This window comes from Vigna unguiculata, chromosome 5 (genome assembly GCF_004118075.2).
Source record: "Vigna unguiculata cultivar IT97K-499-35 chromosome 5, ASM411807v1, whole genome shotgun sequence".
Lineage (NCBI taxonomy): Eukaryota > Viridiplantae > Streptophyta > Magnoliopsida > Fabales > Fabaceae > Vigna > Vigna unguiculata.
In genome coordinates, this window is record NC_040283.1 from 32,469,310 (window position 1) to 32,541,398 (window position 72,089).

At 39.2% G+C, this 72,089-nt stretch overlaps 4 protein-coding genes across 4 annotated transcripts; all 4 read right to left on the bottom strand.

Annotated features, from left to right (window-relative positions):
- Positions 1-206: 206 nt before the first annotated feature.
- On the bottom strand, positions 207-3,233 carry LOC114184622. Its single transcript, XM_028071940.1, has 4 exons — positions 2,931-3,233; positions 2,516-2,727; positions 2,213-2,344; positions 207-594 (listed from the first exon to the last, which is right to left on the bottom strand). Exons 1-4 carry the CDS (start codon positions 3,231-3,233, stop codon positions 207-209), a joined length of 1,035 nt encoding a protein of 344 aa, XP_027927741.1.
- A 28,939-nt stretch (positions 3,234-32,172) lies between these two features.
- LOC114184623 (pulmonary surfactant-associated protein D-like) lies at positions 32,173-32,649 on the bottom strand. Its single transcript, XM_028071941.1, has 2 exons — positions 32,355-32,649; positions 32,173-32,273 (listed from the first exon to the last, which is right to left on the bottom strand). The coding sequence occupies exons 1-2, from the start codon at positions 32,647-32,649 to the stop codon at positions 32,173-32,175; spliced, it is 396 nt and encodes a 131-aa protein (XP_027927742.1).
- An 8,672-nt stretch (positions 32,650-41,321) lies between these two features.
- On the bottom strand, positions 41,322-41,732 carry LOC114184625 (uncharacterized mitochondrial protein AtMg00860-like). The gene has a single exon (XM_028071942.1). It carries the CDS (start codon positions 41,730-41,732, stop codon positions 41,322-41,324), a length of 411 nt encoding a protein of 136 aa, XP_027927743.1.
- A 1,240-nt stretch (positions 41,733-42,972) lies between these two features.
- LOC114184626 lies at positions 42,973-43,641 on the bottom strand. The gene has a single exon (XM_028071943.1). The coding sequence runs from the start codon at positions 43,639-43,641 to the stop codon at positions 42,973-42,975; it is 669 nt and encodes a 222-aa protein (XP_027927744.1).
- Positions 43,642-72,089: the final 28,448 nt, after the last annotated feature.

The window sequence follows — 72,089 nt, forward strand, 5'->3', positions numbered from 1 at the left end:
ATCTTGGAAAAACCCTCAACAAACCTCCTATAATATCATGCCAGACCTAGAAAACTTCTCACTTTAGTCACGGTCTGTGGCCTCTCCCACTTCACCACTGTCTCGATCTTTGCTGGGTCTACTACTATCCCTTGGGCTGATATTACATGGCCTAAGTACTATACCTCTTCCAACCAAAATTCACACTTCAATAGTTTCCCATACAACTAATGCTCCCTGAGAACTGCTAATACCACTCTAAGATGATCTGCATGCTCTTCTCGACTCTTAGAATATATCAGTATGTCGTCGATGAATACTACGACAAACTGATCCAAATATGGTCGGAAGATCCTGTTCATGTAGTCCATGAAGATTGCAGGAGCATTTGTCACCCCAAATGGCATCACAACATATTCATAGTGTCCATATTGTGACCTGAAAGTTGTGGTTTGCACATCCTCAGGTTTGACCAAGATCTGATGATATCCAAACCTCAGGTCGATCTTAGAGAACACAACTGCTCTCCTCAACTGATCCAACAGATCGTCAATTCTCGGCAGTGGACACTTATTCTTGATGCTTAGCTTGTTCAATTGACGGTAGTCAACACAGCTAGGGATGTCAAAAAAATCCGTACCCGCGGGTATCCGCGGATAAAACCCGCAACAGATAGAAAATGGATATTAAAAATGGATACCCGCTACCCGTGGGTATGGGTATTTTTGATACCCGCATGTTAACGGGGCGGGTACGAATATCATAGTATCCGTACCCGTGGATACCCGTACCCGCTAAACTTTAATTCAGAAAAATTATTACCCCACAAATGAGTCAAAACATTATGAGTCTTCATTATATTAGTAAAAACTTTAATTCAGAAAAAGTATATATATATATATATTAGTAAAAACATTATGAGTCTTCATTCAATAATGGTGGTCAGATTCTTACCCCACAAATGAGTAAATTACTTCCATATACTGTGGAGGCATTGATGTGTCTCTAAGACTGGTTATGGACCAATATGGAAGGTAATGAAATTAACATTTTTACTTAGATATTTTAATTAAGTGATTGTTATAAATTTTTACTGAACTCCTTATGTTTTAAGGCTCTTCTATATTAAAATTGGACAACATGAAACTTTATACAATGTTGTAAGAGGTGGATATTGATGAAGTTAGTAATTTCTTTAATATTTTATTCAAAAATAAACTACAATATAAATTGGTAGTGATTTTTTATTTGTTTATTTTTTAAGAATCAATCGGAGAAAGGAAACTTGTTGATCCAAACAATAATTATGGTTAAATAATTATTTTTTTTAAATATTTTTGTAAATACCTGTGGGTACCCGTGGATACTCGCGGATATGAAAAAAATAGACGGGTACCCGCATAACGGATACCCGATGGATATGGGTACGGGTACGGGGTGAATATTTATTCAGCGGGTAGGGTACGGGGGAACTGCTACCCGTACCCTACCCGCCCCGTTGACATCCCTATACACAGCCTTGAACTGCCATCCTTCTTCTTCACCAAGAGTACAGGTGCTCCCCAGCGTGATACACTAGGTCAGATGAACTTTTTCTCAAACATATCCTCAATCTGCTTCTTCAGCTCGGCTAACTCTACGAGGACCAACCGATAAGGTACCATCGAGACTAGCTAGCTCGAGGGATGAGATCAATAGTGAAATCCACTCCCTACCTGGCAGCAATTCCAGAATCTCGTCAAGAAAGATTTTGCATACTCCTCCACCAATGGTATGCTTCTAATCTAGTCAGATGTACTCTTCTTTGCCTGAGCTACTATTATAAAGCAAGTAGCTCCAACTTCTACCTCCTTCATCGCCTAATTAGACAATATTATCTCCAGTCCTTCTGTATCTAGGAACACTACTTTGCGCCGTCTATAATCGATGACGATGTGGTTGCTTGATAGCCAGTCCATCCCTAGAATCACATCTAACCCCTCCATTGGCAAGCATATGAGGTTCACCTTGAACCTGTGGCCTGCTACTTCCATAGGGCATCCCACAGAAAATAAGTTGGTGGATACCTACGCAGATGCTGGCGTCACGACTATCAACTCGCATCCCAACTCTCGAATCACAAGCCCGAGCCTCCTCATATATTCATTGGATACGAATGAATGAGTAGCTCCTGAGTCATACAACCCAACAACCTCATGATTAAATAATAAATAAATAGTCTGCACCAGGTTACCTGACTGAGTCGCCTCGGTGGTTGTCAATGCGAACACACGCCTTGGTACTCTGGCCGCTCTTCCACTGGCTTCTTTGCTGGCGAACCTCAAGTTGGTTTCCTATTGGGATACTGTCGAGCAAAGTGTCCTGTCTGATCAAACACGTAGCACTTACCAGTGCTAGCACCACCACATGAGCTACCAGAGGGTTTTGGACAATCCCTCCTTAGATGCTCCCCACCACAATTAAAGCACTGTAGTTTCCTGGCCGAAGTCTGTTGCCTGTTATATGGCTTTTTCTCTTGTCGTGAGTCTGTAGTGACCTTCTATGGTCGTGCCACTCTGCTGGTCCCATCTCCAGCTGCTCAAATGCCTTGGCTTGCTCCATCAAGACTGGAAACTCCCTGATCCAGAGTGGTACCAAGAATCGACACAAGTCATGTTTCGGCCCACCTTCATACTTTCGGCATCTCCATTCCTCCGTGATAGTGGGCGAGTAGAATCTCCCCAAGTACTCAAACCTATCTGTGTATACCTGCACATTCAAGTTCCCCTATTGGAACGTGAGGAATTCAGGTTCCCCTGTTGGAACATGAGGAATTCAACTTCCCTCTCATGTTTGGCGTTGCCAGGGAAGTATTTCTCTAGGAACCTTGTCCTGAAGGAAGTCCAAGTCAGAACTTCCTCTCTGGTCTGCATCAACTACAGCATGCCTACCCACCAATATTTTGCATCTACCATCAGCAGGAAGGTAACGAAGGACGGCTTCTGTGCATTAGTGCACTCTATCACTCTGTAGATCTTCTCACACTCTCTGAGCCAAGCATCTGCCTCATTAGGAATGGATTTGCCCTTGAATTTAGAGGGCTTATGTCTCATGAAGTCCTCCATAGTTATCGGGCGAGTGGGTGCTATCACGGCTCTGGGTTGCACTGCAATAGGCTGCATCACATCCACCATCCGATGAATCACATGTGCGATCTCATCAACTCCAACATTATTTCTTCTCCTCTTGTTAGCTATCGCCTGAGCACGCCACATTTTCAGTTGTTCAAATCATACAACTTAAGTCATGACTATACAAGCCAAAACTAACACAAAACACATCAAATAGTCACGCAAACATAACACGATAAGCTCACTCCCCAAAGACCCCAAAAATCATTTTGAAAACCTTTGCTCTAATACCAAATGTAACATCCCATCTGGATATTACGGATTTAAATAATAAAATAAATAAAATAATAAACAAGCATCATTTATTGAAAACTCATTTCCTAAAAATGCGAGAAATTTAAAACTTTAACCCATTATATAATAAACTCTAAAATCATAATTATAGCTCCATTACAAAAGTCAATGGCTAGTAATAAGAGATTACAAATTATTCAAAATTAGAAAACATTAAAACTCTGAGAAAAACTCTTTATCCCAGTCTAGCCCTGCTCCGACTCTATGCCCCACCAGATCCACCTACAACATCATTTGCTCACGTATACCGCGTACACGATCATCACCAAACACAAGCAAATAGGGTGAGCTAACAATGAAATAAGCATATATACAAGCAATACATATATCACAAACACACCAAAGGAAAACCATCCTTTGATTTCAAAGCACATGGCCACCACCAGGTTAACCATGTTCTACGTCTTTTGATGAGTACCTCAAGGTATCTTGCTGTTACACCTACCAGCCACAACTAGTAGAGCATGTGCGGGAAACCTTGCTACGGATCGCACACCATAACGCCAGGTGGAGTTCCCAAAACGAATAACATTCGTAACGCCCCAAGACTACCAAACTCGTCAGCTTAATACTGAGGAGGGCAATCTAATTAGACCCATCCGTACACGCCACAACGTGCACACTCACACCGGCAACAATCGCCAACCGGAGCCACAACATGCACACTCACACTGGCAACAATAAGCTTCACTCATGGTTGTTTCCTAAATTTCATAATACATGCAATTTTCATAACATTTACCACTCAACTTCGTGTAATTTTTGATAACCCCAAATCATCAACCCTAACTTCATGCTCACACGATTCTCATCCCAATTAACCCCCAATCACGTGGAATTCAATGATGGTTAAGGCCTAACCCTTCACAAATAATTGGGACTTCCTTTCCCTCCCATCAACATCATTCCAGAACACGCAAAGTGTCTAATTCGAGTGAACAGGTTCGCGTCGCCTGGCGGGTGTTCATCACCGCTAGGCACTTCATCAAGAAATACCCAGAAACTTGGTTATGGCCTTGTGTCGCCTGGCGGCACATAGGTCAGCGCCAGGCGGTTCCTGGTAGGAACCTAGAAAACACTAAAGTCAACATAAGTCGCCTGGCGGTTATGACTAGCCCGCTAGGTGGTTTTTGGAAATTTTTAGAAACATGAAAATCGTAGAAAAGACATAACACATGCATTCATTTTAACATACATTTCATGAAATTAATCCTTAAGAATAAAACTATGGAATAGAAACCCCCTAGCCTGGATATCCTTGCTCCAAAAGACAAAATGCTAGAGTTCTTGGTGATCTCCAATGGCCTCCCTTTAGCTCCCTCTCAATTCAGTTCTTCCACTTCACTCAATACTCACTGTTTTCTATAAAATCGCAGCTCTCACAATGCTCAACAATGACAGCCCTTAAAACTCTGTTTCTATTCCTTAATTGGACTAATGTGTGTCTTAATTGGCAATGATGAAAGAAAAACGAAAATGGCATTAAGCTAACTTAATTGCCATTAAAGTTTCATTAGTGGTTGTTTTTCCAGCACCTCTTGGCTGTCCATTCAGCTAGGGTTTCCTCTACCCTTTCACATTCATGCCAAAACTAATTTTAGTAGCAAAAAGAGAGTTTAGTTTGGGTTCACCAAGATTCAAACCCATACCATGATAATTGCCAAGTCAATACACAACCATTTAACCAATTCATGTTTCATGATAATTCATATAATTCTATGATTATATTATCACTCAATGTGAGCTAGTACTTTTCCACGTCATACATGTTGGCATACATAGGACTTAAATAACACACAGTTGACATACATGAGACTTAAACAAGTCCTCTCACACAATCAAATACTCTGAACCATTGGAGCTAGTACTTTTCCACGTCATACATGTCAGAATTAAATGCCATAAAGGCTCCCACTACTTGCATTTATTAATTAATTATTTAATTAATTAAATTTCAAGGGACTTATTTATATAAGGTATGTCTTGTAGTGATAATGATAGTACGTGTACGTCGAGGTCGGGTCGTAGGAGTGAAGAATTAGGGAATGAGGGTAGTGACCATGTGGCCGGTGAGGGGGGGTTTCCGATGGAGGTAATTCCTGAGACTAGGGTGGATCTGCCTGAGGAAGTGGCTGAGAGCAGTTTGCCAGCGAAAGTCAGATACGAGTGAGTGGCTACTAATGTGAGAACCCAATATTCACTCTTCAGGTGGTCTAGAATATTAAAGGCCTGGTTGAAATGCGTACCTATTCTTGAGAAGGGTACACCGCTAAATATATTATCATTGGTGCGGGTGAGCGTCGTCGAGTGTGTTTGCCATGATCGAGGGGAGGCCGAGGAGGGGTTCTTCTATATGTACATGTGTCATTTTTCTCAACTTCATATGCAGATTCTGTTTGACAATTTTACGATGGGGGTGCTCTGGCTACTAAACGTTGCACCAACCCAATTGCATCCTAACAGTTGGGGCTATCATCAAGCTTTTCATGTGTTATGCCAATCTCTATATCTTCGTCATTCTCCTCAGTGTTTCTTGTATTCTTATGATACTCGTCCAAAGAGTCCAATCACTTGGTTGTCGCTCATAAACCATCCGGGTATAAGCATGTTAGACGCTTTTTCACAATCATTCAAACATTTTAAGGATGGATTTTTTAAAGTTGTTGTGAAGGAGGCAAGTTGTTCACATTTTTATAACGAGGATAGGATTACAAAGTTTCCTTTTAGTTGGACTGACAATCCTTGGTGGTATAAGGATATGAAGAAGGAGGAGCTATCAGCTAGAGATAGAGGAGTTGTGGAGATCCTAGGAAGATTTAGCAATAAGCTGTCCACTAAGGGCTTAATTAGAGCTTATTTATCTGTGCACCCTCTTGTTGATTTAGAAGGTATCATTGTTTTATTTTTACCGCTATGTTTTATGTGACGGAGATAATAATTTACGTTTATGTTTTAGGTCATATGGTTCAGCTAGGGAAGAACCTAAACTTGTTCAGGACTTTGTGTAAGGAACAAGCCGAGAAGGCAAAAAATGCAGGGAATACTGAAGTTCCCAATTTGTAGGAGCCATTAGTTGATGTTCATGTTCATGGTGGATCCAAGAGGAAGGCCTCCGCTCTTGTTAAACATGGTGCTAGAAAGGAGCTGAAGAAGGTTAGGAGTGTGCTGTTGGGGCCGAAATCTTCTTCTTGGATGAAAAAGCCTGAGGTATGCTGAATAGAGTTTCCTGAAACAAATATGCGCTGTGATATTGAGATTCATCTCCTAGAATCAATGGTTTTGTCCATAGATAACATGGAGCCCAATGCTATGATTAAAACCATGCTTGAGTTTAATTAGGCACTAATTCTTGGCCACAGAGTGGGAAGTTTGTTATAGAAGGAGTTGAAGGGAGGATGGAAGGCCAAAGTGGAGGAGCTTGAAAAACAATTAAAAATCCAGTCGGCCAAGCATGAAAAAGAGAAGGCAACTTGGGAGAATGAACATGAAGAATGGGTGTTTGCGAGGAAACGCCTAGGTACTTAGAAGGTTCGGTGCTTGGATTCCGAGAAAAAGATGAGTATGAAAATCCAAGAGCTAGAGGAAGACCAAGAAGAACTAAAGGAGAAAAATGTTGGTCTTGAGAGGGAACTTGAGGACTTGAAGAATCATATCATCTAGGAGCATATAAATGGTTTCCACAAGGGTTTGAGGTAGGCGACCTTCTTTTGCAAGGAAGTGGACACGACAAATTCAAAGTATGATGTTAACAAAGATGTTGTCAATGGCCGCTTGGTTGATGAGGTAGATTCGAGTGCAGATCAAGTTGAAGAGGTGGTTATTATTGATGGTAAAGCTCCCGTGGTTATTGTTTAAGGTAGGCGACCCTGATGTTGGAACTTTTATTTGATTATATTGTGACTTGTTAGCCAAAGTTTGTAATGATCCGCACATTGATTATGCTTACGAACATAATTTCATCATTCACGTTGTTTTATAAATGTATTAGTTGTTTGATGTATTGCATATATGTTGTGTGATGTTGTTTGTTCTCTTTTGCTTTGAATATATGTCACTTAAGATTTGAATGATGATTTTTATGTTTGCGAATTATGATTGTGTGTGATTTGCATTCGTCCTAGTCCGCTTATTTTGGTGAGTGGTTGGGAAAGTCATGGATTTTATTTTGTTTGACCGGGGCTGCTTACTTTAGTAAGTGATAGGGAACTTAATAAGTTTTTATTGTTTAGAGATTCTTCGACCCAGGCCGCTTACTTTGGTAAGTGGTGGAGAACTTAATTTTATATTATTGTAGAGAACGAATGTTAGACCCAGGCTACATACTTTGGTAAGTGGTGGAGAACTTTAAGAATTCAAGAATAAATTTGTAAAGAACCCTCATTTTATTCATCATCTTGGGGTGCCTCATAAAAACTCTCCGGTCAAAATCCTTCTTAGAGAGAAAATGCCGGGTGAGGAAAAAGAGTACACCCAGGGTTACAAGTTGTTGCTCTGCTTACATTATTAATCTTAACTAAAGTATAACTTAAGGTGAGATGCATTCCACGTTTTCAGTATCTCATCCCTTGATAGTTGCTCCAACCTATAGGCATCTCCGCCTGCATCCTCGCATATTCTGTATGGACCTTCCCAGTTGGCTGAGAATTTGTCGTCTTTCTTCCTTACGGTGCTAGCCATTCTCCATGCTAAATCCCCCTTCATGAACGTTCGTGGATGAAGCTTCGAATTATACTTTCTTGCCGCTCTTTGTTTAACTGCCAAGTTCCTGATCTGTGCTTTTTCTCAGAGTTTTGTTAGTAATTCAAGGCTGACACATAGGTTCTGCTGATTGGTAACAAGGTCCTCATTTTTCTTGATGCATACTCCGGTTATAACCAAATTCCCATGGCCACATCCGACATGAACAAAACCGCCTTCATCACAGATGACACCAACTACTTTTACAAGGTCATGCCGTTTGGTCTCAAAAACGCAGGAGCAACCTACCAACGACTGATGGACAAAGTCTTCAGCCATTTAATGGGCAAATGTGTCGAAGTATACGTTGACAACATGGTTGTCAAATCCCCAAGCCATCACCAGCACGCTCAGGACTTATCAGCAGTCTTCTACGCGTTAAGGCAATACAACCTCCGCCTCAACCCCGACAAATGCGTTTTCGGTGTCGACCGCGACAAATTCCTTGGATTCATGCTGACCCAGCGCGGCATAGAGGCTAACCCTGAAAAGTGCAACGCGATCATTGAAATGCGAAGCCCTACCAGTTTCAAAGAAGTACAACACCTCATAGGCTGCCTCACGACCATTTCCCGCTTCCTTCCCAAACTAGCCAAACAAACCCAACCCATCATACAACTGTTCAAAAAATCCGCCAAGTTCACGTGGAATGATGATTGTGAACAAATATTCCAAAAGCTAAAAACCACCCTCACCTCACCAACCATCCTCCATAAATCGGATACTCATCAACCCTTATTGGTTTATATCACCGCCACAGATTACACCGTAAGCGCCGCGCTGGTTGAAGATGTCGGCGGCACCCAACATCCTGTTTACTTCGTCAGCAGAACCTTGCAAGACCCGGAAACCAGATATCAGATGGTTGAAAAGTTAGCCCTATCCCTGGTACATGCAGCCCGCCGCCTACGCCCATAATTCCAAAATCATAACATTATCGTCAAAACCGATTACCCGATCCAGAAGATATTGCAGAAACCAGACCTTGCGGGGCGGATGTCATCCTGGGCCATTGAGTTATCCGAATTCAACATCCGCTACGAACCTCACGGCCCCATCAAAGCTCAATGCCTTCTAGACTTTGTCAATGATCTCCAACGAACTGTTGAAGAGGACCAATGGACACTTTATGTTGATTGTTCGTCAAACCCAAAGGGGATAGGTGCTGGCATCGCGATATCCTCATCGAAAAATCCCTCCATTTTGCCTTCAAGACATCTAACATCCAAGCCGAGTACGAAGCCATCCTCGACGGCTTATCCCTAGTCCGCGAGGTTGGTGTCAAGTCGCTAACATGCAAAACCGATTCCAAGCTTACCGTAGGCCATTTAAATGACGAGTTCCATATCAAAGACCCTATCCTTCTACAATACTATCACCGAGTCCAGAAAGTCGTCTAGTCCACCTTCCAACAAGTCTGTATCCAACACATCCCCAGATCCGAAAATGTCAGAGCTGACATATTGTCCAAACTAGCCAACACCAAGTGAAAAAGCCGCCACCGATCACTATTGCAACAAACGGTATCCGCCCCCTCCATCACAAATACTTGCCATACCCTAACACAACACCAAGTCGACAATTGGACAACTCCCTACATTCAATACCTCCAAACCGGTAACCCCCCACCTTAGGCTGCCAGGTACACGATGATAGGCCATGACGTGTACAAACGCAGATACGGCCAACCACTTCTCAAATGCGTCACTGCAGAACAAGCTCAGTACATCATTAAAGAGTTACACGGAGGCATATGCCGCTATCATTCTGGCGCACGCACCGTGACTACCAGAATCCTTCACGCCAGTTACTTCTAGCCATGAAGGTAGACTGCCAAAACTTTATCAAAAAATGCAAACCATGCCAGAAACATGACAACCTTATCCACTAGAAACAGGAGCAGCTTGATTCTATACTATCCCCGTGGCCCTTCGTAAAGTGGGGAATGGACATCCTCGGCCCTTTCTCCCCCGGCAATGGCCAAGTAAAGTTCGTGATAGTAGTCGTCGACTACTTCACCAAATGGATAGAGGCCAAACCGTTAGTCACCATTACAACCCAACAGGTCCAACAATTCGTTTGGAAGGATATTATATGCCGGTATGGTGTCCCACATACAATCATCACCGACAATGGCCAACAATTTATAGACAAAGAACTTGCTAAATTCTATATCGGCTTAGGCATTAAACATGTAACCAGCTCCATTGAACACTCACAGACCAATGGACAGGCCGAGGCAGCAAACAAGGTTATACTAGTAGAACTGCGTAAACGGTTGGACAACGCCAAGGGCCGATGGCCAGAAGAATTAGTGGAAGTGCTATGGGCCTACAGGTGTACCCCTCAATCAGCAACAAACGAATCTCCATTCAGCCTAGTGTACGACGCAAACGCCATGATACCCGTTGAAATTGGTGAACCATCTCTGCACCGAGAACTATACGACCCCGTCCAAAATCATCAAAACATGAGCACCCACCTCAACCTCTTGCCCGAGTTAAGAGAAAAAGCCCAAATATGTAACTTAGTTGTGAAACGGCAAGCGACCATAAAGTATAATGCGAACCTATGCCCAAGATCGTTCGAAAAGGGAGATTTAGTTTGGAGAATGGCCAACAATGCAAGAAAGAAGGAGGGCAAGTTCTTCGCCAATTGGGACGGCCCATACCGAATACACGAAGATGCTAGAGGAGGAGCGTATAGGCTTGAGCAGTTATCAGGGGAAGAAATACCCAATACATGGAATGCGTCCCATCTCAAGTTTTACTTTAGTTAAAGACATGTATTGTGTCAAATACTTGTAACCCTGAGTGTACTCTTTTCCTCCACCTGGTCTTTTTTCCCTAAGGAGGGTTTTGGCCAGGGAGGTTTTAACGAGGCACCCCAAATTTCATGAATAAACAAAGGGTTCTTAACCTTATGACTACTCCTCACCTTGCTTCTAACACGCTTCTAAGTTCCCCACCCTTATCACAAGTAAGCGGCCTAGGTCGAACACCCTTAACTTGATGTTAATTCGTTTTAAGTTCCCCACCCTTATCACAAGTAAGGGCCCTGGGTCGAACACCCTTAACTTGATGTTAATTCGTTTTAAGTTCCCCACCCTTATCACAAGTACGCGGCCTGGGTCGAACACCCTTAACTTGATGTTAATTCATTTTAAGTTCCCCACCCTTACCACAAGTAAACGGCCTGAGTTGAATACCCCCAATTAAACACTCTAAAGCAAACACTACATACATCAAACTCCCACTCACAATTCTACCATACCACAAATGCACCGCTATAACACAAGTTATCGACAATCAAACAAACAACATAGCATACACAAAGCATTCGTCACATTAGCACAAAAGTAATTAGTGTACGGTTTATTACAAACTTAGAATCAACATCAAATTGGAAGTATTAAAATAACGGTTCTAAGTCGCCTCCTAGTCAGTATCCTTCGCAGTCGCCCCGTCAACGTTCACATCCGCATCTTCCGCCCCCTTCCCCGCATCCCCCTCGGGACTAGATTCCGCCTCATCCACAAATACACCATCAACCACATCCTTATTTACATCAAACCTCGCGTCATTACCATCAACATTCTCATAGAAGAAGGTCGCTTGCCGCAAACCCTTCTGAAAGCCATTTATACGCTCCTGGATAATACAACTCTTTAAATCCTCCATTTCCACCTCCAACCTGTCATGTTTCTCCTTCATCTCGTCATAGTCAGCCTCAAGGTCTGTAATCCGACCCTTCAACTTTTCCTCTGAATCTAGGCAGTGCACTCTCCAAGTAGCCAACCTCTTCCTTTCTTCTTCCCACTCTTCCTTCTCCTTCTTACAGGCTTCTTTTTCCTCTGCATGCTTGTCCACCTTTTCCTGTAATTCTTCAACCTTCGTTCGACTCCCCTCCTTCAGCTCTCTTTGATATAAAGATCCAACATGCCGGCTCAATATCAGCGTTTTGCTGCTAAATTAGACCATAGCCTTCACCAAAGTTATCAATCGAATTGATCAGTGATTCCGGCATATTGATCTCGATATCCTTTCGCACAATTGTCTCTGGAAGCTCAATCAATCCAGCCTCCGGTCCTTTCCCTCCATTTGACGATCCCAACCCCATCAAGGCGGCCCACACCTTCTTCACGTCCTTTCCTTTGTAAGGTCTAGCCGGCAACTTCGCCTTCCTCTTCGTTCCACCATGCACATGCACGTCTACTAACGATTCTTGCAGGTTGGGAACCTCAATGCTCCCAGTAGCTCTAGCCTTCGCTGCCTTCTCCTTTCGCAAGGCTTGGAAAATTGTCAAGTTTTTCTTTCCCATCTATGCCATATGTTCTGCAACCCACAACACACAACCATCAGATTACTCAAATATAAAATAACACTCAAAACTACAGAAAGATATCTTCAATATCTATAATCGGGTGAACTGAATTATAAACTCTAACTAAGCCCTTAGTGGGCATCTTATCGCTAAAGCGCATCGAGGTATCCACCACCTCCTTCTCAGCCACCGACAAATCCTCCCTCGAAATCACCTTATACCTCCAAGGGTTACCAGTCCAGAAAAACGGGAACTTAGTATTGCCATCAGTAATATAAAAATGTGAACGACCAACTTACTTTATCACCACCTTGAAGAACCCATCTTTAAAGTGTTTAAAGGATTGGGTAAAAGCATATAGTTTGTTAAAACCAGGTCGGCTTATGCACGACAACCACGTCGTCAGACTTCTCGACCTCGTAACAAAAAAGTAAAGGAACGCCCGCAGAGACGTTTGCAAATACAACGCCATACATAGCAACCGGAATGCCTGCAAGTATGCCCAGCTGTTCGGATGCAGTTGGTAGGAGCAACATTCAACAGTTGTAACACTCCCATGGTGAATTCATCAAATGGCAGCCGGATGTGTAGTTGTGAGAAGTGACACATGTACATATAAAAGAACTCCTCAATAGCTCCTTCTCGGCCATGGCAGACACATTCCACAGCAGTTACCCTCTCTGGCACCACTATGTCCCTTCGAGCACCTTTCTCAAAGATTGGCGTACAATTCAACCAAGACTTCAGTAACCTCGACCACCAAAATAACGACTGCTGTGTTCGCATGTCTGCCGCTACCCAATCGTACCCAGTCTTCATTGGCCAACTGCTTTCTGCCAACTCCTCAAGTGGATCTTCCCTAACTTTAACAACCTTTTCCATGGGGATCCTCCCTACGTTTCTCAATTCCTCCTTATCACTACTATCAACTCGACTACTTCCGCTACCCCCAGATCTCTCACTACTCGAACTCGACAAGAAAACCCTATCACTACTACTAGACATACCTGATTCTTTTTAGGATGACGGAGGAGATAAGGAAGATATCAAACAACTCTAAACGCACACGAAGTAACTGATCTCAGATTTTTTGCAAATGAAGTAATATGGACGCACTACCAGCAACATCTTCATTTATCGACATGAATTCCAAACGTCACAACTCCTTCCCGCCAAAAGTCACAACCCATTCCAATCATCACAAGGCACACCAAAAGTCATGAAGCATAAAAAATGACGGCACAAAACCTCTTTAGATTACTCTTCTAACACCCTTTCACCTGCCATAAACCCCTTCACCTGCCACAAACCCCTTACACTTTTAGCCTTAATACTATTCATCAAACTTAAAGGCTGGGGGACTGGTGTAGCACACCTAGCCGGCCTCGCTAACACGTCAGCACGTATCATCCTTCACCGCCATATATATATCGGCAAAGGCTGGGGGACAGGTGTACCACACCTAGCCGGTCCAACCACATAATAATAATAATAAACAATCACCATATATACGCGAAGCAAATAAAGTAACCGGCCTAAGTTGACAAAAGAATAATAGCGGCCTAAGCCGCTAAAAGGGTAGCCGGTCTAGACCGACCATTCTGGAAAACTCAAAAAAATTAAAGCACTTTTAAGATTCAACAAGCCCACAATAATCAAACTAAGGGCCTGGGCTAAGGCCCAGGCCCACCTACAGCCCAAACAAGGGCCCAACCCATAACGTGGCCAAACATAATTAATAATCTATAATTATGCATGGACCCCACGAATTAAAGGTACGCATTCATTACTTGCTTAATCATAAGATTTGACTTTCTTAGAGATTTTGCTGACTTGAGCTTCAGAGTCCCTTCTGCAGGTAACCCCTCTCGGGTCCAAACCGATCACACCGAGATACCCATGAGCAACATGTATCAACCGAGAAGAAGCCTACTGAGGAGATGGCGGACCAGAGTAAGGTAATACTTGTGTCTAACATATATTGTTTGTTCTCTACAGGAACAGAACCAAAGGAAATAAAGGAGCAATGGGGAAATACATCAAGATCAAGCATGAAAGCAATTCCAAACCTCTTTTCTTTCTTTTCTTTTTTTTTTCTTTTCAATCAATTTTCTTTTTCTTTTTTCATTTCTTTTCATTTTTTTAGTAAAGAAACAATGGTTCTCAAGTTCGATATAAAATGTACAATTCAGCAATCCATGAACAAAACAGGTGTGTGCACAACCATACTTATTGTGCATAACCACACTTAAAAGATGGCACATATTCTCAAAACAATTCCAAAGCTCCAAAATTTACTAATGCAGGATGAATCATGGTTTTTCAGGCTAAGGGCTTGTATTGAGTTGTAGAACAATGAAAGGGTATGCAGCCTGAAAAAGGGATATCAACGGAAACAACCCAAGGTAGGCTCATCTGGCTATAGTCTCATCGGAACAAAATTTCCTAAATCATATCCAAACATGCATATTAATCAGAAAAGCATAAGAAAGAGTCAAGCCAAGGCCACTGTGCAAGCATTCAAGAGGCATATATCACACAGGGTAAAACAATTCAAAAGCAACTTGACATGGAAAGAGAAAGCTAGGATATCAGTCCACAGAATAACTAACAATTCATCCTCCAAAGGTGAAGTGAGTGTCCCAAACAGAAAATAGAAACTTAACACAAATTACCAAAAAAATGAAAAAAACAACTGACTCCCTCTACACTTGAAGTACACATTGTCTCAATCTAACTCAAGCATAATATCAAAAGATCAAAGCTCAACAAATGGACCTGGACAAGTGCAATAAAAGTAAGGAAGGAGAAAGAAAACTCCTTGAATCATGGTGAAACATAAGTGGGGTCAAGTAGGGAAGTATCCTCTACAATAGTATCCACCAAGGCATGGTTGCTGAGGAATGGCTTCAGACGATGCCCATTTACTTAGAAGCTCTTATCGATGGATTGGCTCTTGAAAATTCCTATAATCACTTGGCCACATTCCTGGAAATTTGTAACACGATGAAAATAAACAAGGTACCTAACAATGTTACTCGCTTGAATTTGTTTCCTTTTTCTTTTGCAGGAAATGCAAAGGTATGGTTGCACTCTTTCTTTGAAAATATCTTGACTAAATGGGATGATTTAGTCAAAAAATTTCTTCAAATTTTTTTCACTCAGTCCAAGGTAAATCAAGGAAGGCATGAGTGATGAGTCATTATTTTATTCCATTCCACTAGCCTTTGTGTACCCATTTGACAGTTGTTGAGTGCTTAATTGTTCATCTTTAGAGTGTTTTTCATTTGTTAGGCTTTATTGGGCCATTGTTCCGAATTTGGACTAATTTCACATTATTTGGCCTAATTTTTGTTTTTAATTATTTTTAGATATTTGGGTGAAGCAAATTTTGGAGCTTGGACATTAATATTCAGTTGAAGAGAGTTGCCACATCGTTTCCATATCATTTCCACGTCCTTTCCATGTCATCTGAGTGCATGGGCCAACATTTGAGGCCTAGTAGTGACATTTTGGTAATTCTGCAGCTCATAATGGCATTTTTGTAAATATGAGTGGCATGGGTGATGGGACCACGAAATTAAGTCTGGATGCATGTAAGGAGCCGCACACTTCATCTTCTACACCTATCCATCCACCATTTTCGGGCTCCAAGCTTCCATGGAAGTGCTTCTTGCAATTTTTCACGGTTTTGGCTAGTTTTTATCGTTTTTATGCACATTTGACAGCACCCATTGAGGGTTTTGCGTTTTGATTTCGTTTTCTATCTGGGGAAGCTCATTTTGTGGATTTTATTGATTTGGAACAACATCCATTGATGGAGTTTTCGGATTTATATATCACAACACCGTTTTACATTTCTTTGGAGCTTTGAAATCTCTCTTTTGCTCTTGATTTGCGTCTTTAAGAATTCATAAGTTAGGGTTTTTGATTTTGATGTTCTGTTTCAAATTTAAGTGCTTGATTATTCCATTTTGATGTCTAGCTAAGCTTTTTGCATTGATTCCTTGACAAAATTGAAATGAAACCATGAGATTGTTGATCGATTTTGGGTTGTATTCGTAATTACATTGAATTCATGTTGCGTTTTTTATGATAAACACGTTTTTTATGCATGCTTAATCTCAAATTTGTGTGTGCACATTGAGGGACTCATATTCATGCTTAATGTTTATGGGTTCTTTCACAACTTGCTTCAATTTGTGGGTGTTAATTGCCTAAAATCTGTTATGCTTAATGACAATGAATCCATGATAATTTTCGCTTAGTTGATTACTTAGGATTCATGAGAGCAAATTCGAATAGAACAATTAATTTGGTAATCTGTGATTGGTGGATTTCAATGGAATCAAGGAATCATTGCATGTTCATATAACTGTTACATTTATCTGCGAATTGAAGTTTGTTGTGAATCGGAATCTGCCAAACCCCCCTGTGTTATTGTGTTGTGTTCATCTGGAAATTGAGGGTTTGAACAAGAACATTGGTCGTTGGGAGACGACTTGGTTCAACTGTCACATACTACATTTTAAGTGTTTTAATTTGGTAGGGTACAAGCTCTATCAATGAGATAACATCATTCCAACGAGATTATGAAGAATCCTTGAGCCAAACATGGGAACGGTTTAAGGGGTCGTTGAGGAAGACGCCAATGCATGGATTTGAAGATCCAACACAAATTAATATCTTTTGAGGGGACTTATAGCTCAAACCAAGTAATGTTAAATGCCTCATTTGGAGGCATAATCAAGTCCAAGACACATGCAAAAGCCAAAGTACTGATAAAAAACATTGCTTCAAATGATTACGAGGTGCAGAATGAGCGCACCTAACTACAAAAGGATGGAGTATTGGAAGTGCAGACTCATGATGCGTTATTAGCTTATAATAAGCTAATGAAACAACAGATCAAGGTGCTTATGAAGAAGCTGTCATCATTGCCACAAGAGATTCAGAATGCTTCCCAAATACAACACCAACCACCGATGCAAAGTTGTGTTGTGCGAAGGAAATCATGGTAATGGGTTATGTGCTGTGCAAAGTCAACTGTAGGAGGACGTCAATTACATGGGAAATTAAGGCTACCAGGGAAATTACGACAAATACAATCAAGGGTGGAAGTCTCATCCAACCGTGGGACAAACTGGACCCTCTCACAGGTAGCAACAACAACAACCCTCTTTATACGGAAGGCAAAAAATGTTGGAAGAGACACTCCAACAATTCATGCAAGTGTCTTGTTCAAATCACAAAATCACGAAAGCCTCTATTCGTTATCCAAAAGATTAAAATGTTTATCCACTAGTCTTGAGAACCCCATTTGGAGAAAATGAGTATAGGAATCCACTTACAAAAAAAAAATGTCATTGATTACTTTTTTTTTCAAATTTCTTTAGTTTTTTTTTTGGAAATTATTTTTAATGATTTTGTTGAGTATGATGGATGACATGATGTGATGATGCATGACATGTTATGATTTTCTTTTTGAAACAATATGATATACTTACATGAATGCATGGATGCATGAGTGAAATTTACTTTTTTTTTTTCATTTGTCATTTTTCCTTTATTTTAATTTGGGAGAAAGGAAAACTAGGCTCAGAGGCTAGAGAAAGAAACTGAGGCAAGACAAAATTAGGTTTAGGGGCCAGTGTGGAAACTAGGCTTGGGGCCCGTGTGAAAACTAGGCTTATGGGATATTGTTCATTTATATGAATGAAGAGGACCATAAATTTGAGAAACATCATAAAAAACAAATTGTGTATTTTATTTTAATTTTTTCCTTTTAAAACGAAAGGATTCAATAGCCATTCATATGAGTGAAGAGGGTTTTGATTGGAAAGGTGGAAACAATTTTATTCAAAAAGATGAATGACTCATGTATGCATGACTTTGTAGGATGTATGAATTTTTCTTTTGCATTCATGGAATCAATTTACTTTGATTTTTTTTTTACTTTTCCAAATCACTTCTTTGATCTAATCAGCTACTAACGAATCATTTTTTAATCATTTCTTTTGAAATACTATTTGAATGACATGCATGAAATTGCCAAGGGCTTGAAAAGGTTTGGATGAGGTGATGAAGATTAACTAGAGAGTTGTCCTAATTTGAATTGGTCTTAGAGCACAAAATGTGTATGAGCTTTCCTCAAATATTGATGGTATGAAGAAAATGATGGGAACTTCAAAAATTTGCCCCTAGTACGAGAGCTTAGGATGGTCTTAGGGTGCAAAAGCATGTTTGGCTTTTCTCAATTGAGGAGATTGAAAAATGACGGGGTCTTCACAAATTTCCCCTAATGTGATCACAATTTTCAATGTAAACAAATGCCCCAATTCAGAATGAATGATGGGAATATATGAATCACTAACAAAGTGATTGCCCCAGTTTGAGTTTGGGATTGATAAAGATGGACTATTTTAAGGTTGGTCAAGGTTTAGACTTAGAGTGGGGATATTGTAGTAGCAAAGATGGAGTTTCAAGAAGAATGAATTGAAAGGGGACAACCCAAATTTAACTTAATTGTTTGATTTCCCATGATAATTTTGAAGCTTTGGAAACATGTTAACCAAACATAAACTGCCCTAGTGTTTAAAATCTGAACACACTTTTTCAATATTTTTTTTTATAATTTTTTAAAACAAACCTGTTAGCAAATCAAAAGTTTCTCCTAAGTTAAAACCTTCGAAACATAACAACCAATCTTTGATCTGTGAAAACTTTATTAGGCTTGTATCATGGCCAAAGCTAGGGGTATGGATGCAAATGATATTAAAGGCCCAAAAAGTGATGTGGTGGTTGTTTCAAACAATGATCTTTGAATAATGTTTCATTCAGAATTTGTTTGACTTTTTTTTGTTCACCTTTTGCTTCTCTTTTTCTTTTCTTTTCTTGATATAACCATTTCTTCTTTTATTTATATATTTTTGTATTGGTGAACTACCATTCAGATGAAACAAATGCAAACATTATGTCAACCCTTAGTGTGAGGGTGAGCCTTGTTTAGGGTAATTTGAAAGAAATTGTTTCGAAGGCTCAAATTGGGTAGTAAAGGATCATTACTTTTATTTTTATTTTTTGGATAAAGAAACATGGCCACACATAATTTCAAATCATGCTTGTTTTTCTCAATAAAAACTTTAATTCAGAGGAAAAGAATTTAGTTCATCTGATATGATGTCCCTTGTTTTGTTCTTTTTTTTCACTTCTTTTTTTGTCTTATTTTTGCCCAGACTGTCCATAAGAGTTTTCAGCCTAGCTGATTATTCTTCATTTTTTTGTGTTCAGAGAGTTTCTTGTAATCATTTTAAGGTATGTGTCCCCTTTATAATCCTCCATGAAAATGAAAACAAGGTTTAAAGTGGAAGAGAGATGGAAAGGGAGATGGATTTGAGCAATTTCATGTATGCAAGACTAGATGGATGCTTCAAAAGAACTGATTACAAACAAAATTTTATTTCTTTATTTAATCCATTGATTTGACCAAAGAATGTTTCATCATTTTCTCATTTTTCATAAGAAAGATTCTAAGAATTTGGTGATAAAGAAAGTGGGAAACAATTTGAACTTATTGTAGTGCATTTTTTTTGTTTATTTATTTTTTAAAATTATGCATATGCATGTTGAAACTATGAACATGGTACCATGGATGACTACAGAATGGGAATGCAAATGCATGGTTGTGCCTCGCTACACACTTATTCATATGATATGCCAATGAAATGTATGCTTATGCCTTGGGAGGCATTTTTTTCCTATTTTTTTTATAATGGTGTGATTGTGATGAATTTATTATTATATACAAGGAAATGTGAGGGTAAATGACGCAAATAGTTTCCCTTCAGGCCTTAATTTAACATAGGTTCCACACTTAAACTTCTAAGGCAAAGTATATGTGCTCACAAGGATAGTTCCCTAATACCAAAAGATCAAGATCACTAGAGCTATAGTTCAAACCTAATACACATATAATCAATATCTCATCCAATTACCTCACGATTCGCCACTTAAGAAATATTTACAATATGAACAATTTCTAAGAACACTTTTTCTTTGATCAAAACCCCTCAAAAATCATGAAAACACAATGATCGTGCCAAACTGGCCCGCGTTGCCTGTCGGTAGTTCATCGCCCGCCAGACGGTTCATAGTAGATGCACAAAAACTTGAAAAATGCATGAGTCACGTGGCGGCAAATCGTCACCCGCCAGGCAGTTTCTGGAAAAAATTCCAAAAACACGAAATTTTAGTAAAGACAAGAATAATCATACATAATCGTGATATTGGAAGTTTTTGACAAAGTGACGTTTGAAATTTTGTAATTTAAATTAAATTGAAATTTTTTTTATTAGTATATTTTCAATGATAATTCTTTTTCCGCTAAACGCAAAAATTTTCTAACGTTTCGTGACATCCAAAAATTTGGGGTGTTACATTTAGGCTCGAAGCGTGGACTAGATTGGGAGTTTTGATGATTGGTGTTTTGAATAAAAAATTGTAAACATTGTGGATATTTATTATAAATTGTCTTTATAAATTATGGAATATTGGACTTTTCATAGTTTAATAAAGATTTAAATTTCCTGTGTTTTTAGGAAATAAGGTATTATGAAATGCAGTGTAATTATTTATTTTCCTTATTTTATTAAAATTTGTAATATCCTGACGGGATGTTACAACAACAAAATCACAAGCTCATTGATACCCATATCTAATTGCGACAAGATTGAAATATACATCAAGTATGATAACAATATACCTTCTTTTTCATTTATAAACTAATTCTATGTTTCTCCTAATCAAACGTTGATGTCTTTTATAGTGAGTATGAAGAAAGTGTTAATATACACACTAGAAAGAAAAAGATAATGAAAACCCAAGCCCAAACCCAAATTCTAGAGTTTCCTGAGTGGTTTAGAACTCGGGTCTTGTAAGATGATATAGCAATTCAACTTAATGAGTTCTTTAGAGGTCCAAATAATGTTGCAAAATGATTTTTAGGTTACCTCATCAATAGATATAGATTCTGTAACACCCCAATTTTGGGATGTCATGGATAGTTAGAAAATGAACGCATTTGACAGAAAAGAATTATCATTGAAAATGTACTAATAAAAAAACTTATAATTTAATTTAAATTACGTAGTTCAAAATGTTAGCTTGTCAAAAAAACTTCCAATAATAATTGCGAACAAAGGGAAATAAAACAGTCTCCAGAATTTTCTTTAAAACAACTAAATAAATATAAGAACTTTCGAGTTCACCCCAGTCTCTCGCCAATCTACTCCATGTCAAAAACATCTGCATTATCATCTACTCCTGTATAACACAAAAAAACAAATATGGGTAAGCTAACCATAAACAATGATATATAAAATAATTTCGTAAATAAAACACAACACATAATACTCAACATCTCATTCAAGTAACGCTTAAGCATTAATATCACAATCAAACTTTATTTTGAACACGCAACCCCCAACATCCAAACAACCATATCAAACCAACAAACTATCTCATTCGTCTAACATTCTTACACATAATAATCATAATCAAGCTTTGGTTTTCCGCGGCCTTTTACCCCACAACAACATCTAATTTCCTAGAAATAGATTGTTCGATGTGTCCCACTATCGCAGCCAAACTGTCTCCCTTATTCCTCAAGTAATTATGAGTAAAAATGTCGATGCATCGCACACTGGGCACTATACTCGCAAGTAGCTAAAATAAAGTGAAACATCTTTTCCCTCCCCATGGGCATTCCTCTACTTTCGTTCACTCACTCAAACCTCATGGAGAAAAACTTCAAGAAAGCTGAAACGCACAAGAAACAATGCCACCTAATGCAACCTGCACCTAAAAAGTTTAGGAAAAAGAAAACAACTATTGATACCCCTCTCCCCCTTACACGTTAGCACACTAAAACTCATGCTTGGAAAGATGATCCAATGAACCATGTAGCACCAAAACGGACCCATGCACAAAGCCAAAAGAAAGAATGGAAAGACCATGCACACATGAAACCAAAAAACGTGTATAACCTAACACTATTAGGCTATAAGAAAATAAAATAAAGAACTAAAAAGATCTAGTCCAAGAAGAAAACGTGTGGCTGCACCTTAACCAAAACAAAAACCATGATATGCATTAAACATAAACAAGAATTTGCACTCAGAGCAAAAATGCAAACCAAACTATACATAAAAATTGAAACCAAACACCAAGTCAAACCTTCCAATCTAACAAAAGTGAAAAGAATGAAACCCATTGGAAAAGAAATAAAACAATGACAGTAACCACTTTCATCACCATTCCGTGTACCCATGCACACTCCTCAGATTTTCATACATCAATCAAACAAACAACAAGAAAGCGATGAACACAAACCAATATGTAGCTTCCCCTACACTACACATGCATGCTTTTCAACTTTCATTCATCAAGCAACCAAAACAAAGACAACAAGAAAAAGGTCAAGCTTTAAACAAAACAGAAAACAAAGTTAACTTCCCCTAACCTTTGTAAGATGCTCTCTCGTTGCCTTAGCTTTACCAACCACGGACTCTCTCTCGGCTCCACCTCCTCCTCACGGTTTCTCTCAAGTCTTCCTTTGCCCTTTTCTCCTTCCTCTTTTCTAATCTTTAAAGAACCCAAAACTAAGGGTTTTTATTCCTCAACCCAAACCTAAACCTAGGTTATCTACTCAAGAAAATATGAGAAGCCACAAGACAAATATTTTGGCCATTTTTATTCTTCTAAAATATACGTAAAATGTGTTTAGAGTTTATGTGGTAGCAAGGAGAAATAAAAACTAAAGAGGATAAAAGCAAAGTGTTGCGTGCTGCACTCAAGTATTTGAAACCGCAATTGAAGAGAGAGAAAACTAAATAAACTTTTGTGGGCCCCACAACAGAATAAAGAAAGGAAAAAAATAAAATAATTAAAACCCCCTAGACGCATTGAACTAGACGCATTCTTAAGACATAAAGCGTTCCAATGATTTATATACATATATGCTACATTAAATATAATATTAAAATTTAAAATAAATAAAATAATAACTTACATCACTTAAATAATTATCACATATTTCTGAATTAAATAAAATAATTAAAATAAATAAACAACACTTAACTTAAATCAATCAATTAATTACTTCATCATATATCAAGATTAATTAAAATACTTAATTTAAATAAATCCACAATCTCAAACAAGTCATCAATTTTTCTGTGTTTCCCTTTATTCTATTTTTTCTCGGGTTTTACATATTCCATACCGCAAAGTGAGATGCTAGACGAGAAACTCAACATTCTAGTGTAACTTTGATTTCAATGACTCCAAGCTTTTCAAGTTCTAAGGATGAAAATCCAATAATAGAACCCATATCATATTATGGTGTAATTACATATATAATATAGTTAGATTATTATGGAACTTCAAGTTAGTCTTGTTTAAATGTGACTGGTTTGAGGGTGAGGATGACAAATATGGACTAAGTTGTGTGTACTTTAATAGAAAATGCTACCAAAATGATCCTTTTGTGCTATCATCTTAAGTTCATCAACATTTTTATATACAAGACCCCTTTCTAGCAAATAGGAAGTATGTTATGAAGACAGTTCAAATAGATTTATTTAACATGGGAGACCAATCTAATAAATCAAATTGTATTAAACAAAATGGTCCAAATAATGATGGTGAACTCAATTGGGTTAGGGAAGACATGCTTGGCAAAGTAATTGAGAAGCGTTCCTCTGTTATGGATAAAATTGATTTTGATGACACTTTGTTGATTTTGGGGACTAATTATGGTTAGTTTCATGTTTAAAAACCTATTTTATTTTTGTGTAATTTGTACAACAAACTAGGTTTTTCTTATATATTTACATGTTGAGTCCTAGTGTGTTTGCTTTCACAGCTCATCTTATAATTTTTTTTATATGTATGTTAAAGATTTTGTAGCTTTTTATAGGGATAAGCAGTTTTGCATCCTTTCAATCCTAGTCTCAAAGTAATAACATCCAATATCAAGTGACCTCATTTGCCGTAACAACTACCTAAGTAAAGGTTAGTTTATTCTCTTTCATCTTTATCCACATTTGTTGCATAGTAATTCATAGGGATTTTAGTTCTTAATATTAAAAATTGGATTCTCTGTCATTGGTCACCATGTGCACACAATTCCTTGATATTTTCCATTTTTGTTTTGTTCACATATCAAGATAAACATCCAGTGGTCTATACCTAAGAAAGACTTTATTCTACAACAATTTCCCAATCAAGGTTAGTTTTTTTTTTTCTGTTATTGGACATCCTATGCATTAATGATTTGCATAGTATGTGGATTACCACTCTTCTAAAATCCAATGGTCTATACGAAACTATATATGTTACATGTTGTTGTATTCCTTACTAAACTTGCTTGAGCTCACTGCTTGAATTTTTTAGAAGAATTTTGCCATTAAAAATAATAAGAGTGGGGTTCTGAATCATGTCCAATTGTATTGTGCCATTAAGTTGAATGAACCAGGTGTTCTGAATCATCTTTTGTCTTTCATACTACAAAATTCCATGGGGGAAAAGGTAGTATGCATACCCTTAGCGCATATGAAATGGAGGAAGCATTGAGTAAGGGTTGGATTGTGATTTAGAAAGAAAAGAACAACAAATAAGGATCTAAAACTTTGATTGCATTGATCTTTTGTTCTTAAGGCATCTGTTTATTTTTAAGAGATGAGAAAATAAATTTTCTCTGAACAATATGTCCATGTGTTTGGTGAATAGATCCATTTAGTTTAGAGGGGCAAGGAATATTTGTTAAGATTAAGGATGCTTTCTATAGGTAGCTGAGAAAAACATTGACAAAGTACTTAGCAACACCCTCCTCCAATTCATAGTCAATACCTTGAAAGAATTCCCGAACAAAAGATAACAACCTATTGTCCCTTGTGTTCTAGGCTTGTGAAAAGTCCACAATAAAAGTGTATGCCTTATTTTTTGTAGCACTAAGGCTACACATAATATGCCTTTCAATTTTCTCATCCTGACACCTAAAAATATGAGCTAAAATGGATGTGTAGAGTGCCCAATGAACTTTAGCAATAAAGTTAATATATGTTTCCAGAAGAGGCTTGCCTGATTCATACAACCCAGCTACCTGATGATAAATTTATTGCAGCTTATATCCCAGATGCACCCATGAAACACAACTACCTCAAAGCAAGATCAATCGAACCCTCCTTAATATACACCATCAAAACATCACTAGTTGTCATATGTACATAATACCCCATGGCCTTCATTTCAAGTAGAATTTTGGCAACCATATCAACAAACTTCTTATTAACCAATAGAGTTAAAAGCACGATATAAGTGCTTAGCCCATGCCTTAAACCTACATTAGTCATTGAATTGTACAATTTCATGGCAGTATCAATTTGTCCAACAACAAAATGCATTTCTAAAAGCCTTAGAGCAGTTTCTACTTTCCTAGACTTCACATAAGACTCGATCAGAGAAACAAATATGGTAGGGGGTGGATTGTAGCTATAACCTCTCATCTCCATGTAAACCTTCATTGCACATTGTAGAGTTTATGGTTGCATAATCTATCTCAAAAACCTTAAGATAATGTTCATACTTTGTTTTTTAGATAAAATAATATCAAAACAAATATACTCTGCGTAATTTAACATAGTTTCTACATAAAGTATATAATGGAAGTTTCGTTGGCATTTAGGGTAAATATACTAGGGCTAATAAGCCCTTTGTCATCATGTATATGAATTAAGATGAAGTAGGTGAAAATATTAACTATCTACTTTTGTTGGCATTCAGGGTAAATATACTAGTGTGTGGACAACAAGGCTAAGAATCTGACAGAATGAACTACCCATTCAGTAGAAAAAAAGTATGAGTTATAACCTATCATAACATTCAAGTTGCACTATTTATAACACATAACAAATAGATCGATTATCACATAGAAATATGCATGTTAGTGTATTTATAGCCAAAGAAAACCTAGCTAGCACGTAAGCATGCATGATAGATGGAATCTTTTTCATTCCAACACGTAAGCATGCATGATAGATGGAATCTATTTTATTCCAACGAATCTTACGAATTTATGATCATGTTTGCAAGACCCATTATTTCTAAATCCTTTTCTTCTATGTTTTTCTTTTTTCAGACAATAGAGGCCAGAGATAAGTTTAAAATGACTATTCCAAATTTGGAGGTGCTTGAAATGAAATGAAGCAAAGAACTACGAAAGAATGTAAAGATAAAGCGTGAAAAGATAATAAGCATTTGAGAGGTCACTACTGGACCTACGATTGTACCAAAAGGACAATTTAATTTGACTGATTTTGAAGTATGTAGTCAACCCAATTTGAAATCCCAAGAGTTTGAATTAACAAAAAAGGATAAACCTATTGTAGTGATGTATAATCCTAAGCTTCCTACCCAAAAGAACTTGACATTGGAAACATCCATGACTAAAGAAAAAGAGCATATACAAATGCAAGATTCAAATAGGTGGTTAATGAAGGGAGTAGTAGTTGTAAATGAAAAGTCTTGCACCAATCAACAACTATAGCCAATAGGAAGAACACAATCTCAAAATTCCAAGGCAAAGCTTTTGGCAATTGCAAACACAATGGTTGGAGTTAGCAAGTCAAGTTCCAAACAACAACCAAGACTAAAGGAAACCAAGGTAAATTCTAGAGCAACGTTGGTGCCAATGAAAAATGTTAGAGCTCAAATTAATAAGTCAAATGAAGAATGACAACCATCAACAATGATGACATTGGAAGATGAAAACTCTAGGACAAAGAAGAAGTCCAATGATGAACCAATGATGGGAGAACAAGGTACTAACTAAAATAAGACATGAAGGACCTCATTATGTCAGTTAATGTTGATTGATGAATTTCTCAAAGAAAATAGACAAGATGGTGAAGGAATAGATTTAGAAAGTGAAAGTGAAAGTATCGAAGAAGATATTGAAGAAGAGCATGAAAACCAAGACGAAGTAGGTGTCCATTTAAATTCCCTACAAGAAGGTAAATATTTCAGTTTCATTAAACCATAAAATGAGTATTTGTCAATTTCTTTATGCGATATTTGTTAAGTTATCTTATACAATTTTAACTTAGAAATAGTTATGTCTAAGAAAAAAAACAAGAGGATCAACTCAGTGCTTACAAATACATGCAAGAGGCATTGAAGACCGTCAAGAGATTATATTGGATGATGATGGAGAAACTATTGGTGCAACCGACAAAGTTGTGTCAGACTTACGTTAGTTTCTTGGCACAATAACAAGGAATTATAACTTTTGTCCTTTGATTTATACAAGCTTTAAGGCGGTGCTCAAAGATAACAAGGATCACATATGGAAATATGTGTTGGTATGGCTTGTACAATTTTGACTTTCTCTCAATTAAATATGTTTTGGTATGGTAATATTTTATTAAATATATGTAATGCGATCATTTTTGTAGGAGAAATTCATTATCTCCCTTAAAGGAGAAAAAATAATATTTTCTCACATAAATGATGTTTGGAGGCACTACAAGTGCTCTATCAAGAGAAATCATTTTCTAAAGTACTCTTCCTTGAAGGAGTAACTAAAACATCGTCCATTTGATATTTTTGAAGATCATTTCAAGCAGTTGTTGACATAATAGAAAAAAATCCACTATTCAAGTAAGTTATTGCAAATATTACTATTATAAATTCAAACTTTCTATCTAACTTAATATTTTTCTCTCTAATATATAATGTAGAGCATTATTTAAAAGAATTTTACTAATAGAGCAAAGCAAAAATATATGCATTAAATGGGACCAATAAATTTTGTTAGAATTCATGTTCAATTGGTATTATTATTTCAATTTCAATGCTTTACTATTTCTTGCTTTACCATATCTAATGTGCAAATGTATTTTAATTATATTTCTTAATGCAACTTGCAAATAGGAAGGAAGGGGAAGAAGTGACTCATGTTGAAATTTTCATCAAAACTCGTCAAGGTCTTAAAGGAAAACTAGGGGATGAAGAAACACAAAATGTTATTTTAAGTATTTTACTTAATTAAATATTAAATATGTCTAAAATTTAAAATTGATTAGTCTTCATTGTGATTTCCTATTAGGCTACAAGCTCCCTATGTATAATACAGCTGTGTTGGTCGCTTCATTATTTAATAGGAAGTTTTGTAATTTGCTTTTAACGGTTCAGAAAGGAAGTTGATTTCTCTATGAAATTCGTTGAGTATCGAAAAAAAAATGCTTTAGTATGTGAGGTCTTGCTGATGAACAAGTGAACTTTTAGAATGGTGGGTTTAATGATCATTCTATGATTTTTGTTTCTTACGTAAAAAGCAGCAAATGATACTGAATGTGATGGAAATTTTGAAGTGCTAATATTATATAAATGGAATAATGAGATTATAATTATTTATAATACAGGTGAGTGGTTTTTTTTATGGTAGTGTTAAAACAGTTGGGGTTTAAGTGTTGGAAATTTGATGTGCGGTGGTGTTTTATATATGTAGCAGTGCATAGTATTTTTTTATGCGTCAATGTTTTAAGTAGATAAAGCTAGAACAGTTTTGACCTTTTCAAGTTGGAAATGATTTATTTTATTCACGTAATCGTGGTTTTGTGATTGGCACGGGATATGATATAAAGGTTAAAGTAATTGGTGTTTGAGTTTGATATCTTCTTATGTTTTTATTTTAGTATAAATTGATGTAGAACTTTTATGGAGTTAAATAGTTTGGAAACTTTAATGTCTGGAGCATGCGTTTGGTAGTTTGGAGTGCGTGAGTATTCTGTTGGGTTATAGATATAAATGATTAGTATATTATATATGGTATGGTAAAAGATTTTGATTTTTTATTATTATTATGAAAATTATTTTGGGAGCATAAGGAAATAATGGATACAGTACTGTGGTGTGATATTAGGTGCGATGAAAATTTATTATTTAGTGTGAATTAAAAAATTGGTGTGCAGTAGTGACGAAGTATATATATGTGCAATTTAAGCGTTCATACGTTTTACAATTACCGTGAATTGTGTTGGGTGTAATTAATTAGTACATTTTATTTAATTGAATAATATATTGATTCATTAATATTTTTATCTTATATAAAATTACTCTCGTTTGGCACATTAATTTAATTCATAAGGCATAAAAAAAATAATAATTAAAGTTTGATTAGTTTTTGGTGTAGTATTTTATTTTATACGCTTTTAATAATTATGTATGTATATATATTAGCATAGATAGCCTGATATTAATATATATATATATATATATATATATATATATATATATATATATATATATATATATAAAGCACATTTTTGTAAAAGTACTACATTATAATTGAATGAGGATTTTGTTTGTTTACGAAGATGATGTTTTTGGATTGAATGAGAACTTGTTTGGTTAACTGTTGTATGAACATCATTTTGGAACCTTAAACTAGTAGTGTCACACTACTGGTGTGGAGCCTGGCGGTGCAAGTGGACCCGCCATGCGATAGGCCACAAAAAGAACTTGGAGACAAAACTCGAGAGTTGGTACCTGGCGACGTAAGGGGCTCGCCAGGCAGTCTAGAACCAGGTTCCGCCTAGCGAGGCGAGATACGCGCGAGTTAGTTTTGGTGCAAAGTTGGGGCACGAGGAGAGTTTCGACACAACTTTAGATGACGTTCATGATGCAATGCTTTGGTTGGGGGCTCAGTTACGAATGTATCTTGTATTGGGGTAACACGTGGCCACTCTAAGTTGTAGCCTGGTGGTTTAGGAAGTCTAGTGGAGTGTGCGAGATCGTGGCTCGTACAGCGAGGTTTCGGATGATTGCCCTCTACAGTGCATCTGGTAGAGGTTTGGTAGTCTGGGAACAACTACGGACTTTTGTTCGTTTTGGGGAACTCCACTTGGTGTCGCGGTGAAAGGGTGTGGTCAATTTATTCCCACGTGTGGACTATCAGGTGGTGGCCTATGGTCGGAGGGGCGAGTAGACACTCATGCAGAAAAGATTGATCAATAAAGTCATCAAAGACGGTAGAAATAATGGACGTCCAAATTAAGGGTTGAAAGCTAATAAACTAAGAAAAGGAAAAAATGCTAACATGTGTTAGACTTTTGATATTAAACTTTAATTTAGTTATGTTGTGTTTATTTGTTTTATTTGAGCTCACCCTATCTGTGTGTGTTTGGCGATGATCATGTAACTTGTTACATGGGAGCAAAGGTTGATGCAAGTGGGCATGAGGATGCATAGAGACGGAGTGGGGATCACTATGGGGCTGTTTACTAGTTTTAATATGAACTATTTTATAATGGATTGAGAAATATTTATATTTTTAATTATTGAATGCCGCAGTGTATTTATTATTGGCGTGTTGACTTTGGATTTTAAATTTTCTCGTGTTTTGGGAAAATAATTAAATTTCAATGAGGTTTTATCATCATTTTATTTCCTATTTATTTAAATATATCAATTTTCGGCTAGGACGTTTCATTGAATGGTGAAATTACTGAGACATTTTGTTAGGGTTTTGAATCTGTATTTTACTTTTTTTTTTAATTTTAATTGCTTGTGAATGGTGACAACCAGTCTGGGATTTGTATTTAGCTTCATGTTGATGTTTCTTATCTGGTGGTAAGTTACATGTTTGGTTTGGGAAATACTAGAGGCATTGCCCTTTTAGTGTGTGTGAGTCATAATTATCTTAGTTTAGAATGAAATTATGCTTGCATTAGCTTCAAATGTATGTGGTGTTTGAATTAGGTTGAACTTGAGAGTGGCTAGTTTAGTTGAGAATTTCCATGGAGAAGGGATGTTAGTCCTGGAAAGTATTTAAACTTGTTTTCGTGAAAATTTTATTGTAGGCGTATACATTTTGGCTTGGTCCATGGGTTTGATTTTGATTGGAATATGTACAAAAAATTATGTTTATGCTAAACCAAACACGTGAGTATGGGTTTTTTTCGTTATAATATTGATCGAATAATTCTTAAAAATCAAATTATGGATTACACATGTTCTTAAAAATCAAATGCCAATTCAAGCAATTTGTAGGATGTGGGACCTCTGTTTAAATTAAGGGTGGGCAAAAAATCTAATTTTCTTGATCCAATCCACTTTTGCACCAATCCAATCCATTTTATTAAAAATCCAATCCATTTAAAATCCATTTTGATGGATTTGGATTTTAATCTAATCAACATTTTATATATTTTATGGATTAGATGTCCATTCTATAAATCAAGATTTTCAAATATGGATAATCCAAAAAATCCAATCCAAATTTTCAATTTAAATTTTTAGTAGGGTTAGGCTAAAAGTTGAGATAGACTAGGTTAAATTCAAACTCAAATTGGCCTTGCTTGATGACCTGTACGGACCAGGCAGGACCGTTGACCCTGTAGGGGCTAGAGAAGGCTGACGAATAGAAAAGGCTTTGCGAGCCTAAAGACATGAACAAACTAAGTGAGCCTGACAAACCGGATGAGTTGATTGGGCCCAATGCCCTGAAAAAGTCAAGTGAGCTCGATGACCCGAACGGGCCAGGCAGACATGATGACCCAAATGGACCAGGCGGTCTCGAAGCCCTGAACAGGCCATACGAGACCGATGACTAGAACGGGCCAGACGACCCCGAACACCCGAACAAGTCAAGCGGGCCCGAAGATCCGAACAAGTCAAGCGGGCCTAAAGACCCGAATGGGTCAGACAAACCTGATGCCCCAAACAGGTCAAATAGGCTCGATGACCCGAATGAGTCAAGCGGGCCTAAAGACCAGAACGGGTAAGACATACCTGATGCCTTGAACGGGTCAAACAGGCCCGAAGACCAAAACGGGCCAGGTGCGCCCAATGACTCAAACGAGTCAAGCGGGATTAAAGCCCCGAACAGGTCAGACAAACCTGATGACCCGAACGGGTAAGATAGGCCCGATGACCCGAATGGCTCAGACAAGCCTGATGACCCGAACGGGTCAAGCAAGCCAGAAGACCCGAATGGGCTAGGCGGGACCGATGACCCGAACGAGCAAGGTGGACTCGATGACCTGAACGGGTCAAGCAAGCCCGAAGAACCGAACGGGCCAGGCATGCCCGATGATCTGAACAGGCTAGGCAGGCTCGAGGACCTGAATGAGCTAGGCGGGCCCAAAGACTCAGATGGGCTAAGATGGTTCGGCCCAACGACTCAGAATGGTCGTGCGCAACGACTTGTACGGACTGGGCAAGCCCGACAACCCTAATGGACCGAGCGAGCCCGATGATCCAAACAGGTTAAGTCGACCTGATGACTTAGACGGATTGTGCTAGACAACCCGTACGGATTGGGTAGGCCCGATGCTAGAATGAGCCAGGGGGCCCAAAGACCTGGATGGGCTAGGTCGGGCTGACCTGGCTATTCAGACGGGTTGTGCCCGAGGACCTGTACGGACAGAGCAAGCTCGAGACCTTGATGGGTCGAGCGAGCTCGACGACCCGAATAGGTTGAGTGGTGTTGGCCTTAAAAACACAAGTTTTAAAAAATTCAATTTAAATTTCTTTTATAAAAAATGGATTCTGGATTTTGAACTTGATCCAAATATTTGAATCTGGATTTAAAAAAAATTCAAACTTGTTTTGTTGAAAAAATGGATTTGGGTCGAAAATCTAATCCAATTATTTGAATCTAAAATGGATGTTCAAGCTCACCCTAGTTTAAATTATTGAATGGATGCATATGTAAGATAACATGTATATGTAGATTCTCGGTGTTTAAACATGAACTTTTGTTTATCCACATTTTATTTTGTTTAACTTTTGTTTCCTATTAGAATCATGCATATTATTACTTTTGGAGTGCTTCTGCGGGGTCCACATTGTAGTTAATGTTCGTAAAGCATTAGTTGATTGTGATGGTTGTAGTTAATGTTCATAATACTTTAGTTGTCCGTAATGTTAGTTTAAAGGGATGGCTGATTTCGTTTAGTTGATTTAATTTTCATACCTTTATTTTATGATTTGGTTATTGAATTCCTAGTCATATTGTCCCAGCATGCACTCCCATATTATAGTTTTCGCATCTCTACTTGCTATTGGGTTGTTCATTTCTATTTTCTCCATGCACTCAATAATTCCACACCCCATGTATTTAATTTATTTTTACTTTCTACACATGCGATTACACATGCGATTTCACTAGGTCCACACCTCACTCCTCTAATTTTGATTTTAGGTTAGGTTGAGCTTTACTTTTTTAACCACGTGATTCTTTTCATATACCACTATTTCCAAGTGTTTAGCTTTCTCCTTTCTAAAATAATAAAATAATAAAAATAAATTAAATTAAGAATAAATTTCTTTATTTTAAAAATGGCTTTTTTATCTACTCAACCGCTCGCGTTGCACGACACTCTTTTTGTTAAAAAATATATATAAACAAAAATTATAAAAATGGTTTTGGTGTCTAATCGACCGCTCTCCTCGCACGAAACTCTGTTTCAAAATACAAAAATTATAAATGTTTTTGTTGTCTAATCGACCGCTTGCTTCGCATGACATTTCTTTTTATTAAAATATGAAAATATAAAAATGGTTTTGGTGTCTAATCGACTGCTCTCCTCGCACGATACTCCTTTTCAAAAATACAAAAATTATAAATGTTTTCGGTGTCTAATCGACTACTCGCGTCGCAAAACATATCTTTTTATTAAAATGTGAAAATTATAAAAATGGTTTTTATGTCTAATTGATTGCTCGTATCGCACGACATTTCTTTTTCAAAAATACAAAGTATAAAAAGAAATTTTGGTGTCAAACTGACCGCAAACATCGCATGAGACTTATTTTCAAAATGTCAAAAGACAACTTTCAAAAATTAAATAATTTAATCAAACTTTTTTGTAAAAAACCTCGTAGCCCTGATTTCTCATTTCTAATGAAAATATGTAGGACCAAGGTTAATCCTTGTCGCCTCCTCTTAACTCAAAAAATAATTTTGTTCAATATTTTCTTATTTATGGGAAAAATAAGTATTTAAAATAAAAACATAATTTTTGCAAATTTAATTAAATGTTCCGCCCAAAGGCGAACGCTCTAGGGTGCTAATACTTTTCCTACACGTAACCGACTACCGAACTCAAAATCTGAATCCCTATTTCAAATCAATTTATTTTTGGTTCGTTGTTCCGTCGCGATTTAGTTTGTGACAGTTTTGTCAATCTTTTCCCATTCAATGTAGACATTAGGGTCATGTTCTCCCTTAAACTTTGGAATCTTGATGGGTGGTGGTTGTCTTGTTGACAATTGGTTGCACCTTCTCCCACCCTCACTGTCATGCCTTCTTCTCCATTCTCCACCATAGGAGTCCTCGGATGAGGTCCTCCGCCTCCTTTCATCCTCTCTTAGTTGTTATTTTTGTTGAATTTGTTGAATGTAGGCATGGAGAACTCTTTCATTAGGTGTTTTATCTTCTCTTCTACTAAGCTCCATTTGTTGGAAGAGGGTGTTAAGATCTACCAAAGGTCCTTGTGTAGCCACGGGAGTCACCATTAGAGGTGAAATGGAGAGGACGAACCCTTCTCTTCCCTTGCATCTTCCAAGATCGGACTTAGATCCATTTTCCTACAACAAACAAAACAAAACATTAAGACATTTAGCGTTAGCGTGCTGCAGCAAGAATCTCGATAGCAATAATAAGAAATGTGTTGCAGTGTTAAGGTTCCCGAGACCAAGTATGGACTTCTAATTCAATTCCTAAGTGTTTTTTATCACACTCTCAACCCTACAGTGCAAGGCCACACTAAAAAATCCACCAAAGGAGTGAAAGCACTTTTAAGATTTTGAAACCTTTCTCAAACATAAGATTCAAATGGTTTGGCCCCCAATATTCAAAGAGAACAATGAAGAAAACCACTAAGACAAAACTAAAATTACTTAAAGACAAACAATAAAAGTACCAAAACCAAGAAAGTTAAACTCTAAAGAAAGGGAATTATGTGACAAAACTTTAACCAGACAAACAAGAAAAGCTCTTGAAAAAGACTTCATTGCAAAACACTTTAACATACACTATCAAGTCCTAGCTCATGCACAAACCAAGAAAGATAATAACCATATAAAATAGTGGAACTAATTAGCCAATATCACCCAACACTCAAGTATGAAAACTAGTAGCATAACAACTAGTGAAAAACACAATTTTAGTTCACAAAGAAGAAAGATTGCTCTCGGCTTTTAGGTAAAAAAATGTAATATTTTTTTTTCACAAACTAGCTTCAAAAGATGGTCAGAAAGTGTTTTAGGTGGCTTGGACACTTAGTTCCTCAAGTTTTAGGACAAAATCAATTTCAAAGAGTAGGCATCAAGCAAGACATGTATTCATGCAAGATTCAAGTACTTGAAAGCAAAGGAAAGAAAACTTCAAACAAGCATATGACATAGGACTCGAGCAAAGTTTAAGACAAAAAATGACATGTTAAGAAAAAAATTGGCATGGTAACAAGGCAAGAAGAAGCTCTCGGCCAACAATATTTTTAAGCACAACAAGGCATGTTTTAACTTCATCAACACAAGAATTTAAATAGAAGGAGTTTTGGGTACTTGAACATCTAATGAAGTGTAGATAAAATGTGCCTACCAAGTTGAACCATCAAATCTGAGAGCCTACCAAAGATCCAAAACATAGAAACTAAAAGTTAGCACAAGAAAACACCATATTCAAGGACAACCAAAGCTCTAGATACCAAATGATGTAGGATTATCTCAGTTCCTTTTAACATTCATGAATATGGTGATGATTTCTTAAGAAATAATCCCCATTAGACATTAAGATAACATGTTATTTAGATGTGAAGGTTCATTTCACAAAGCTCTAGAGAAGGAAAGAATGGATTGATTCAAGTAAGAAAAGGAAGGGAATGTGCATGAAAAGGTAAAACCCGAGAACAAAATAACATGGAATCCGAGAGCAATAAAGGAAGAAGAAAACATAAAAATGGCAAGGAAATGAATGGAAATATGTGACAAGCACACCACTAAAAAGGAGAGGCCAAAGCCATGAATTCCTTTGAATATAAGTGATGGTGCCTCCACTTGAGTCTAGGCTCAAGATAAGGCTTAGAAGTACTCATTCCTTGGGGAGGAAACTCTCACAAATGGTTGATACACAAAGCTATCTTGAATTATCCAAAATGTTCAACCCTTTTACAAGTGTTAGGGGTCCCCTTAAATAGAAATGTCTAGGGGCCTCTAAGTAAAACAAAATAAGTGTAACATCCCTAGGGAATATTACTTTTGAAAATAAATATAATAAAATAAATAAAAAATTATTACTGTCAAATCTCATTCATAACGGTACTTTCCCAAAAACGCGGGAAAATTAAAAACCATGGAATCGCATACATTACAATTATTCGCGATCAAAGTTGATAACAAACCATAAAATAACTAAAATAGCTAATGTTCAAAACATGAAAATAAGAAAAAGATTAAAATCTTCAAATTCCCATTTCATCCCGCTCTCTGAACTCAAGCGTCTCCTGGCTCACCTGTCAAATCATCTACTCCTGGATAATAAATTATCCGATCATCGCCAAACACAAGCAGATAGGATGAGCTATGCAAATATATATATATATATATATATATATATATATATATATATGACTCCCATCCCAAGAAAATAAATCTACATAAATATTTCATTATTCCAAATTACCCATCCTTGATCTCATAGTCCTTCATGAGTCATATGCATGAAATTAGGTCTTGGGATTTTACTGTGCTCCCACGAAACTATCCCTTTTGTGGTCCAACCCTACGAGCCTATCCCACTCATAGTCTAGCCCCATAGACTCCTCGTGTATAGTAAAACATCCAAGCCTTGCTAGCTTGGACCCTGACACGCACGCAATCACCATACTATGGACTCCTCGCCCAATAGCAGCCAACAGAAACATAATTGTTCCTTGCCCATCATGCGGCCGACGCATGCAATCACCATACTAAAGACTCCTCGCTTATTAGTAGCCAACGGGAACTAGCCAGTTCCATGCCCATCATGCGTCCCACCACCAAGCACATCCCAGAACCTTATTGGACTTAGTCCGTCAAGCCCAAGCACAAAGGTAAGTGAACTTAGTCCTTCAAGTTCACTGATCAACGCAACAACCAATTATACAGCAACCAAAACCGCCTGGCGACCCGCCCCCTCCGCCAAGCGCCAAGCGCCAAATAGAAGTCACACAGACCCGTCACCGCTTAGCGGGACCTTCCCTGCTGCTAGGCACCGCCTCCAGACAGTGGCCACTACCATTGATTTAGAACTCTATCGCTTGGCGGTTCGCCCCGCACCGCCAGGTGCTATACCAGTAGCGCAATGCTACTGGTTTTTGGCATTTTTAACAAGTCTTAAGAGACCCCAAACATGTAATTTAACCCTCATGCATCAATCATAGTATTTAAGTCATAACATCGTAACCAAAATGCAATAAGTACCATCAATCATGTCCCCAAATGAATATTATCATGCTTGAACATGCCTTACTTGATGCTCTAAAGAAATAACCACAATGAACCAATATGGTATCGTCCATTTACCACCCCCACAATGTATACAGTTTGCCAAACCACACCCCAATTACAGCTCCAACCTTAGTTTGTACCAAGTCCATTTTATCATGCGCCCCCACTCTTTGTGTCTTATTCCTCTAAAAAATCTACCTAAGACATTCAATAACTCTTGATCCAATACCCTCACGGTCTAATACTCAATTAACTCATTCCTCCTCAATTTAGACAGCATTGCATCTTATATCTGATTAACAAATCTGCCACTATAACCCACCAAGTGCATGAAATCCACAATTCTTATCCCCCACATTCAATCTCACAATTATTACATAAGGCACACAAATAACAAAATCACAGTCTATCACCTATCAATGCACTTTTGATGATGGCCCTAGTCAACGCCCCGTGACCAGAACACCAACCAATTTACACTTGCTACTAAGCTCTCCAGTCGCCTGGCAGTACCCTCAGTGCCGTTAGGCGGTGCATGAAAAACTGGTTCTGTCTAGATTCCTCCTGCATTCAACGTGACCCACCGACCCCACTATTTCACAGTTCACCCTCACGATCATGTAATTTCACACGCACCACATCCCATATTCAGAATACAATCTTATTATCATCAATTACACCAAAAACAGTACGCCACTCACAATCATCACCTATGTTCATTCAACCCTAAACCTGACTAAACCCAAAATCCCAATTGAAGTGAAAGTTCATGAACTATTTCACCAATTCTGCATTTTCAAATAACAATTCGCCCTACCAAGGATTCTCACATCATGACAATCACTTCCAGAACCTCCCTATATCATGAAAACACAAAAAAGAATCTAAGAGAATGGCAAACCAGTTGGTGTCGCCTGGTGGGTAGCACATAGTTGCGAGGCGGTTCATGGCATGTAACCCAGAAAATGGCTCCGGAGGTATAAGTCACCTGGCGGGCCTTCAATGCCGCCAGGCAGGTTCTGGAAATTTCCAGAAACGTGATAAAATTCAATGCAATTTCAATTTACACATTCCATCACATCCAGAACAGCACGAAAGCATATACATGATATATAACACGCAAAATTTAACTCCCCTAACCTGGATTAAAGCTTCCCTTGAGTGATTTTGTGCTTCTTCCCTTTGACTCCAAACCACTTAAGATAGTACTTTTCCATGTCACCCCCCATTAACATACAATGCCATAAAGGCTCTTTCTACCCGCATTTATTAATTAATTAATTATTTAATTAACTAATTTTCATGGGTCTTACATTTCCCCCACCTTTAACAGTTTTCATCCTCGAAAATAAGATTTACCAGGGAACAATTGTGGATAGGATAGCCTCATGCGATCCTCCATCTCCTAGGTCATTTTCTGAGTTGCCTCGTCCTAGAGCACCTTTTGTCTTTATCTCCTTAACCCTTAGTTGTTTGACTTGAGAGTCAAGAATAAGAATCGGTCCAACTAGCATCGTTAAATCCTCTCGCACCTGTACGTCATCAGCCTCTAGTACGTGGTCTGGACTTGCAACATATTTCCTTAGTTGAGAAACATGGAATACATTGTGCAAGTTTGCCAGATGAGGTGGCAAGGCAATTTCGTAGGTCGCCGGTCCAATCCTCTGCGTGATCCGGTAGGGTCCTATAAACCTCGAGGTCAACTTCCTCGACTTAAGAACCCTTCCAACTCCCGTGGTTGGAGTAACCCAGAGAAACACATGATCTCCTTCATTGAACTCCAATGGCCGCCTTCGCTTATCAACATAGGACTTCTGTCGACTCTATGTGGCTCGCATCCGATCCTGGACTAATTTAACTTTTCCAGTTGTTTGCTGCAGAAACTCAGGGCCAAGCATAAAGGCTTCACCATCCTGGTACCAACATAGCGGGGTTCTACACCTTCTTCCGTAGAGTGCTTCATAAGGTGCCATACCAATACTAGCATGATAGTTATTATTGTATGTGAACTCTACCAAAGGCAATACATCATTCCAATTTCCCAGATGGTCTAGCACACAAGACCTCAACATGTCTTCCAAGGATTGGATGGTCCGCTCAGATTGACCATCCGTCTGAGGATGATAGGTCGAACTCATCCGTGAATGAATCTCGGATCCTGGTCTGACACTATGCTTTCTGGCACCCCGTGTAATCTCACTACCTCCCGTACATAAGTTTGTGCTACCTTATCCATCGACCATTTTTGATTTATAGGTACGAAGTGCGCACACTTAGTCAGTCGATCTACTATTACCCAGACTGAATCATGCCCTCTTGTCGATTTTGGCAAGTGCGTCACAAAGTCCATAGAGATACTGTCCCACTTCCACTGAGGCACTTCCAATGGTTGCAGGGTACCTCCCGGCCTTTGATGTTCAATTTTGGCCTTTTGACATACCAAACATTGAGCAACAAAGTTTGCCACATCTGATTTCATTCCATTCCACCAAAAGGACTCCTTCAAATCCTTGTACATCTTAGTCATACCAGGGTGTATGCTAAGACGCCTCTAATGACCTTCCTTCAAAATTTACCTCCTGAATAAGGGTCTCCCAGGCACGAACACCCTACCTTTGAAACGTAGAATGTCGTCCTCTCCCATCTGGTAGTTCTTTCCTTTATCTGTACCCATCCATCCTATAAATTATTGCAACTCCATATTATGTCCTTGAGCCACATGTATCTCATATAAGAACTCATTAGTAACTTTCAACAAGCCGCATTGTATGACTCCTTGCCCAAACTACATTCACAGATTCATATCTCAGAGTTTCTCAATTAGTTCCAACTCCTTTACCATCATACAAGACATATGCATCTTTTTACGACTTAAAGCATCGGCTACGACATTCGCCTTGCCTGGGAGATAAAGCAATTCAAAGTCGTAGTCCTTCAAGTACTCCATCCATCTACGTTGTCTTATATTTAACTCCTTCTGATCGAACAAGTATTTCAAGCTTTTATGATCACTAAAAATTTGAAATTGAGACCCGTACAGGTAGTGTCTCCAAGATTTAAGAGCAAACACAATAGTTGCTAGCTCCAAGTTGTGATTTGGGTAATTTTTCTCATGCACCTTCAGCTGACGAGAAGCATATGCTACTGGCCTTTTGTCTTGCATCAATACACACCCCAGACCTTGATAAGACGCATCACAATACACTTTAAACATTTTCCCATTATCAGGAATCACTAGCACTGGAGCGGTACTCAAACACCTCTTCATCTCCTCAAAACACTCCTCACACTTTTCAGTCCAAGAAATGGTTGATCTTTTCTTGTAAGTTGTGTCAATGGATTCACCTTCTTTGAGAACCCTTCCACGAATCTCCTGTAATAACCTGCTAAGCCCAAGAAGCTCCTCACCTTCGTCACTGTCTTAAGCCTTTCCCACTTGAGCACCATCTTGATCTTAGCCGGGTCCACTGCTATACCCTTGGCTGAGATAACATGTCCAAGAAATTGTACCTCTTCCAGCCAAAATTCAAACTTGGACAACTTCCCGTACAACTGGTGATCTCTGAGTATTTTCAATACAACCTTCAGATGATCAGTGTGCTCTTCTCTCGTCTTTGAGTAAATAAGTATGTAATCCATGAATATTGCCGGTGCATTTGTTACTCCAAATGGCATCACCACATATTCGTAATGCCCACACCTTGACCTGAACGTCGTCTTCTATACGTCTTCCAGCTTCACTAAGATCTAATGGTATCTAGATCGTAGGTCTATTTTGGAGAATACTCCTGCCCCCTTCAACTGATCTAGTAGATCGTCAATTCTCAGCAGTGGATACTTATTCTTGATTGTTAATTTGTTCAGCTACCGGTAATCAACGCAAAGTCTTGAGCTCCCATCCTTCTTCTTCACTAATAGCACCGAAGCTCCCCACAGTGACGCACTAGGCCGGATAAACTTCTTCTCAAGCAGATCTTCTATTTGCTTCTTGAGTTCTGCCAACTCTGCAGGCGCCATTTTAAATGGAGTCATAGATACCGGACCTGCACCAAGAACTAAGTCAACAGTGAAGTCTACGTCTCGGCTCGGTGGTAATCCTGATACTTCATTCGGAAACACATCGACGTACTCGTTGACCACAAGAATATTCTGAATCATCTCCACTGCGTTTTTCTTTTCTGGTTTGGCAATCACCATAAAACAAGTGGCCTCTTCTTGCAGTGCTCTCACAGCTTCTCGAGTTGAGATCAACTTCAACCCTTCATGTTCTGGGAACACCAAACTGCGTCGTCCACAATCAATTATGACGTAATTATTGGACAGTCAGTCCATTCCCAATAATACATCCAGTCCCTCCAGAGGCAAGCACACCAAGTTCACCTTGAATCTGCGACCTGCCACTTCCATTAAACACCCAACGGAGACTGAACTGGTAGCTACCTAACCCAAGGAAGGAGTCAAAACAAGCAACTCACATCCCAAATCACGTTTCTCCAGGTTCAGTCTCCTCACATGCTTTAGAAATGAAAGAATGTGTTGCTCCAAAGTCGAACAACACTAAGACTGACTGGCCAATTAACAAACAAGGCTCGAGAATAAGGTTACCTGATTGGGTAGCCTTAGTGGAGGTCATGGCGAAGACTCTACCTGTCGCTCTAGCTCTTTCGACTAGGGATGCTGCTGGCTTCTTCGCACCAATACTCTTCTTCTCTGGACAATTATTGGCAAAGTGGCCCGGTTTATCGCATATGAAACACTTGCGACGATCATCTGATCCTCCTACTCCACTAGTTAACTGAGGGCAATTTCTCTTTAAATGGGGTCCACCACACTGATAACATGTGGGACCCTGAGAAGTCTGTGGTCGGCTATAAGGTTTCTTCATCTGCCTCGCCTCTGCGACATTCTTCTGATGTCAACTTGCTGGATTTCGCCCTTTTTCTAGATACTCTGCGCTCTTGGCTTGTTTCACCAAGACTGGAAATCTTCTTTCTCTCAGAGGCGTAATCACCTTCTTCAGTTCATGCTTGAGTCCCTGCTCAAACTTAAGGCACCTCCACTCTTCAATGATTGCTTGAGAATAGTACCTTGCTAGATGCTCGAATTTATTAACGTATTCTTGCACCGACATATTCCCTTGTTGCAGGGCCAAGAACTCCGCCTCCCTGTCTTGCTTAGTTGTATCTGGAAAATATTTCTCTAAGAAACGGATTCTGAAATTGGCCCATGTCACTTGCTCCTCCTTAGTCTCCATTTGTTGTTGTATGCTTGCCCACCAGTATTCAGCATCATTATTCAGCAGGTACACAGCAAAAGCCAGCTTCTGCTCGTCAGCACAATTCATTACTCCAAAAATCTTTTCGCACTCTCGAAGCCACGCATCAGCTTCGTCTGGAGTGGCCCCACCTGTGAATTCTACGGGCTTATGACGCAGAAAATCCTCCACTGTCAGCACCCTCACTGGTGCAATTGCCACTCTCAGCTGTGCTGGAATAGGATTTTGCATCGCATCCACCATACGATGAATGGCTTCTGCAATCTCATCAGCACCATTAGCATTTCTCCTTCTCCTTTGAGATGCCATTGCCGGGATACGCCACATATTCAACCGTTAAACATCACTCCATCAGTTTAACAAATTTCTACCTCCTTAAATTTAAACACACACAATGACATGCACATACATAGCAAGCTTACTCCCCAAAAGCCCCAAAACATTTTTTTCCAAAAAATTTTCAAAATTTTTGCTCTGATACCAACTGTAACATCCCTAAGGAATACTACTTTTGAAAATAAATATAATAAAATAAATAAAAAAATATTACTGTCAAATCTCATTTATAACGGTACTTTCCCAAAAACGTGGGAAAATTAAAAACCATGGAATCACATACATTACAATTATTCGCGATCAAAATTGATTACAAACCATAAAATAACTAAAATAGCTAATGTTCAAAACATGAAAATAAGCAAAAGATTAAAATCTTCAAATTCCCATTTCATCCCGCTCTCTAAACTCAAGCGTCTCCTGGCTCACCTGTCAAATCATCTACTCCCGGATAATAAATTATCCGATCATCGCCAAACACAAGCAGATAGGGTGAGCTATGCAAATATATATATATATATATATATATATATATATATATATATATATATATATATATCTCATCCCAAGAAAATAAATCTACAAAAATATTTCATTATTCCAAATTACCCATCCCTGATCTCATAGTCCTTCATGAGTCATATGCATGAAACTAGGTCTTGGGATTTTACTGTGCTCCCACGAAACTATCCCTTTCTTGGTCCAACCCTACGACCTATCCCACTCAAAGTCCAACCCCACAAACTCCTCGTCTGTAGTAAAACGTCCAAGCCTTCCTAGCTTGGACCCTGGCACGCACGCAATCACCATACTATAGACTCATCGCCCAATAGCAGCCAACGAGAATATAACCATTCTTTGCTCATCGTTCGGTCGACGCATGCAATCACCATACTAAAGACTCATCGCCTATTAGTAGCCGACGGGAACTAGCCAGTTCTATGCCCATCATACCTTCCACCACCAAGCACATCTTAGACCCATATTGGACTTAGTCCGTCAAGCCCAAGCACAAAGGTAAGTGAACTTAGTCCTTCAAGTTCACTGATCAACGCAACAACCAATCATACAACAACCAAAACCGTCTGGCGCCACCTAGACATTGCTAGGTGAAAACTGGCCGTAAATAGCCTGGCGTCCCGGGCCCTCCGCCAAGCGCCAAGCGCCAAACAGAAGTCACACAGACCCGTCATCGCTTGGCAGGACCTTCCCTATCGCTAGGCGCCACCTCCAGACAGTGGCCACTGCCACTAATTTAGAACTCTATCGCCTAGCGGTTCGCCCCGCACCGCTAGGGGCTATACCAGTAGCGCAATGCTACTGGTTTTTGGCATTTTCAACAAATCTTAAGAGACCCCAAAAATGTAATTCAACTCTCATGCATCAATCATAGTATTTAAGTCATAACATCGTAACCAAAATGCAACAAGTACCATTAATCATTTCCCCAAATGAATATTATCATGCCCGAACATGCCTTACTTGATGCTCTAAAGAAACAACCACAATGAACCAATATGGTACCCTCCATTTACCACCCTCACAATGTATATAGTTTGCAAACCACACCCCAATTACAGCTCCAACCCTAGTTTGTGCCAAGTCCATTTTATCATGCGCCCCCACTCTTTGTCTCTTATTCCTCTAAATCTACCCAAAACATCCAATAACTCTTGATCCAATACCCGCACAGTCTAATACTCAATTAACTCATTCCTCCTCAATTTAGACAGCATTGCACCTTATATTTGATTAACAAATCCGCCACTATAACCCACCAAGTGCATCCAATCCACAATTCTTATCCCCCACATTTAATCTCACAATTATTACATAAGGCACATAGATAACAAAATCCCAGTCTATCACCTATCAAAGCACTTCCGATGATGACCCTATTCAACGTCTCGTGACCAGAACACTAACCAATTCACACTTGCTACTAAGTTGTCGAGTCGCCTAGCGGTAGCCTCAGTGCCGCCAGGCGGTGCGTGAAAAACTAGGTTCTGCCCAGATTCTTCCTGCATTCAACGTGACCCACTGACCCCATTGTTTCACAGTCCACCCTCAGGATCATGTATTTCACCAATTCTGCATTTTCAAATAACAATTTGCCCTGCCAAGGATTCTCATATCTTGAGAATCACTTCCAAAACCTCCCTTTATCATGAAAACACAAAAAAATCCAAGAGAATGGCAAACAAGTTGGTGTCGCTTGGCGGGCAGCACATACCCGCTAGGCGGTGCATGGTATGTAACCCAGAAAATGGCTCTGGAGGTATGAGTCGCCTGGCAGGCCTTCAACGCCGCTAGGAAGGTTCTAGAAATTTCCAAAAACGCGATAAAATTCAATGCAATTTCAATTTACACATTCCATCACATCCATAACAACACAAAAACATATACATGATATATAACACGAAAAATTTAACTCCCCTAACCTGGATTAAAGCTTCCCTTGAGTGATTTTTTGCTTCTTCCCTTTAACTCCAAAGTAATCTTCCTTGGCTTCTCCAAAGTAATCTTTCTTGGCTTCCCTTTAAGATCCGCAGAATTTAATTAATTAAATAATTAATTAATTAATAAATGCGGGTAGGTAGTGCATTTATGACATTAAATTATGTTGTGTATGACGTGGAAAAGTACTAGCTTAAATGGTTGAGAGTATTTGATTATGTGAGAGGACTTGGGTTCGAGTCTTAAGTATGCAAATTGTGTGTTATTTAGTTATTATTGTTTTAATAATATGTTGGGGCATGTTTATATGACATAATACTAGAATTGTGTGAGTTAGCAAGAAACATGAGTTGGCCTAATGGTATAGTATTGATTTGGCTTTGGCTTGGTTGGGGGTTCGAAACTTGGTGAACTCAAAATTGCTTTCTTTTTGCTAAAAAGTTAGTATGGCCTGAATATAAAAGGGTAGAGAAAACCTTATCAGAAAGGGGGCAGCCAAGGGGTTGAAAAATAACTAAGTGATGGACCTTAAATAGCAATTAAAATACCATTAAGGCTATTTTCGTTTTTGCACTTAACACCACTATTAATGCACCTATAAAAGGTCAGAATTTTGTGAAAAGAGGGTTTCTGCAGTTATGGTTTTGAATCAATTGTGTGGGGAGCGAATTGAAGAGGATTGAGATATTTCCTAGGGCAAATTGTGGAAGCACTAAGGGATTTTCGTGTTGGGCAAGAAGAAGAGCTATAACCTTATACTTTTGCAAGGGGAAATTCCAGGTTAGAGGAGCTGAGCCGAATTTCTGTGTTTATCGTATTGTCCTGCATGATCTTTGATGAAACTATGTTCTGAATTTCGTGCTGCATGATCTTTGATGAAACTATGTTCTGAATTTAGGGGTTATGTGTTTTGGTACCGTTTTATTGAATTTTGGCCTAAAAGCATGAAAATAATGGGGTTATGCACTGCCTATTCTTTGATTATGCAAAGTTGGGTTGCTGGGGGTCTATTTTAGCATTCTATGGGTTGTGGCCCGAAATGACTTCCCTTGAGTTGTGGCTCGGGATAGCGGATGAACACGAGGAACCTTTAAGTTGTGGCTCGGGTTGGCGAGTGTTGCCGGTGTGAGTGTGCTGGTTGTGGCCAGTACGGATGGGTCTAGAGGGATTGCCCTCCTCAGTGATTCGCTGACGAGTTTGGTAGTCTTGGGACGTTGCGGACTATGTTCGTAATTGGGAACTCCACCTGGCGTTACGGTGTGTGATCCGTAGCATGGTTTCCGCACGTGCTCTATCGGTTGTAGCCGATATGTGTGGCAGCAAGGCGCCTTGAGATACTTAATAGAAGATGTAGAACACTACTACCATGGTTGTGGCCATATGGAAGGAAGGTAACGAGTCTTCCTCGAGGTGCATCGGTACACATGGTGGTGGCCATGTGATAGAAATGGAGTAAGTTCTGTGGGAAATGAAAGGATATTATATATGGTTGTGGTCATGCAGTATAAGGGAAGAGTTTTGTGTTATTGATGTATTATTTTTATCGATTATACATGTATATGTGTGTTTGGTATATTTTTACATTGTTTTATCTTTTAGCTCACCTTATCTGCTTGTGTTTGGCAATGATCCTGTACGCGATACATGTGAGTAGGTGATGATGTAGGTGGAGCTGGTGAGGCTTAGCCGCGGAGAGGGGATAGTTTGGGAGATTTACATGTTTTTGTTTTGAAATAATTTGTAATCTCTGATGAGAGGCCTTGTAATTACGTTCAGTTTTATGATTTACGAACTTTGAGTATATTTGGAATTAATACGAATGTTTTAAATTTCCCGTGTTTCTGGGAAATGAGGTATTATTAAATGCATTGAAATTAATTACTTTATTTTATTTTATTAAATTCGTAATATCCTGACGGGATGTTACATGAATCACACTTCAAAGCTACAAAAATGATTCTCAAGTATCTGAAAGGGACAACTAATGTTGGATTATGGTATCCTAATGAATCTAACATTGTTCTTAGTGGTTTTCCAGATTTTGACTATGTAGGGTGCAAATTGGATAGGAAAAGACAAGTGGTACATGTCATCTACTTGGATCAAGCCTAATTTCATTGAATAGCAAGAAGCAAGCATGTGTAGCACCCTCTACAACTGAGGCTGAGTACATAGCAGTTGGACATGCATGTGCTCAAAGCATATGGTTGAAGAATCAACTTATGGATTATGGTGTAAAGCTGGAGAGGGTACCTCTTTATTGTGATAATACAAGCGCAATCAACCTAACTAAGAATCAAATTCAGCATTCTAAAACTAAACACATTGAAATCAGGCATCATTTCATAAGAGATCATATTCAAAAAGGTGATATTAAAATCATGTTTGTGAAAACCGAAAATCAATTAGCGGATTTATTCACTAAACCACTTGCACGTGATAGATTTAATGAGCTTAGAACTGAATTAGGTATTCTTGACACGAAGAATGTATGTTGATATCTGTTTGGCTTGTTAATCTTATTACATCATGGGTATACTGCATTTAAAGTGGTAAAATCTGCATAAATTGAAAACTGTCAGAATTTCAGTCAACTAAATTTGCAAATTCAACACATAGATTTCACTTAAACTGTTAAAATCTGTATAATTTGTGTTCTGGAACTGTTTCAATCTGTTAAATCTCACAAAACAGCACATATATTTCATTTAAATTGGTCTGGTGTGAATTTCGTGTAATCTAGAATTTTTAGTCAGCTAAACTGCAAATTTAACTCATAGATTTCACTTAAAATTGTCATTGCACCAATAATTAGTTTTCTAGTACAGTTTTAGTCGATTAACTTTGTATTTTTTATGTGTTAAAATGTGGATTTGCTTGAATTGATTTTAATTGATTGACCTAGTCAAAGTATGCATCACATGATTGTTTTTGGACTGTAGTAGCAGCATGTAACAACTATTACATCAACTAAAATCAACTTTTCAGATTGCATTGATCATAAAGTGCTTTCATTACATGATTTCCAATGTGCATGCATTAGATGTGAACTATTTGTGAGTGGATTGTTCATAAAATGCATGGGAAACACATCACTGCATACTCTGATACAGATTCCCTCACATTTAATTGGTTGTGATTTCTTGTACGACATTGAAAACAAAATATCTGTACAATTTAATAGACTGATTTTGAAAATCAACATGTTGATTCTATAAATACTTGCATAAGCATCTGCATTGGCATTCTTATTTCCTAGTAAGAGCCAAACCTACAATTCACCATGCCTAGAAGATCATGAACAACCCCCTCAGATGATGAAAGCTCCACCCCACCTACTCCATCCTCTCCCAATGCCATGAATCAAGGAAGGCTTGAGGTATGGTTTGAAGGCCATGAAGACAGAATTCAAACCTTCTTGATTGAGATCAATAAGAAGCAAATCATCCTTCATAAGGTGATTCGTATGTCATGGCTAAGGGCAAAAAACTTTGGCAACCATGAGCAACATCTAAAAACCCAAAAATTGATGACATTCCTTGAACTTTCGGGCAAGGTGTGTTCGGACTTGGTGAAGGTGTTCTATGCCAACCTTAAGTTCAGCAATGGCATTCTCAAAACAAGTGTCAAAGGTGTGGAGAAGGAAATCACTAGGCAAACATGGAAGGATGTGGCTGGCCTAAGGCAAAGAGGTGTGCAAGTTCGCAAGGGTGAAACTAGTGCAGTGGATGAATTCAACAAAGTGCAATACTTCAACCAATGTGTGCGAAATCAAGGTGGGCAAACTAGAAATTTCCATGTGGGAAGGCTTCGTGTGGAGGAAAGGTTGCTAGCTATGGTGGTGACCAAAATCATCATGCCTAGGGGGAGTAATCATGCAACCTTGAATGAAGGCGATCTTGTGGTGATGTACTGCATTCAAAATGGTGTGATGGTGGATTGGACATACACAATTTGTGACCACATGATAAAGGCAAAGAGATTCATAGATTTCAAGCTTCCATATGTGGTGTTCATCTCCAAGTTCATTGAGCATTTTGGTGTGGATGTGGAAGGAGAACTTTAGGAGTCTACTGGTCTTCTAAATCATGTTTCAACACTGAATATGCACAAGAGGGGATTCACCAAGATTGGCAACACTTGGCTGGTTGAAGGAGATCATGGTTCTAATATTGAGGTTGGAGCAAATGACCATGAAGCGGGAACTAGAGGAGGAAACCAAGGGGTAGATGAACCACAACCTGTGGCAATTGAGATTTATAACCCTCCTGAGAATATTGGACCTACATACTCCCAATTTGAGAGAATGGTTCTCAACCAACTTCAAGACCTCAACATGGCACAAAATGCACACCATTCTTATTGCACAACAAGGTTCTAAGACTTGGATGACTAACTGTATAATGTTCTTGACCTCTTCTCTAATGTCTACAACAGAGACAACCCTAGGAATGAATGAAGGGGATGGCTCACAGGTCATGCATTGCATTTTTGTGCTGTATTTTTTATGTCTATCTGTCTGTTCTAGTTTTTCAATCGGTTATTTTCTCATTTCCGTCGACTGATTATATCAGTTTCAACTTCATGATGTATTTGTCATTTCTGTTTTGGTGTGTTTGTATTCGTATCAGGTGCCTTGATACACTCCTATGTTAATGCTTTAATGAAAATTTTCATCTTTCCAAAATGATCTATGCATTTACTTTCATTTGATGAATCCAAAGGGGGAGAAAAAGGATTTAAAATGAGTAAAATTGTGTTAAAATTGGAAAACTTGAAACAAATATGCTGGAATCATATAATACTACAAACTTAACCTAAAACCTTAAGTTAAATCATATTATTAGTGATAGGGGGAGCATATGCATATGTGATATGTATGTATGCCTATGTGCTTTTGCTTGGTTGTATGTTTGGAATATTGGTATCTTGTATGCAAAAGATTTTTCAGATTTCTCTATGGATCTTAGCTCATCAATTCAACTCGAGGATGATGGCTTCATCAATTCAGGGGACGATTGTTGGCACAAGCAAGCTTGAAGCAAAGAATTGATAAAGGCATGTGCTTGAAGATCACAGGTGTTTGATGAAGATTGATGGAGATCCACTTGAAGATTAAGTTTTAGTGTGTTAAATCTAAAAATAACATGTTGAATGTAATGTGTTTGTGTTATATCTTGTTGGTAGGCTATATGACATAGGTTAGCTGTCTTTTGTGCCTTAGTATGTCTCTTTTAATCTGTTAAAATGGGTTTTAACGAGTTAAAAGGCTTGTTGTATATAGTTTCTGGTATGAATGTATTCAGTCAATTGAATTATTTTTTAATCAACTGATGTCACTTAAGTAAAGTGAAATTAGCTGATTGTACGAAAAATTCAATCGACTATTTTCACTTAAACCAGACTATATAAGTTGTGTTTTTGCGAGTAGAGGTGCGTATCTAAGTTTTTGAGCACGAAACTTTTTCATTCTTCTCTAGAAAGATCTCTCTCTACAATACACAGCTACAACTTGTGTCTTGAAGATCTTGGTTGATCTTGGTTGGTTTTGGATGCATTTTGGCTTGTGAGTAGCTTGAAGAACACATGTATGGTTGACTAGGGAAAGCCACCATCAGGTTTGGATGTTCTTGTGCCTCTGGTTGGTTTGCCTAATGTGGTTTCAGGTTTGTAAGTGTGATTCTTGTAGGGTGTGTGTCTAGATTTTTGTGAGTAAAAAATCTTGTGAGTTTTGTTGTTCAAAAGTGTAATCTTGGTATGTGATTTGTAAAACTTTTGAATATAGTGGAAACCAGGCTTAGGTTGTCCTGGTAAACTAGATGTAGCTCTATGATTGAGTGAACCAGTATAAAAACAATTGTGCATTTCTCTTTCCCTCATCTCACTCTCTTTGAAACTTTTTAAAAACTTAAGAAAACCAAGCAAATTGATCTTTGGTGTGATTTAATGCGTTCTTGTGTAATTTGAGGCTTTATACTTGTTATAAATACTGTTTGGAACAAGTCTTGTGTGTAAAAGATTGTTGTTTGAGTTGAATTTGCAAATTCTGCATTCTGCATAAATCTCCAGTATTTTAGCCGAGTGATTTGTCTTTTTAATCGGCTGTTTCATAGCTCTAAGAACAATTTAGTCTACTGATTTATATTTTAATCGACTGAAAGTGTATTGGTCTGCTGCATTTACATCCAAACTTTCCACTCTATTAGATTCAATTGAAAAGAGGTTTAAGCTTTCAAAAAAGTTTTATACAACCAATTCAACCCCCCTACCTTCATGGCTAAAATCACCATTTCAAAACTAACAATTACAACTACTTAAAAAGTATTATGTTCACCGAAATAAAAAAAGTACAATTTATGAACCATTGTCTGTAACATCCCTACTGGAAATTACTTAATTTAATAAATAAAATAAAATATAGAAAATCAATCGACAAAATTTTATTATTTCCAAACGTGGGAAAATTGAAATTATTTTTCAACGTGCTATAATTTAAACATAACTAAATAATAATCTTATTACAAGTTTTCAAAATCAAACATAATGAAAGAATATCATAAAAAACCCTAGCTCAAGAGCCCCCAAGCTAGCCCTCTCTCCGTCTCCATGCATCACCAACATCACCTGTAACATCATCTGTAACATCATCTGCTCCCGCGTAACGAATCACACGATCATCGCCAAACACAAACAGAAAGGGTGAGCTCAAAATAAACAATCAATTAATTTAATAAACTTAACAATACACACAATTATTTTATTCTAGTTAGTTCTTGGCCAAGACCTTAATCCCCAAGGCTTTTAAACCTTCACAACACACCAATAGTTAGCCTCGGATTAAGGGTTTATGATGCTCACACGAACCTGCCCGCTCGTGGTCATGCCTCTATGAACCTCCTCGCTTGTAGTCCTGCTCTACGAACCTCCCCGCTCGTAGTCCTGCTCTACGGACCTACCCGCCCGTATTCCAACACACGTGATCCACTAGCTACGTACCTCCCCGCACGCAGCGTGTGGGCACAAAACATACGAACCTACCTTGCTCATGTCCCCACACGAGAGTAACATGAAATGAACCTCCCCGCTCATATCATCACGTGTTCACCACCATCCATGAACCTACCCGCTCATGGCACAGCATCCCTTAATCCAAGTCTCACATCACAGCATGATAACGAAAACAAGAAAAGCACACTACGCTACACAAGGTAGATACTGTTAGTTTTGAAATGGTTGAAAAGCCAAGAAGGGGGGTTGAATTGGCTAGTTAAAAATTTAGGCTATCTTTGCAAGCTAAAAACCACCTTTAATTGAATCAAATAGATCACCAAGTTAGGATGCAAACAGTACTGAACTATACACTTTCAATCGATCAAAAACAGAGTTAACAGATTGATTTTACTAAACAGATTCTGTTCTGGTATAATCAATCGATTGAAACTGAAAAACAATCGACTAAAATATTGGGAAAAATGTAAAAATGAGAATTTGAATTTTAAACCAGAAACAATGCTCAAGAAGGATCAAGATCAGTTCCAAATGATTATACAAACATGCTCAATGCTTCAGATGCTATGAAAACATGCAAGAACATGAAAAAGATGATTAAAGCACAAGTTCTTGAAACTTTAAAATGAAAATGCAAGAGAGAAAGGTTAGAAAAGAGAAGACACCACGAATTTTTATATTGGTTCACTCAAACCTAAGCTACATCTAGTTTGTCAAGGCAACCATAGCTTGACTTTGCACTATTTCAAAAGTTTTACAAAGTATCCACCCTTACACTTCCAAAATATGCAAAAACACCACAAAAGACTCTTGAATCACAGAAGAATCACACCAGAACAACAAAAACCCTCTTGCAGACCTGGAAAACCACCAAGCACACACACAAAGCTTGAGAAAGATCAAACCTTAGTGGTAGCACAACCTTCTCTACCACAAACCACTTTCTCCAAGCTTCAAACCAAGCCAAAAGCTTCAAGAATTGATCCAAGATCAATCTTCAACAGCTGCAACACCTATGATCATGAAGGAGAGAGTTTCCACAAGTTTCCAGAACCAAATCGTGCTCTAAAATGATCAACAGACATCTCTTTCGAAAATCACAGCTTTTATAGTCAAACTGTTACGAAATTCAACAAGTTGATTTTCAAATCAATCGGTTGATTTCACTTGACTTAAGTGAAATCAGTCGATTAAAAACTAAATCAATTGATTGAATTTGTTATAGTTTAAGACTACTGCAGCCAACCTTTTAACCTGTTGAAAAATCATTCAACAGACTAAAAGAGACATTTTAACCTGTTGAAAAACCATTCAATAGATTAAAAACACAACAAAGACAAACTACATCTAATTAATGCTTTAAGGTCTACAACATGAATTACAAACTACAAGTACACTTTCTTAATGATGTAACTACATGGAGAGCACACATTCCAGCCTTAATCACCATGGATATCATCAAATCTCCTTTCTTTCATCAATGTAGGTTTCATTCCAATGGTTATGGCTTCAAGATAGTTCAAAAGAGCTTCACTCAATCTTCATCAAATCTTCAAGAAGCAAACCACCTTGGCTTTTCATGTCAACACATACTCAAGATGGTCTTAGGGATTCCATTGCTTCCACGAACCTGCCCACTCGTGGTCCAACTCTACGAATCTCCCCGCTCGTAGTCCAACTCTACGGACCTCCCCGCCTATAGTCCAACACACGTGATCCACTAGCTACGAACCTCCTCGCTCGCAGCATCTCTAAGTGTGAGCACGGAACATACGAACCTCCTCACTCGTATCCCCACACGAGAGTATCAGGATATGAACCTCCCCGCTCATATCATCATGTGTTCATCACCAATCATGAACCTACGTGCTCATGACAACAACAAGCATATCCCAGACCAAGACCAACACAACAAGTCATGCAAAACATATTACAACGCACCCTGCCACTACACCATCGCCTAACGCAGCCTAAGCATGACTAGGCGAGATGGCAGTACAGACCGCCTGGCGATTCCACATCACCGCCGGGCACCACAACTCACAATACATTCCTGTTTCCTACTATCGCCTGGCGGTTCAGTCTACACTGCCAGGCGCTACACCATTAATGTGACACTACTAGTTTTAGGTACTCTAATTCATTTCCTAGAATTCAACCATTCAATTCTTAAACATCCAGAAATCAACATACACATTCATATATTCCAAATTACAACATCAAAACACATATGCATCTTTCAAGTATAAGCACATATTCCTCTCTTTTATAATTCATATATACTTACCCCTTAAATCAATTCCAACACACACTTTATTTTCCCCTTCTCATTTTACACCCCTTTTCATGCTTACAATTCACATACCCCACAAAAGACACAATGAAAGTTAAATACTTATTCTGCATGCCCTCGCAATTCCATTACATTTAAAGTATGATTATTATGTTCCCATACTTTCCCAAAACCCATCATGATCATGCAACACTCGGTCATAGTGATATCATCAATAGTGGCCTTATTCACACACTTATAACATCATACATTCAAGCTAACATATATATGTTCATATATTCAACATGGCTCAGCAAACACTACTAAAACATACTCATCAATCACACATCTATATATATTATATATACATTCATCAATCAAGGCCATACCAGGACTTAAGCACACTTAATCATCCATTGATAATCATATTATTAGGGAATTAAAACAACCAATCATGAGTGATGTATATCTCTAGCTGCAGACATCAAATTCAAATCTCCACCGTTCAAAGTGAAGAACAACATGTTATAAAGCTCTTTTCAAAATTTCACCTAAATCGGACGGTTAACGAAAAGGGAAACGCAATTTTACAAAATCTGTGCAAACTAGAAAAATCTGTGGCGCCTAGCGCCCGGAAAATCAAAGGTTGGCGGTATCAAAGTTGCGCCTGGCGGCCCAGAATTGGGTTATTACTCATGCGTATTTGGGATTATGCAGGGCATCATGATCATACATTACAATACCAAACAATCATAAAGCATGTATATACGTGAAGGAACTACCCTAACCTGTTAATCCTTGCTCAAAATGGAGGAATCAAGACTTCTGTTGTGCCACCACTAGTCCAACCTTGGCCTTCTCCTAGTACACTTGATGCTCTTATCAATTTCCACATAACACTCACCTTCAGGCCCTCTTTTCGTTCTTAGTAAGGTTTGAACCCACAACCACTCAATTACAAAGTCAATGCATAACCAATTCAACCAATTCATGTTTCGTGATAATTCCTATAATTTTAGGATTACATTATCACTACTCAGTTCAAACATAACATTAAAATAATACACTTATTAATATAGCATACAATTAGCATACATAGGACTCAAACCCAAGTCCTTTCAACATAACTAAGTACTCTCAACCACTTGAGCTAGTACTGTTCCATGTCATAACAACCCACATTAAATGCCATAAAGGCTCCCACGACCCGCATTTATTAAATAATAATTTATTTAATTATTTAAATTTCTCGGGTCTTACATTGTCTACATTTTCATTTCTCTTCATCTTGATCTTCTCACGTTTGTCCTTGTAAAAAGAATACACTTTCATTCCTCTTGCTCTTCATGCTACTAACATCCAGTCATCGTTCCTATCCTCCATATTTTTTAAGCATTAGAAACGGTCTTCTCAAAAGTTTCAGTAAATGAGCTTTTGTTGGTAATTCTAACAAGTGGAGGTAGTGTTTTTCCTGAATTTTTTCTGTTCCTGAAGCCCCAATCAAAGCTCAATTTCATGCTATCAAAAGCACCTATTGTATGTCTTCCTACAATAGTGTTAGAAAAGATGTCCTACATCGGTTGGAACTTACTTTGGGGCCTAATTTTCATGTTATAAATGGAGCCCAATGTTTCCATAAGGAATCATCCCAAAGTTTCTCCCTTTATATTCCTTTTGCTTGATTGCTTGAGAGAAGAATTAAGAGAGGATATTAGTTTCTCCTCTAAGAGAAAGGAGGTTAGTTTCTCCTTTAAGGTTCTCCTTATATTAATTTTTCCTATTTCCAAGAGAGGAGTTGTCATCGTTTTCTCCTTAGGACTAGAGAAAATGGTATGTAATTTTTCCTTTCCTTGAATAAATTATATTCATTGCATATTATCTATTTTTGTACCTTTATTTTCATCTTTTATTTTAGTTGTGAATACTTGTGCTAGTACTCTCATACCCATCAAATAGAGAGGTCACCATCCTTTCCCTTGAATATTTTTTATGAAACCAAAGGTAGTACTTAGAATCAACATGCAATAATGGGGTTATAAAAAATTCATGATAGATAATTAACCCTTAACTTTGTAAATTTTGTAAGCAAAAAGTTTGACAACACCGTAAGTAGAGATCGCAAATAAACCCGCCCCCGTGGGTATTGCCTGAACCAGTCTCCGTTTTGACAGAGAATCCCCGCATTGACTGGGTATGAGTATATGGGTATGGGGAATCCTCGATTTTTTCAATTAGGTATGGGGATGGGGATGGGGATGTACATATACCCGCCATATCTCCATCCTCGTTTAAATTATTAAAATATTCTCAATTAATTAAGTAACCATATATATATATATATATATATATATATATATATATATATATTGTTCCTGCAGAGAACAAATAAGATGAATTAGGCACAAGTGTCACCTTACCATGTAGTCCGCTATCTCTTCAGTTGGTCTCTTCCCGGTTGATACATGTCAGCTTGAACCCAGGAGGGGTTACCTACAGAAGAGTCTTTGAAGCTCAAGTAAGTCAAAGCTCTCAGAGAGTCAAATTAGTGATTAATGAATGTGTACCTTTAATTCATGGGATCCATGCGTATTTATAAAGCATTAATGATGTTCATTTATCCAATGGGTCGGGCCTTGGTTTGGACCCTAGCCTGGGTTATGAGTGGGCCTGGGCCCTAACCCAGGCCCCCAAGGTCCATCGAACGCTGGGACCTCCATTTTACTAAGTCTTCGAGGGTGGTCTGATCCGTTTATTTATTGGCTTGTTAGATGCCGTCCTTGGCCGTGTACTATCTATGTTGGCCATTTAGTTGTTACTTTAGCCTTTGTTCATTTAAATTCGAGGACATGGCGGCCCAGGTCGTGTACTTGGGTTGTCTCTAGCATGTTCGTGAGATTTATCATTTATATGGTTAAATTGACCAGGTCCGGTATAAGTTAGACTTACTCGGCCTAGGCTGAATACTTGACTGCCTTGATGTATTTTTTACTTATTTGATTGAGTTCGGTTAGGTGTGGTACACCAGTCCCCCAGCCTTGTACGATGGGAGTTGTCGGTCAAGGGTGATATGTGTTGGTATGTTAGCGGAGCCGGTTAGGTGTGGTACACCAGTCCCCCAGCCTTTAAGTGTGATGAACAGTGTTAAGGCTAAAAAGTGGTAACCGTTAGAAGGTAGGTGAAGGGGTGTCAGGGGTCCAATCAAGAAGTTTTGGCACCGTCGTTTTTTCAAAAAGTTGTATTTTGGCGGGAAGAGTTTTCGTCGTTTGGGATCCTGAACTATAAATATAGGTTTGAAAACGGGTGAGGGGTTACTTGTTTCATTTGCGAGAGTTCTGAATTCAGAGACCTTGTGCGCGTCATTCTGTCCGACTAGTTCTCAAATTCAACCGACATCTTTCCGTAACAACGAAATCAGGTATGTCTAGTAGTGATAGCATGTCTACGTCTAGTAGTAGTGAGAGTACCGAGTCGGAGAGGAGTAAGGTTAGGCAACTTGACGGAGAAGGTACGAGTTCTAGGATTGTGACAACTGGGATGCCAATAGAGGTTGTGAGGGAGGTTTGAGAGGATCCCCCCGAAGAGTTGGAGGAGACCAACTGGCCGGCGAAGGGTGGTTATGGGTGGGCGGCTGCTGACGTTCGTGACCAATCATCTTTGTTCAGGTGGTCCCGCCTACTGATTTCTTGGTTAAACTGCACGCCTGTTATCTCCAAGGGTGTCAGTGGGGACATTGTTTCTCTAGAGAGGGTTAGCGCTATCGACCGGGTATGCCATGGGCAGGAGGGGGCCACCAAGAAATTTTTCTACATGTATATGTGCCACTTTTCTCAACTGCATATGCGATTGCCGTTAGACAATTTTACTATGGGTGTATTGCGGGCGCTGAATGTGGCACCTACACAGCTACATCTGAATAGTTGGGCCTAGTTGTAGGCTTTCCGCATTCTGTGCCAGTCCTTATACTTGGAGCCCACTCCTTATGCTTTCTTATATTTTTACGACACCAGACCTCGGCGGCCGGCTACTTGGCTATCCTTGATAAGTCGCCCCAGCATCAGCAGACTGGATGCCTTCTCCTAGTCTTTCAAGCATTTCAAAGATGGGTACTTCAAGGTCGTCGTTAAAGAAGGAGGAGAAGCTTATTTCTTGAACGCAGACGGAAGCGCCAAGTTCTCTTTTAGTTGGACAAACAATCCTTCTCGGTATAAGGACATGGGGATGGATGAATTGTCGGCTGGTGATAAAGAGGTTGTGGAGACCTTGTTGAAGTTTGTTGATAAGTTGCCCACTGAGGGCCTAGTTAGAGTTTATAATTCGGTGCACCCGATAATAGATATCGAAGGTATCTGTTTATTACTTAAGTTGTGTTAATAATACTAGGTTGTTTTGATCTGAGTTGTGATGTATTATTGTAGGGCATATGGCGTAGTCTAGAAAGAAGAATTTGGCGCTTTTTCAAACGCTGAGGAAGGAAATGGCCGCTAAGGCAAGGCGGTTGGGAAGACTGATGTTCCCAATTTACAAGAATCTATGGTGGAGGTGCACGTGCACGGCGGGACGAAAAGGAAGGCTGAGCTTCCGCCTCGACCCGGGAAGGGAAAAGATGTGAAGAAAGTAAGGGCGGCCCTACTTGGAACGGGGTCGGCTAGCGGAGCGGGGTCGGCCAGTGGGGAGAAGGGGCCGGAATCTGGGTTGATCGAGCTGCCAGAGATATCTGTGAGGAAGGACATTTCAATTACCCTCCCAGATACCATCGTAAATTCTATTGACAACATGGATGCGGAGCACATTGTGAGAACAATGGTCGAATTTGGGAGCAAGGCTTTAGTTTTGAGCCGGCGTGTAGGGTCGCTTTATAGGAGAGAAGTGAAGGAGGGTGGCCGGGAAAAGGTGGAGGAGTTGTAGGGGAAGGTGGATAAGCTGGAGGAGGAAAAGGCTGCATTGGAGAAGGCAAAGGAAAGTTGGGAAGCGGAGAGGAAAAGGTTGGCAACATGGAGGGTTCGTTGCTTGGACTCTAAGGAGAAGTTGAATAAACGTATAGGGGAATTGGAAGAGGACTACGATGATTTGAAAGACAAGTATGATGGAGCTGTTGGTGAGCTTGATGATCTGAAGAACAACATCATACAGGAGCACATCAATGGTTTTGAGAAGGGATTGCGGCAGGCGGCTTTTTTCCATCAGGATGTGGACGTAACGTATTCGAGGTTTGATGTGAATAAAGATGTTATTGACGAGAAGTTGGTCCAGGAGGATGAGGACAGTGGGAATGAGGAGACGTAGGAGAAGGAGGCGGAGGAGGAGAAGAAGGCGGGCGATGCCGAGGATGCACCTGTCCCCACAGACTAGGATTTCTGTTTTAATTGATTCGAGAATATTATTTGAGCCTGTCTGTAATATTTAGTACATTTAGCTACATTGGTTCATTGCACTTATGTTTAAATGCGATTAAGGTTCTGCATGTTATTATGTATGTTGTGTTTTGTTTATATGTGGTGTATGCGTGTCGCGATAAGTCATAAGTTAAGGGTGTTCGACCCAAGCTGCTTACTTGGGGTAAGGGTGGGGAACTTAAACGAATGACGCATAAGATAAGGGTGTTCCACCCAGGCTGCTTACTTGGGGTAAGGGTGGGGAACTTAAACGAATCAAGCATAAGATAATGGTGTTCGACCCAGGCCGCTTACTTGGGGTAAGGGTGGGGAACTTAAACGAATCAAGCATAAGATAAGGGTGTTCAACCCAGGCCGTTTACTTTTGGTAAGGGTGGGGAACTTAAACGAATCAAGCATGAGATAAGGGTGTTCGACCAAGGCCGCTTACTTGGGGTAAGGGTGGGGAACTTAAACGAATCAAGCATGAGATAAGGGTGTTCGACCCAGGCCGCTTACTTGGGGTAAGGGTGGGGAACTTAAACGAATCAAGCATAAGATAAGGGTGTTCGACCCAGGCCGCTTACTTGGGGTAAGGGTGGGGAACTTAAACGAATCAAGCATAAGATAAGGGTGTTCGATCCAGGCCGCTTACATTTGTTAAGGGTGGGGAACTTGAACGAATCAAGCATGAGATAAGGGTGTTCGACCCAGGCCGCTTACTTGGGGTAAGGGTGGGGAACTTAAACGAATCAAGCATAAGATAAGGGTGTTCGACCTAGGCCGCTTACTTGGGGTAAAGGTGGGGAACTTAAACGAATCAAATGAAAAAAAGAAAAACACATAGAAAGTCGTATAGTTGGGAACCCTTCTTTTTATTTATTGAATAGGGGTGCCTCGTTAAAAAGTAAGGAAAAAGAGTACACCCGGGGTTACAAGTATTGGTTCGGTTACAATACACATTCAGTTGAAGTAGAACTTGAGGTGGGATACATTCCAAGTGTTGGGAATCTCTTCCCCAAATAGTTGTTCTAGGCGATAAGCTCCTCCTCTTGCATCTTCTCGTATGCGATACGGGCCGTCCCAATTGGCAGAGAATTTGTCATCCTTCTTCCTGCACTGCTGGCCATTCTCCATACTAGGTCCCCGATGATGAATGATCGTGGACATAGTTTTGCATTATACTTCTTGGCAGCTCGTTGTTTTGCAGATAAATTGCGTATCTTGGCTTTTTCTCTGAGTTCGGGTAGAAGGTCGAGATGTAAGGCCATGTTTTGGTGGTTGTGGGTTGGGTCGTATAGTTCTCGGTGCAGGGACGGTTCGCCAATTTCTACTGGTATCATGGCGTCTGCACTGTAGACTAGGCTAAATGGGGATTCATTTGTTGATGATTGGGGGGTGCATCTGTAAGCCCATAGTACTTCTATTAACTCTTCGGGCCATCGGCCTTTGGCGGTATCCAATCTCTTGCGCAGCTCTACGAGGATGACTTTATTTGCCGCCTCTGCTTGCCCATTGGTTTGTGGATGTTCTACAGAACTTGTGATGTGCTTGATGCCTAGGCCAGTGTAGAATTTGGCTAACTCCTTGTCAATAAATTGTCGGCCATTGTCTGTGATGATGGTATATGGTACGCCATATCTGCATATAATGTCCTTCCACACAAAATTGTTGGACTTGCTGGGCCATGATGGTAGTTAGCGGCTTGGCTTCGATCCATTTAGTGAAATAATCGACGGCTACAATTAGGAATTTTACCTGCCCCTTGCTGGGTGAGAAGGGGCCGAGGATGTCCATTCCCCATTTAGCGAATGGCCATGGGGACAGTATATGATGTAGTTGTTCCTGTTTCTGGTGAATAAGGTTGTCATGTTTCTGGCATGGCTTACATTTCCTGACATGATCCTGGCAGTCTACTTCTATGGTCGGCCAGAAGTATCCGGCTCTAAGAACTCTGGTAGCCATGGTGCGTGCACCGGAATGATAACCACAAATTCCTTCGTGTAGCTCTTTGATGATATATTGGGCTTGCTCTACCATGACACACTTAAGTAGGGGTTGGCCATATCCGCGTTTGTAGAGGTCATCGCCTATCATGGTGTACCTGGCGGCCTTGGCCAGCCAAGTTTTGTCCACGTCGAGGGGGGGTTGCTGGTTTTGAGGTATTGAATGTAGGGGGTGGTCCAGTTTTGGCTTTGGGAGGGGGTGACGTTGTTGGCTAGGGTGTGGGTTAAATTTTGGCAAGTGTGTGTGATGGAAGGTGTGGACAGTGTTTGCTGTAGTAAGGATCAGTGACGGTTTTTGAGCTTGGTACTGGCCAATTTGGAAAGGATGTCGGCCCTGACGTTGTAGGTTCTTGGGATGTGTTCGACGTGGACTTGTTCGAAGGCGAATTGAATGACTGCACGGACCAGATGGTAATATTGTAGAAGGATGGGGTCTTTGATCTGAAATTCGTCATTTAGATGACCTACAGTGAGTTTGGAGTCGGTTTTGCACGTTAACTTCTTGACGCCTACTTCGCGGGCTAGGGAAGGCCAGCGACGATGGCTTCATATTCGGCTTGGTTATTTGACGTTTTGAAAGCAAAATGAAGGGATTTTTCGATGAGGATGTCGTTGGGGCCTTCTAAGACGATGCCAACGCCGGCACCCCTTGGATTTGAGAAACCATCTACATGAAGCATCCACTGGTCCTCTATGGGTGTTTGTTGTAGGTCGTTGACGAAGTCCAAAAGACACTGGGCTTTGATGGGACCGTGGGGTTTATAGCGGATGTTGAATTCTGACAGTTCCACGGCCCATGATGACATGCGTCCGGCTAGATCTGGTTTTTGTAATATTTTTTGGATTGGGTAGTCGGTCTTAACGATTATGGTGTGGTTTTGGAAATATGGGCGGAGACGGCATGCTGCGTGGACCAAAGATAGGGCCAGTTTTTCTACCATTTGATATCTGGTTTCGGGATCTTGCAATGTTCTGCTCACAAAATACACAGGATGTTGTGTGCCTTCTATTTCTTGAACGAGCGCGGCGCTGACGGTATAGTCGGTGGTCGTGATGTATACCAGCAGGGGTTGACTGGTATCCGGCATATGGAGGATAGGTAGGAAGGTTAGGGTTGTTTTAAGTTTTTGGAAGATTTGTTCACAATCATCAGTCCACGTGAACCGGGTGGATTTCTTTAGGAGTTGGATTATGGGTTGGGTTTGTTCGGCTAGTTTGGGTAGGAAACGAGAGATGGCTATGAGACGGCCAATGAGACGTTGGACCTCCTTAACAGTAGTGGGGCTGCGCATTTCATGATAGCCTTGCATTTTTCAGGGTTGGCCTCTATGCCGCGTTGGGTTAACATAAAACCAAGGAATTTACCCCGGTCAATGCCGAATACGCATTTGTCGGGATTAAGGCGAAGGTTATATTGACGCAGCGCGGAGAACACTGCTGACAGGTCTTCAGCGTGTTAGTGATGACTTGGGGACTTGACAACCATGTCGTCGACGTATACTTCGACACAGTGCCCCGTTAGGTGGCTGAACACCTTGTCCATTAGCCGTTGGTAAGTTGCCCCAGCGTTTTTGAGGCCAAAGGGCATGACTCTATAGAAGTAGTTGGCATCGTCCGTGATGAAGGCGGTTTTGTGCATATCTGTTGCGGCCATGGGGATTTGGTTATACCCTGAATACGCATCAAAAAAACTGAGCACCTTGTTTCCTGCTACGCCGTCCACAAGTTGATCAATGTTGGGTAAGGGGTAGGCGTCGCGAGGCAAGCCTTGTTCAAGTCCGTGTAGTCTACGCACATCCGCCATTTGCCATTGGCTTTCTTCACCAAGACAACGTTAGAAAGCCAATTGGTGTATTGAGCTTCTTCTATAAATCCTGCGCTCAATAGCTTGTCGGCTTCGACCTTGGCTGCTTGCTGACGCTCTTCACCAAGCTTGCGTTTTTTCTGGGATACATAGCGGGCTTCTTTATATATGGATAGTTTGTGGGATGCCACCTGGGGGTCCACTCCAAGGAGGTCGGCGGCCGACCAGGCGAAAAGATCTGTGTTGTTGATAAGGATAGGTGTGATGGTGGCACGCTCGTCAGAGTTTAAACCGGTGCCTATGTTAATAGAGTGACCATTGGGAAGCTCTAGAGGAGAGGTGTCCTCAATTGGTTCGAGGCGGACATCCCAGCCTATTCTGTGGTCAAGGTCTTCGTCGGATAGGGCTATGCTGGAACCAGGGGGTCGTTCGATATGGTTGGTTTGTTGGATTGGGAGTTGTGGTCGCAAGTTGGCCATGTAGCATTCGCGTGCCAAGTGTTGGTCGCAATGTATGGTCAAGATGTCGCCGGATGGGGCAGGAAATTTCATGGCCAAGTGAGGAGTGGAGACGACTGCGCCAAGGGTATTGAGGGAAGGACGACCTAGGAGAATATTGTAGGATGTTGGTGCGTCGACGATAAGGAAGCGGATTGGGATAGTTTTGGTCTGGGTTCCATCCCGAAAGACGGTGTGGAGGTCAATGTAGCCCCGGGTGGATACTTGTTCGCCAGAAAAGCCATATATTGGCTCGTCGTATAGGACCATGGCGGTGTCAGGAAGTTGGAGTTTTTGGTAAGTGGCCCTGTAGAGGATATCAACAGAGTTGCCCTGATCAACTAGAACTTTCTTAACAGCGTAATTTTCGATTTCAACAGTGATGACCATGGGGTCATCTTGTTGATGGTCGAGGCCGTGGAAGTCATCATCTGTGAATACGATAGGAGGCATACGGCGTCTGTGGTGGGAATGGGTGATGTGGTTGATGGATTGTATATGGTAGAGGTGTCTTTTTCTGGTAGAAGAGGTGGAGCCTCCGCTTGCGAAGCCACCAGAGATGGTGTTAATGGTGCCTCGTAAGGGGGGGTCGGCATGGGTGATGTCGGTGCGGGCGGGCTCTGGTTCTTGATTGTTGGGTTGGGCGTTGTGTCTGTTGTGATGGGAGTCATGTGGTGGACGTCTGTGGTCGGGTCAAGGGGGGTGACGGGATCGAGAGGAGGAGGAATGGTCGTCTCTACGGATGAAGCGGCGAAAGTGACCAGCACGGACCAGTTCTTCTATTTTATCCTAGAGTGCTTTGCATTCTTCTGTAGTGTGGCCATGGTTGCGGTGGTAACGACAATATTTGGTCATGTCGGCGTTGGGGGGTGTGGTTGTCTTACGTGGTGGAGGGATTATATCGGCTTGGAGGGCTTCGTCGAGGATGCGGGAACGGGCTATGGTAAGGGGGGCGTATCTGGTGAAGCAAGGTTGGCGAGGTTCGCGTGGGCGGGTATCAGGGCGTGGGTTAGGTTGTGGGCTGGGGTTGGCGGTAGTGGTTGCGTAGTCGTTGCAGAATTTAGTGTGAAGTGTTTGCATTTCCTCCATGCGGACATAGTCGGCTGCACGCAACTTGAGTTCGTGCATGGAGGCAGGTGGGTGGAGATAGACATTGTTGGCGAAGGGGTCGGGTTGTAGGGTTAGGGTCATGCACTGGAGGATCATCTTCTGATTGAGGTGTGGTGTACGAAGGGCCGCTTTGCTGAAGCGATCAATGAACGCTCTGAGTGGTTCGTTTGGTTCTTGTCAGATGCCTAGGAGGGATATGGTGGTGGTTTGATAGGACGGCTGTCGGCAAAGTGGGTGGAAAACATGTGGGAGAGGACGTCGAAACTGTCGATTGAGTAGGGCAGAAGAGTTGTGAACCATTCTAGGGCAGGGCCTTTAAGGGTGGTGGGGAAAGCATTGCAAAAGACTACGTCTTGGGATGTGTACAAGGCGACGTGGGTGATGTAGACTTTAAGGTGCTCGTCAGGGTCGGTGTCGCCAGTATAGCGATCCAAGGTGAAAGGTTCCCACTGGGCTAGAAGAGGGGTGTTGGTGATAAAGTTCGTGAATGGGTGACGACGTCTGGCTGGTGAGGTGGAACGGGGTGGTTGATCATAGCGAGAAAGGTGGAGGTGATGTTGTGAGGGGGAATGTGGGTTGTCGGAAGGTATTGTGGGTTATAGGGTGGAATATGTGTGGTGTGTAGGGTGGTGGGTATGTTGTAGGGGATCTGGGTGGTAGGGAGGGTAGCGGCGGGGGTTGGGGGTGCGGTAAGCCCAGGTTGACCAGATGGAAAGTGATGGGGATGGGTAGAGGGAACGGGTGTCTGTTGGGTGGTGGTGAAGGTGTGAGGGGTGGGATTGTATTCACTTTCTTCCTCTATGGGCTGGAAGGCCGGAGACTTCACAGCTTCAGAAGTTTCTTTGGCTTTTCCCTTCAGATTGGGATCAGCCTCGATCCTTCGCCTCAGGCGAGAGTTCTCTTGCCTCAATGCCTCCATTTCATCCGCGCTGCGTTTCTTCAAAACCGCGAGTTCTTGTTGCATCTTTGCTTGGCCGTCTAGGATGGCGGCCAGATCAGGGGTGATGCCAGGAGGTCTAGAGGGACCAGCATCCGCTTGTTTGTTCACTCCAGCTCTACTACGGGTGGAAACCATCTTCAGAGAATAACGGGTACTAAAGGTGTTCGTCTCGTGCCCCACGGTGGGCGCCAATTGTTCCTGCAGAGAAAAAATAAGATCAATTAGGCACAAGTGTCACCTTACCCGGTGGGCGCCAATTGTTCTCTTCAGTTGGTCTCTTCCCGGTTGATACATGTCAGCTTGAACCCAGGAGGGGTTACTTGCAGAAGAGTCTCCTAAGCTCAAGTAAGTCAAAGCTCTCAAAGAGTCAAATTAGTGATTAATGAATGTGTACCTTTAATTTGTGGGGTCCATGCGTATTTATAGAGCATTAATGATGTTCGTTTATCGAATGGGTCGGGCCTTGGTTTGGACCCTAGCCTGGGTTATGAGTAGGCCTGGGCCCTAACCCAGGCCCCCAAGGTCCATCGAACGCTAGGACCTCCATTTTACTAAGTCTTCGAGGGCGGTCTGATCCGTTTATTTCTTGGCTTGTTAGATGTCGTCCTTGGCCGTGTACTATCTATGTTGGCCATTTAGTTGTTACTTTAGCCTTTGTTCATTTAAATTCGAGGACATGGCGGCCCAGGTCGTGTACTTGGGTTGTCTCTAGCATGTTCATGAGATTTATCATTTATATGGTTAAATTGACCAGGTCCGGTATAAGTTAGACTTACTCGACCTAGGCTGAATACTTGATTGCCTTGATGTATTTTTTACTTATTTGATTGAGTTCGGTTAGGTGTGGTACATATATATATATATATATATATATATATGCTTTCTATTTTTTATTTCTTCTAATTGTTTGATTTATCATGAAACTCATTTGCATATCCAATATATTTTTTATCTTATCATAATCTTTATGTAATTATGTTAAAATGATGTATGTCAATTAAAAAAATTATGTCTAACATTTGAATATTTCTATTCTTTTTTAATATTTTTATTTATTTTATATTTTCCTTTCACACGAGAATGTTTAATGCTCTCAATTTAAGTGTTTAATAACTTAAATCTTTCATTTACTAGGTAATATAAAAAAAATTACTTATTATTATTAATTTTTGTTTCCTTTGAAGAACTTTTTTGTTTCGCTAAAACAATTTTTGTTATATCTCAACCATTGAGTATATATGTTGATATTTGAAAAGTTTTCCTAGATCTCTAAGATATTTTTCATTTTATCATACCCTTAATTATATATTTATTTTCCTTTGTGTGATTCCTTTCAATAGTCTCCAAATTGTTTATAAGATACATATTTGTTAATTTTTTAGTATTTTTATTTTTTGTTTATTTTCATCATATAGAATACTACTCCGATAAATTTTATCTAATTATTTTTTATTTCTAACTCATTACAATCATACTTTAATTTTTTTCACTATAATAACAATATAAAAATTTAATGTAATTGTCATGAATATTTCTTTTATCACCATTCAACATATATTAGAGTTCAAAAGATATAAGATCTATGTTAAAAAAAATTATTATATTTATTATTTGTTTTTTGTGTCATTTTGATAAGTGATGTATTATAACTTTTATTAGTGTATAAAAAAGAGATTCATTATAATTTAAAAAATTGAAGTAAACAAACACTTAAAATATATTTTAATTTGAATATTTTTTTTCCTTTTATAGATTCATTAATGTTTGCAAATTTAATAAATGTTTTGGTTCTCATGAAATTTTATTTGGTATTCTAATCTAAAATGTAAACAATTATAATTTATTTCAAAGTATATCGAAGAAACAACCATCCTCATAATATTGAATAGGCTTAAATACCTTTTTGGTCCTCATTTTCGTAGTGTTTGTTGCGGATGATCCTCATTTTGACAGAATGTTTAAAATGGTCCTCATTTTTACCGAATGTTTAAAATGGTCCTCATTTTCGTAATTCGTGTTTTATTTGGTCATTTTCTGTAACGCCATTTAAATCATTAAGGGAGCATTGTACAGGTGATACGGTTTGTATTAGGGTGTGTTACGTGTACTGTACAGGTGTGGTAATTAGATATTTGGGGATAAATGAGTGAGATAGGATTTTGGTAAGGAATGTTTGGGCAGTTGGTAAGTTTTGACAATCTTGTTTCTCCATTCCCAATTGGTGTTGCTGCAATCTTCTTCTTCCTGCAATCCCATTACATAGGTATGTTACGGTCCCAATCTTATTCCTTTATCTCTGGTTGTAATCGTTGGAGGCAACCGTGTTGTATCACTTCGTGCACAACGAGAAATGGATTAACCCCGATTTGTAGCTGCGGAGAGATGGCAGCTTTGAGGATGGCAAGAACTCCAAAGAATATTGGTAGAAAATTTTGGGTATAATCTGTTTTTATTTTTGTGTTAATAATAAATTGGTTTTAATTTTGGTTTATTGATTTACAGAGTGGTGGTTCCAATAATGTGGGCTGCAACTTTTCAAATGATGGTGTTGATGAAAAGGATGTCATCATCATGACACAAATGAGGCAAATTAATGATTTGGAGAAGTTATTGAAGGTTGCTAAGAAGAGGCTGCAATTAGTAATAGGGTTCAGTTGTGTTGTTATTGTATTATTCGTACTGTTATTGTGTGTAATCTTTTAAAGTCCAATCTGTTTTGTATTATTGTTAAATGATGAAATGAATTAGTTTGATTATGTTGATATTAGTCCCAACATGTTCAAAATGACATCTTAACCTGAGCATTGAAGTAAGTGATATTGATCTAAGCTTGAGAAAGATTAAATTGATCTAAGTCTGGAAGAAGTTAAATTCATAACATTAATTCATCCTCATCAAAATGCACTACATCAATGTTTGACAAAAGTGAAATTGAACAAAGTTTAAGGAAATTCAAAATGCAGTACATCAATAATGAATTCTACATCAGAAATTCTGAAAAATAACTAAGACATTTGTAGCTGCTATCATGACCTCCTCCTAATCTGTAATTTCATCCTAAACTGCTGAGATGGTTCTTCTGGTGTTGGTAGTGGTGCTGATTGACTCTCCACTTCATTCCTTGGTGGTTGAGTTGTTTGAGTTTCAGCAGTTGGTGCATTCTCAGCAGTTGGTGCATTCTCAACAGTTTGGGCATCTGGTGCAGTTTCAGCAGGTATTGCAGTCTACTCATTCACAGGCTTATTTGGGCAATTGTTCCTGTTATGTCCAATCTGACGGCATATGCTACATTTTTTTCTATGACCTCCTTTATTGTTTATGTGTTATCCTTTCTCAACTCCCACTTTTCCAACCTTTTTTTTCTTGGGTCTTCCGGGTAAGATCCTCTTATATGGTGGATGGACGTCAGGGTAAGGAGTTCTTTCCCATAAGACTTCACCATTGACTGGAAAGATGATGGATTGATATATTTCTTCGTAGATGGATCTATTGAAGTAGATAGCAGTCAAAAGTCATTCCCTCTACAAATTCGAGCTCAAGAAAGACGAAGATGGAGAAATTTCCCTAATTGCAAAATTTTCCCTAAATTAAAAAATTAACGTTAATTAGCCATATGTACAGTACACGTAACACACCCTAATACAAACTGTACCACCTGTACAATGCTCTGTTAATGATTTAAACGGCGTTACAAAAAATGACCAAATAAAATACGAATTGCGAAAATAAGGACCATTTTAAACATTCGGTAAAAGAGAGGACCATTTTAAATATTCTGTTAAAATGAGGACCATCCGCAACAAACACTACGAAAATGAGGACCAAAAAGGTATTTAAGCCTATTGAATATTTGATAATTTTATGTTTCTTTTACAATAATTTTTTATTATTTTATAAAAATTAATTAAAATTAATATAAAGTAGTAAGAAAATGAGTACGGGTATGGGTACAAAATTATACCCGTTATTCAGTAGGGATGGGAATGTGACAAAAGTTTGATACCCGTTAGGTTTGGAGATGGAGATGAGGATGAATTTTTTTTACAAAGATAAGTATGTGATAACGAAACTCGTCCCTGCTCCGCCCCGTTATCATCCCTAATCTTAAGTTATAACTTGTATCACCTATCACCTGTAACATTATAAGTAGAGACACTAAGAGCATGTTTGGATACGCATTGTCAAATATTTTTAATTGACGTGAATGAATTGATTGTGGTTGACAGAGAAGCTACAATTAATGGTTTTTCTTTGGACGTGAATTTTTTAACTACAAATTGATTTTGGAAAACAAACCAAATAATCCATGAACATGATCTTAATGATTTCATATACACCAAAAATCAATTATGGATCCATATTAAATCAATTTTCGATCTATCTTACGTGAAACCAAACGTACACTAAAACAAGTGAAAAGACTGGCCATAAGAAGATATGTTTGTTTCCTAAGAATAGAGAACAAAAATATGTCTTACAATAATAACTGATGAAAAAATTACTGTGACTATATTTAAAATAGCATTGAAAGAGGCAATATAAACTAAAAGTTGGAGAAACTGAATAAAAAATATAGGGTTAAATATGTTTTTGGCCTCTCAAGTTTCAGTAAATTTTGGAATTAATTCTTCTTCGAAACTTTATATCAAGTTAGTCTTTCATCTTTATAAATACGTGGATTTAGTCTTTCTTACCAAATTTTGTTAAGTTTATTTAACATTTTAAACACATTTTATAATAATATTTGAGTTAACATTGAAGCGAAAATGTGTCAAACGGTGTAAATTATTCAAATACTATTATGAAATGAGCTTGAAACGTCATATAAACTTAACAAAATTTGGTTAGAAGGACTAAATTCACGCATAATTAAAAATGAATGACTAAACAGGTTAAAAGTTCAAAAACATATTTAATCCAAAAATATATTACATTATTTTATACCAATAACTGAA

Coding starts and splice junctions, on each gene's coding strand:
- LOC114184622 (XM_028071940.1), bottom strand. CDS start 3,233: ATGTGGCGTGCTCAGGCGATAGCTAACAAGAGGAGAAGAAATAATGTT. Junction 2,345..2,515: donor GAGTGGCACGACCATAGAAG/GTCACTACAGAC, acceptor GTGTTTGATCAG/ACAGGACACTTTGCTCGACA. Junction 595..2,212: donor CACCGAGGCGACTCAGTCAG/GTAACCTGGTGC, acceptor TGACATCCCTAG/CTGTGTTGACTACCGTCAAT.
- LOC114184623 (XM_028071941.1), bottom strand. CDS start 32,649: ATGCCTGGCCCGTTCGGTTCTTCGGGCTTGCTTGACCCGTTCAGGTCA. Junction 32,274..32,354: donor TGACCCGTTCAAGGCATCAG/GTATGTCTTACC, acceptor TTGGGGCATCAG/GTTTGTCTGACCCATTCGGG.
- LOC114184625 (XM_028071942.1), bottom strand. CDS start 41,732: ATGCCATTTGGAGTAACAAATGCACCGGCAATATTCATGGATTACATA.
- LOC114184626 (XM_028071943.1), bottom strand. CDS start 43,641: ATGGCATCTCAAAGGAGAAGGAGAAATGCTAATGGTGCTGATGAGATT.